The sequence below is a fragment of the Psammomys obesus genome, unplaced genomic scaffold (assembly GCF_907164565.1).
Source record: "Psammomys obesus unplaced genomic scaffold, mPsaObe1.curated_primary_1811, whole genome shotgun sequence".
NCBI lineage: Eukaryota > Metazoa > Chordata > Mammalia > Rodentia > Muridae > Psammomys > Psammomys obesus.
Genome location: NW_026590062.1, coordinates 4,331,453 through 4,394,735, shown reverse-complemented (window position 1 = coordinate 4,394,735; position 63,283 = coordinate 4,331,453). Strand labels below are relative to the sequence as shown.

Here is a 63,283-nt window from a genome sequence, read left to right as displayed (position 1 = left end):
ATAGATAGATAGATAGATAGATAGATAGATAGATAGATAGATAGATAAAGGGAGAGGTAAGCTTGGGAGGTGCGCTGGGCATGGAGGTCCACACCTTTAACCCACTGCCTAAGGCAAGCAGGCCAGCCATGAGCCTCAATGCTGTGTCTGGAAAATGAACCAGCTTTTACCCAGAACACAGAGAAACGGGAACACCAACCAACGAAAAGCATTTTTCGAAATTAGCTGTTGTCACCACCAGGGCTGTGGAGGATCTCGTTAACATGCAGTCATGGGCTGCTGCTGTGACCCCGGAGATCTGCCCAGTCCCTGGCTGCTGCTGCACAGTTTACCATCTGACTACTACCTGCATTTTGACTGAACATAAATTCCTTTTTGCCGGAAGTCTCTGGAGTTGCTGAGAGACTCGAAGCTTCTCTTTCTTTGCTTTACTTCAACTGCCCCTCACACGCCTGAGCTTTCTCTTCTACTGTAGAGTCCTCTCTGCCTGTCAGATGGTATCTGCAGGGACCACCTTAATCATCCCGGCCAGGCTATTTATTGCAACAGATACCAAGCACTATGCATAATATATGCAAGCCAAATATAACCAAGGCTTCTCACTGCCCGGTCTCTGTGTGGTGACTTACTCGGCAGGGGAAAAAGAAAATGTGATTGGAGGTAATTAAAATCTTTTCCAAGCCTCTTGGAAAGTGCTAGGCTGAGTAGTTTCTTTTTATTTTTTTTTCGGTGTGATGAGACCAAGAGCCTTGTGCAAGCTTGAGTGAACCACTGAACCACGCCCTCCCAAGAGCGAGCGAGCATGGGTTTTTAAAAAGATGCAGTTTCTCCTATCTCCATCTGGCCTCAAATTCACCCTGTAGGGGAGGATGACCTAGAGTTCTTAATTCTCCTGCCTCCACCTTCCGGGTGCTGGGATTAGGACGAGAGCTACCATGCCCGGCCTTATTCAGTGTTTCGAATCAAAGCCAGGGTTTCAGGCTTCCTAGGCATGCACCCTACCCGCTGAGCCACAGCGTTAGCCCCGGAGAGACATTTGTAAAAAGGGCTCTAGGGCTGGCAAGATGCCTCAGTGGGCAAACACGATCGCTACCCAAGCCTTGTAACCTGAGGTTCATCCCTGCTCTCTGGAGGCAGGAACTGACTCCTGCAGATTGTTCTCTGACTTCCACAACTCCACATATGTGCTTGAGTGCATCTGTAACCGTGGGATACATATTCACAGCACACACACACAAGCACACACACACATTCGTGATGATGATGATGATGATGACAGGGGCACGCCTTTGATTCCAGCACTCGGGAGACAAAGTAAGGTAGATGGCTGTGAGCTTGAGGCCAGCCTGGTCTACACAGTTCCAGGACAGCCAGAACTACACAGAGAAACCACCACCACCACCACCACAATAATAATAATAAAAGTAAATAAAATGCAAGCTGCTTTGGGGAGGAATGACGGACCAACAGTACAAGGTATGCACTTCCGACGTGTGAGCTGATGAGCTTCAACAGAGATGGCCGCTGCCTCTCCACAGGATGATTTGGGATTAAAGAACAATTCCCAGGTAGCCATGGAGACACATGCCTACAATCCCAGCTCTCTGAGTAGAGGCAGGTGGATCTTTATGAGTTCAAGGCCAGCCTGGTCTACAGAGTGAGTTACATGACAGCCAGGGCTACACAGAGAAACCCTGTCTCGAAAACAGAAAAAAAAAAAAAATTAACCTTGAGTATTTTTTTCAACTACATCACATCTCTTTTTTCAACTACATCACATTGGTGGGTTAAACTCTCTTAGATCTTTCCTGCTTTACATTTTAAATATTCTATTATTTTAATTATGTGTATGTACACAGTTGCCATAGGTGTCAGAGTCTCTCAGCCGGAGTCACACCTATGACCCACCGATGGGTGCTGGGAATTGAACTCGGCAGGAGCAGCATGTGCTTTCAGTCACTGAGTCACCTTCTCTCCAGCCCCGTTTCACGTCTTAAACACAAATGAAAACCCTAAATGGCCCTGGAGAGAGGAGGGTCTGAAGTCGGCTAAGTTCTTTTCTTTGTCTTTGTGGCCTCTGTACAGCCATCCCTTTGCGTCCCTGGGGACTGGATACAGGTCACACCTTAGATACCAACCTAAGAGGCTGGTCCACATGGCATCATCCTCTTCTTTCCTCCCTCCCCCATCCCCTTTCTTACTCGGGTCCAGGGCCTCAGACATCCTATACAAGCATTCTTCCACTGAGATACACCACCAGCTTAAAGACAAACCTTTGATTGTTGTCACAGGGTTTCACTAAGCTGTCCAAGCTGGCTTTGAACTCACTCTGCAACCCGGCCGACACGCAATCCTCCAGCCTGGGGCCCTCTTGCCTCAGCTTTCTAAGTGACATTATAGGCTGGCGCAGCAGGCCCAACTCCCTCCATGCTTGTAGTCACTGTAAACACAGTCTAAGCCACTCTTCTGCTATAGTGCTTACAGTAGGATGACAAGGGAATTCTGCCCACACTCAGCACAAACCTTAAAACATTCATTCTTCACCCATGATCAAATCCACAGTCACAGGCCCACAGACTCAGGTGTGTCAGAACAGCAACCTAACTATCAGCCACAGAGCAATCTGTAGTTTCAATGCAGGCATAGCTATACGGGAACCTGACTCCTACACTGTGCCCAGCAATTCTGTAATATCGTAACCTACCTGGAGACAATTGTGTATAATGGATTCCACCTGGGACAGGGGGAGCAGCGCCCTCCAGGGAATTCCTTACATCAGCTTCCATGAAGACTAACTGGTAAACAGAGCAGGCGTGGCCAACAGGGCCTGATTTTCAGAGTGCTGGAGGTCAGTGAATCCATATCAGATGATCGTTAACAACGGCCTCTGAGTCCAGCTCCAGGCAATCTGATAAACTCTTCCGGCACCCTCAGGCACCCACACACGCCTGTACTCTCAGAGAAACACAGGTACATGTGCGTGAATAAGACGATGTTTTGTTTTTTTTTTTTAAGGGCACCAAGCAGGCAGAGAGATTTTGTTTGTTTGAGAAAGGGTTTCTCTGTGTAGCCTTGGCTCCTGGACTCACTTTGTAGACCAGGCTGGCCTTGAACTCACAGAGATCCGCCTGCCTCTGCCTCCCTGAGTGCTGGGCTCACAGGCGTGCACCACTGCACCCGGGAGGCATAGAGAATTTTATCAGTGATACAGTTTAGAGTTTGTATAGCATGACAATAATAAAACACAAACCTGGTTTTTACTTGTTTTCTTTTTTTTTAAAGTTAGTTTTACCGTTATTTAGGAGTGTGCACAGGTGTGGGGGAGAGCTCATGCATTCACAGTTGGTTTCACCCTCCACCCCTCAGGGTCCCAGGGGTCAAACTTAGGTCATCGGGCTAGTCGGCAATTGGCTTCATCCTCTGAGCCATCCTGCTCGCCTAAATTTTTAGTTGCTTTTAAGTTTCCTCTCGGAAATGATCTCCACGGCAGCCGTGCTCCTCCTGGCTCAGCATGGGTGGGTCACTCGGGGAGAGGTCGGCTGTCTGGTGACACAGGGCAGAAACGCAGCCCCCAGGACCCATGACCAGGCAGCCTTAGCTTCTCTGGGCCCATTTCCTTCCTACCCAACATGGAATGTAATCCCATCTGCAATCAAAGATGGCTGCGAGGCGAACTGCTTATCACCGGGTGTGGCAGCACACACTCGTCATTCCAACCCCAGGGAGGTAGCTATGGTGCTTGCTGCTGGGCAACCCCCAGGGTTTCTTATCAGGTAGGCTTGAGCTGAGGCTGGAGGATTTGCTTGTTTAACAAGCTCCAGGGGGTGGGGCTGATGCAGCTCCACTCGGAGAACAGCTGACACGTCACTCTCCTTCCGGTGGGCTGTTCACTGGCACCAGTGCGCCAACGCCGGGCAGCCGGTGCTTGCTCTTTGGTGGCCTCTAGAACTGACTCTCTGTGAAGCTGGCCCCGGGAGCCTCGGCCTCAGGCTCACTTGATGGTTCAACTGAGATGTCCCTCGTAAGTTTGGGACCTTTGAGCACAAGTCCCCAGTTGGTGGCTCCTTGGGAAGTGTGGCCCTGGGGGACAGGCTTTGAGGTTTCAATATGATCATTCTCAGTGAGCTCTCTCTGCGCCCTGTCTTGGGTTCGGGATGTGAGCCCTCAGCTGCTGCTTGCACTGCCTGAGTCTGCTACCTCCGCTCCGCCATCCTCGGCTCTGGAGCCTCCCGCCCCAAGTTAACTACTTCTTCTGCGAGTGGCCTTGCTTCCGTCACAGTAACACAGTAAAAATGATGACCATACCTCAGCTTGGGCTTGTTTTTGTTTACGATTCTTGGGAAACTTTGCTGAGCTCAAGAGACAAGTAGAGAGGGAGTTGTCAGGTTAAAGCCCTGGGAGCCTGAGACAGGAGGATTTCCAGGGCCACACAGCAAGCATCTGCCTCCAAACAGAGACAGGACAATGAATTAATCCCAAAGGACACAGCTTGGCTGCCCTGAGAGAGGAGAGCACTGGGAATTCTTTTTTTGTTTGTTTTACAACTCATGTTTCCCAGGCACAAGATAACCCTCAGTAAATGGTGATCCTCCTGCCTCCACCTCCTGAGTGCTGGCTTTATGGGCATGCATCACCAAGCCCAGTTAACAGCCTTCTGGGGCTTGAACCCTGAGCTCTGTGCAACCTAGGCAGGCACCCTACCAACCGAGCTACACCCTCAGCCTGAAGACTGAGAATTCTGGTTAAAACTAAAAACCTCCCGCTATTCACAACTTGGGCTTCAGGTGTTTCAAGAGCTCCGTCCCCACTCATTTTTGCCCCACTGCTTTTTGAGACAACGGGCTGCCTTGGAAAGTGCCCCAACTTTTGCCTCCAATCTGCAATGCCTCAGGCTCCTGGGTAGCTGGGATTGCAATCTACCTCTGCACCGGGTTTAGGCTTAATATATGCATATTAGCAGAGTGGAGGAAAACGCAATTGAGTGAGCTCAGACCCTCGGCGGGCAAGTGGCAGTCTCACAGGTCTCGTGGGATCTAGCCTGGCCATCTCTTGAAGACAGCAGGGTAAAAGGGTGATGGTGACATCACGGAGGCCCCAGTGCTACTTCTGGAAGGAATTAGTCCGTATTTGGAATACCGCCACGCCAGAGCTTTCTGCTAGCCACAGCTAGACCCACTACCGGATGATACTAAATTGTTATTTTCTGAGCTGACCTGGCCCAGTGTGCCCCTGGATCCTTCCTGCAGCTCGCAAAGCCACACCCAGGTTTGCCTGAGTGCTAAGGACCCCTGCAGCGGCCATCACGCTTGAGTAGCAAGCACTCTCCAGCTCGAGTTCCCAGCCCGCGTTTCACCTTTTTGCTCACTTTGATTGGCAATTTGTATCACAGATGTCCTTGGGTTTTTACTTGTGGGAACCAGATTGTCTCCTAAAAGTACCTGGAGAGCGGAGAAAGCAGGTGAGATCCCGGCAAGACTGCCTGAAGTGTTTGCTCAAACAAGAGATTCTCAGCCATTTGGGCAAGGGACTCCGATCCAGGAACAACGTGGGTGGATCCGAAAAAAATTTCCCCGACTGCGAATTCTTAGGGAAGGATTGCAGAAAGCGTTAGCGAATGGAGGTCGAGCGCCCTCCTCTGATGAAAAAGGGGATTGCACCAACGCGAAAGGACACAGTACCTGCGCTGCCACCTTCTGGTTCTGCTGCCCCAAGTTCTTCTCTGTCCAGATCAGAGCTGGACACTCGGAGTGAAAGCAAGGCCAAATTGTCCTGTTCTCCACGAGCGCACGTCTAATGGGACTGACAACACGCCTTCTGTAAATCCCGGAACATGGTGGAAGGAGAGAGCTGAGCTGTCCACGTGCTCACTCCACCACACACAATGATGATGATGATGGTGGTGATGGTGATGATGATGTTACTCAAGGGCCAGGCACACCCCAGTTCTCTTTCAGACGACAAGGGCCACACTGCAGAAATGTTGTCACAACTTACGGACTCCACTCAGAAAACACTTCTTCAGTCGTGTAAACGGAGCGGGCGTCTGGGAATAGGCGCACCCTTATTCTTGCCGCCTGCATTCACAGCCAGGAGCACATGCAAAGGAGGGTGAGTTAGAGCCAAGACTGCTCTAGGATTGGCTGATCCAGCATCCTTCTTACCGAGGCAAAGAAAAGCTAACCTGGTGTGTTCACCCGACTATTTTTTTTTTTTTTAAGCTCTTTCTGTGTCAGTGGAGGCCCTTAAGTTCTAAAGTTCCCAAACCATGCAACCCAGGACCCAAAAGAATGAGCTTAGGTCTAGCAGGTAAGGACCAACTCCCGGGTCCTTCAGTCTGATCAAGGAAGCAACTCTCATTCTTTGTCTACGAGGTACCTTCCCGAGACCAGTTTTATGGGCCTGTTGATACTGAGTGAACGGTGTACAAAAACGATCACAGAGCCAGAAATGAAGGTGGTAGATTCTATTCTAACGCCAAGGTTCGGGCAGTTATGTTGAGTCAACAGGCTACCTTACTGCTAGGACATCATCACAGGTGTTAAAAAAAGAAAAGAAAGAAAGAATAAAAACCCAAAACAGAGCATGCCTTTAACAGCACTTAGAGACAGAGGCAAGTGGACCTCTGTTACGTTCAAGGACTTGATTTACATAACAAGTTCCAGGCCAGCGAGGCCTGGTGAGACTCTTCATGGTAGTTTGAATGAGAAAAGTCCCTTAGGCTTCGGAACACTTGGTTCTCCAGCTAGTGACATCAGTTGAGGAGATTTAGGTCATGCTGTCTTGCTGGAGGAAGTACTGCACTGGAGGCTTTGAGATTCAAAACCTCCATCACTTAGAGCTGAGCTCTGAGCCCCGCTCCAGCCACCACGCAGGCATCCCTCAGCTGTAGAAGCACAAAGCCACAGAGGAGAGCTCATAGTCTTCTCTCTGGTCATTGGCATGGACACGGGGACAATGCCTAAGACCTCAGCACAGGGGTCCCACCCCCACAGGCAGCTGCCCGTTCATGCCAGGCAGTTTGGTTTAGATGCCAGCTCTGAGGGACTCTGATCCTCACTGAAGCCCTCTCCTTTTCTCCTTTCTTCTCTGCAGAATGGAACTATAACAGAACTATAATGGAACTATAACTATATTCAGAGGTGTCTGAGAACCCAGTCCAAGAATGAAGCATGCAGCAGAGCCAAGCCAAGCATGGCGTCTTCATCTGTACCCACGGCTACCAAAACAGACGGGAATGGGCAATTTACAACAACCAGAAAGCAGTTGCGGTCATGAACCTAGAGGCTGGAAAGTCCAGCATCTAGCCAAGAAGCCTTCTTACAAAACCATCCATGGGGGAAGACAGAAGGGCAGGGGACAGGCACGCTCCCTTTCCCAGCAAATTCTCTCTGGGCAACTAATCCGCTCTTGAGATGAGGGCAAGAAGTTCTTGATGAGGCCGACACTGAGCACTGCAGGTGGTTTCCAGACTTTGAAGAAAACATTCAAACCATAGAGCATTGGATTGGACCTCATTAACACACACACACAAACACACACACACACACACACACACACACACACACACACACACACCACACACACCACAGAAACCCGTTAAAACATGGTTAGTTGTAATGAGATATATTTAATAAATATTTACTGAGCATCTACTCTTTAGCTCAACACTATATTCCCAGGCATTATACGAGCTCTGGGCATACATCTGTGAACAAGGCAGAGAAGACCCCACCCTCATGGGGCTCACATTCTAGAAAACGCACAACCGGTCTACACAACCATGCCCGTTACTTTTCCTGTTGCTGTGCTTAATGAAAACAGATCCTAAGGAGGAAAGGGTTTATTCTGACTCATGGTTGGGGGGGTTGCCCATTGAAGTGAAGGAGGCGTGGCCACAGGAGCATGAGCCAGCTGGTCACATGGTAGGAAATAAAACCAAAAATAAACAGGGAGAGAGAAAAGAAATGAGTGAACTTTATTTTTTATTTCTATTTATTTATTGGTGGCTCTCTCTCTCTCAGCGTGCTCTTTGAGGTAGGGTCCCTGGCTGTGCTGAAACCCTTTATATAGACCAGACTAGCCTTGAATTCAGAGATCTGTCTGCCTCTGCCTCCCAAGTGCTGGAATTACAAGCATGTACAACCACACCCGGCTCTATTTATTTATTTATTTATTTATTCATTCATTCATTCATTCATTCATTCATTTATTTATTTATTTATTTATTTATTTATTTATTTATTTATTTATTTTGAGACAAGGTCTCCCCTAGCTCAAGTTCACTATGTAGTTGAAATTTACTTTAAATTCATAATCCTCCTGCTTCCACCTAATTAAAAAGTTTTTAAATGAAAGATTGTCAGGCACAGTGGCACATGCCTATAATATTATCATTTGAGAGTCTGAGGCAGGAGGATTGTGAGTCTAAGGCTAACCTCATCTACTTACTGAAACAAAAACAAGCAACTAGTTATGTACAAAGACCATATCTCAAACAAACAAATAAATAATAAAATTAATTGAAAATGCCAAATCCTGAAGTGGTAGGCACAGTGAACCACATCTTTAATCCCAGCACTCCAGAAGCAGAGGCATGCAGAGCTCTGAGAGTTTTAGGGCCAGCCTGGTCTACATAACAAGTTCCAGGACAACCAGGGTTCCTGGTCAGTCCCTGCCTCAAAACCAAACCAAACCAGAGCCATAAGCCAGCTGGGCTCATCGGTAAAGGTAGGTGCTTACCACTGAACCCTGCAAGTCTGACTAAATCAGTTCGGTGCTTGGAGCCTGAGTCTGGACACAGACCAGGCAAAGTGGAAGGTGAGAACAGAGGTCACCAAATTGTCCACTGACTCCATACGTGCACCATGGCAAGCACCCCCTACACATATTTAAAAAAATAAACAATGGAAAAACAAACAAACAAAAACAGAAAGTAAATAAATAAGTGTCTTGGTTAAGGTTTCTATTATGACAGGAGGCACCTCTGGGAGGAAAGGGTTTGTTTCAGTTTATACTCTCAGATCACAGTCCATCACTGAGGGAAGTCGAGACAGGATCCCGGGGCAGGAGCAGGAGCTGACGCAGAGGCCATGGGGGTGCTGCTCACCGGCTTGCTCCTCTCGGCTTGCTCAGTCTTCTTATACCATCTAAGATCACCCACCCACGGTCACACCACCCAGGTGAGCTGGGTCTCCCACACCAATCATCAAGCAAGAAAATTCATCACAGGCTCTTCCCACAGGCCAACCCAGCGGGAACATTTTCTCGGCGGAGGTTCCCTCTTTCCAAATGACGCTAACATGTCAGGTTCGCATAAAACTAGCCAGCACAACAAGTTAACAATAAAATAATTTAAAATTAATTATAAGTGAGTGCAATATATTATAATAATGAATTTTCTTCTTCTTTTTTTTTTTTTGTTTGTTTTGAGACAGGGTTTCTCTGTGTAGTCTTGGCTGTCCTCGACTCGATTTGCAGACCAGGCTGACCTTGAATACACAGAGATCCACCTGCCTCTGCCTCTTTGAGTCCTGGGCTTATATGTGTAAGCCACCACACCATGAATTTCATTTTAATGAAATACCATTTAAATTATTTTAAATTTTAACTTAATTGTTTTTAAATGCTTTGCTGGGGACAGAACTCAGGGCTCGTGCATTCAAGCATCTGTGTGTGTGTGCATGTGTGTGTGTGTGTGTGTGTGTGTGTGTGTGTTTGTGTGTGTGTGACCACCAAGCTACTTCCAGCTCTTTTAACACTTCCTCCTAGCTTTGCCTTAAACTTTCAATCCAGTTCATCAAAAGTAACACCATTTCAACAAGAAATGGCCTCAGCCACCATTCAAGTTCTTGGTAGCCATGTATGGCTGGTGGTAGAATTGCTGAGGGTGACTCTTTTTTTCTTTTAAGATTTATTTATTTACTATATATACAGTGTTCTGCCTGCAGGCCAGAAGAGGGTACCATATATCACTATAGATGGTTGTGAGCTACCGTGTGGCTGCTGGGAATTGAACTCAGGATCTTTGGAAGAACAACTAGTGCTTAACAACCAGTTAAGACCTCTGAGCCATCTCTCCAGCCCGTGGGTGACTCTTGCGTGGAGCACCAGATGTGGGAAGGGCCTCGTGGGACGGGGACAAGGTTTACCACCGTCATGTGTGCGTGGCTCACCAGCTGCTGGCTTGGAGGTTTTCTGGCTGTTGCCTCCTCCCCACCCATGCACTGCAAGACTTGGCCCTAGCTACAAAGAACCTTGAAGGCTCTGGAAACAGCCCAGTTCAGGCATGCAGCTCTCCTCACCAGGACAAAGATGCAGGGGACCATGAGGGTGAAGTCCCTGGGGCCTAGCGAGGATGAAATCAGGGAAGGATGGGCTTGTTTCTAGTGAAAAGTGTGATATTTTATTCACAAATTTAAAAAACAAAAATTAACTTGTAGTATGTAGTGCAGGCTAGCCTAGAACTCCTTGTCCATGTGCTAAGTATTTTAAATTGATGAAAAACTGAAAAGATGAAAAGACACATTCACATAAACTGCTGGATATGGATGTCCTGAGCAGCACTGCTCCCCACAGCTGAAACACCGGGGGGGGGGGACCATCCCTGGATGTATGGGGAGGACCACATCTCCTTTCAACAACGGGCTTCCATTCTCTATGAAAGGGACAGAGGGATCTGTGCTCTGACTAGTGAGCTTTGTCACAAGGCTCTACTCCATTTGCATGAAATACCCAGGGTGGGAGGGAAGGGGGAAAGGAGGGTAGTCCCTGGCTGCCAGAGGCTGGGCTAGAGACTGATAGGTCTCTCTGTAGATGCGGAGTTTCTTTTGGGATGATGAAAATGGCTCTGAGTTGATGGGATGATGTGGTGCAGGGCCGGGGTATACTAAAAACGGGGAAGGGAGCCCCTCAGGTGGCTCAGCAGGTAACTGTGCTGCTGGCCACGGCAGACCACCTAAGTTCCCACAAGGTGGAGGAAGAGCGCTGATTCCTGCAGTTGTCCTCTGACCTCCACACCCAGGCTGTCACACACACGTTAAAAAAAGACTAAAAAAAAAAAAAAAAAAAGAACCTCCTTCATTAAGTAGTTCTGAAGAAAATCATACCTGAGAAAAATGAAAAGGGTGCATTTGGTGCTGTGGTTGAGGCTCTTGGTACTTGCCCGGCATATCTAAGGCCCTGGGCTTGGTCCCCAGCACTTTGTAAAACTGCCTATGGTATAGGCCCTGTACCAGCACTTGGGAGGTATAGGCAGGAGGATCAGAGATTCAAGGTCAGCCTGAACTACACAGTAAGATTGTCTTGAAAAAACAATACACGTGTGTGCACACATAGAGAGACACACACAGAGACACATAGACACACACAGAGATATACAACACACATTGACACATACAGACACACAGATACAGACACACATAGACACAAACACACAGACACAAACACATGCACACACATAGACACATACAGACTCACACAGACACAAACACATGCACACACACAGACACACACAGACACATACAGACTCACACAGACACAGATACACACATAGATACACACAGACACACACATAGAAACACAGACACACATACCATACATAGACACATACAGACTTACACAGACACAGACACATACACATACACACACAGAGATAAAACCACACACACACACACACACACACACACACACACGGTTGGGATCTCACATTGATGAGAAGGGACACATCACAACAGTACAGTCCTCAAGACGGCAGTCTGAAGTGGTAAGACCCAAGTCTGGGGAGCCTGGTGTTGCGCTAGGACTGAGGTGCACTGACCTACTCCAGGGAACACGGCCTCACTCTGCCCTTGAGAACTGGCCCAGTGGCCCAGCTTCCTGCTGCTCCAGCTGCCCAAAGAAGCCCGCCCTCAAAGTTCTCCCGTGCCCGGCTGGAAACAACCTGGGCGGTGGGCCCTGGCGCTTCTCTCAGAGGCCTCCTGGCTCCTGGTGCCTCTGTCCCTGAGCCCCCGACCCCCACTCCACCTCCCCCACCCGCCCTTATGCTCACTCCCAGTGGCAGGCCATGGCTCCCAGTCCGGTCCCTCTCACGACCATGAGGCCTGCACTTTGCAAGGCTGAAGTCCAAAGTTCAGTCCCTTCGCTAAGCACACGGATAAATATGAACCTTGGAGAATTTCCCCGGCTCCAATGTAAACAGAGCAGGCAGGGGCCCTGATTCACTGGCCGCTGGGGCCAGGGTTGGGGGCTGGGGGTGCCCACAGGGCTTGACTAGTGGGATTTGGGGGGGCGGTGGGTGCAGCGAGCCTGGTGCGTTGACTGCCAGCCTGCCGGCAAGTAGACACGGGCCGTGGGTGGGGGAGGCGGCTAGCTCAGTGGCCTTGGGCCTCGTGGCCCGGTGGCGGCGGAGCCATGGTCTCTAAGCTGAGCCAGCTGCAGACGGAGCTCCTGGCTGCCCTCCTCGAGTCTGGCCTGAGCAAGGAGGCTCTGATCCAGGCTTTGGGGGAGCCGGGGCCCTTCCTGATGGTTGGAGGTGGTCCCCTGGACAAGGGGGAGCCCTGCGGTGGGAGTCGAGGGGACCTGGCCGAGCTGCCCAATGGCCTGGGGGACACGCGGGGCTCCGAAGAGGACACAGATGACGATGGGGACGACTTCGCGCCACCCATTCTGAAAGAGCTGGAGAACCTCAGCCCAGAGGAGGCCGCCCACCAGAAAGCCGTGGTGGAGACACTTCTGCAGTAAGGACCCTACCCTGTCCCCGGCACCCAGGAAGGAACTCAGAGCGGCCCGTTCTATCCTCCTGGCAAGCTCTGCGTCCCGTGGAGAGTCCTTGGGAGCTGTGGCCTTCAGGCTGGTGGTCAAGAGGGGCTCGAGCTCAAGGGGTGCTTGCTGAACCTACCCGTGCGTTTCCTCCCACATATCCCATATCCTTAGGCAGTGGGGACTGGCCCGAGGTCACTTTGAGACAGAGGACAAAGGAAGCAAGGCCCCAACAAAATGCTTGGAGAACCAGCGGCTGGGTAGAAATCTTTAGGCAGGGTGGTCATTTGTGTTCCCACAAATTCTACCTTCTTTGCTAGGGGGTCAGGGCCCAGGTTGGGAGGTCCCAAAGCCTCTGAGGAGGCCAGGCTGATGTCGGGGTGTTAGGGGATTTCCTGGTATGCCAGGGCCTTAAGCATCTGGCTGGGTAAGCCTGGGGCTTCTTACCTGAGGCAGATGGAGCTTAGGAGTGGCAGCTCCCTGTGTGGCCATGTGCCCCTCACCACCTGGACAGACAACAGGTTTAGAGGCCTTCCCATACCAGACCCCCTCATCTGTTGTGTGGCTCCCCGTCTCCTGGAGGGCTGCGTGGGTTCCTGTCATGATGCCTCTCCCCTCTCCCCAGCAAAGCCGATCTGGTTACTAATTACCCATGCACATTATTATTTCTTTTGTTTTATAAATTTATAAATAGCAAAAGGCTCTGATAAGGCCTGTGATCATTAACCTGTGGGGATGGTGGCTGGGAGATGCCCAGTGGAGGGGGGGAAGGTAGAGAATGGCGACACCAAGATGGGGGAAGGGTAACCTGGGGGCTGTGGGGACTTCCCCCTCCCCCAGTTCCCAAAGCCTCTACAATTTCCATGGGATTATCTCCCTGCTGGCTATTTTCTGTTGGGGTTTCATGATACCTAAATTCCTATAACATAGAGATGCGCCCCAGAAGGAAGCTGTTAGTAAATCAGCTTTACAGATGGGGAAACCGAGGCATAGACTAGGGGAAGAGTTAAGAAGGAGGGGCCTGAGGGCTGCCTGAGGACTTTGAGGATCCTCTCCCAAGAACTTCGGGAGGCAGTCTCTTTTCTGTCCAAGGTCCTGATCATGACTTGGGGAGGGGGAGGGCTGGTGGATCCCAGCATTTCTGGAAGTGTCAGGGAGCCTCCCTGGGCCTTGGGCAAAGGGGCAGGGGAGCAGTCAGGCCCCTGACTTGGCAGAGAGAAGAGGGCAAAGGGCTGCCTCTCTGCAGGGGAGGGGCAAAGGCCCAGGAATTGCCAGAACCAGGGCACAAGAATCCTGGATGGGGTGGGGCTGGGCCTGACCTGTTCAGGGGCCCCAGGTGGGACTAGGGGCTTAAGTATGGGGCTAAGGGGCCAGGGATGCCAAGAGCCTTCTTACCTCACTGGGTAGACCCTCTTGATCAGCAGCCCACATGGTGGGGGTAGTGGGGGCTGGAGGGAGGCTTGATCCAGAGCAGCTGAGCAGAGGTCAGAGTGTTCCCCTGGAGACCAGCAGAGTCCTGGAAGCAGAGGGGGAGAGGGATGGAAGAGAGGAAGAGGAGCTGGCAGAACAGAGGAGCCAGGAGAGGCGAGGGTCTCTGAGCAGCTGGGAGAAGGGGCAGGGGAGAGAGGCCGAGCTGGGTGGAGGCCGGAGTGCGTCCCTCCCAGGTTGGTTTTCTTTAATGCTAACAGCGTGCTATTTGCTTTCCATTTAAATTCGAGATGTTGCTATAAATTATCAACCAGCTCCTTGTTCCTGTGGAGTTTATAACTAACTACCTGGGTTACTTATTGTTCAGGTAACAAAGGGGACCTGAAAATGTCCCAGGGACAAAAGTGGGGCCTCTAGTTTTGGGACAGTGGGTCAGAACTCTGGGGAGAGGGCTGGAGGACCCCTGATGAAGGCCTGGGTATTGGGGAGGTTGAGGCGGCAGAAGTGGTGCTAAGGACCAACTCCCCATGGGAGCTGTTGGTTCAAAGACCTCCATTTGGAAGAGGGGAGGTGGGACTGGGGGGTCTCAGATCCTCCCACCCTCCTACGCATCATGTGTGAGGGCCACTGCAAACACCTCAGGTCTCTCTCGGATCTCTGTCCTTCTCTACCGTGTGACCCTGCCTCAGTGTCACCAGGTAATGAGTATAGACAACCTCTGTTTGGTTCTAGCTCTAGGCCCTCCCCTCCCCCAGCTTTCCCACGCTCTTTATCCCCCTCTTCTGTGCCTATGATTTTGGCTTCGAGGGTCCTGGATGCACATGCCGATTTCTGCCTGGCCTTTGCCCATCCTATTCTTCCTGTTCAGGACCAGTTCCCTGCTTCCTCCCTGGCTGCCCTATCTACATGGGGGCTGTACCCCACTTTCTTTCTCCTTCACCGCTTTCACCTCCTTTTCTCCCGCCCCTTAATTGTTAAGTTATTTTATTTGTCTCTGTACGTTTCTTGTCTCCTGATGTAAAAACATCTTCAGGGAAAAGCTTGTAATGTCACCACTTGCCCCCCCCTTCTCCATCCAGCCCTGACAGACACCAGGCACAAGTGACTAGACTTCTCTGAGGACACCTCCTACTCCTCCCTGGGAGAGCACTTGGGATCCAGAGTTCTGAGCTGGCTGCCCTTGTATAGGCCTTCCTGTCTGCCAACTGCTTGAACACCAACCTCACTGTTTCCTGACACCCTGCCTTCCCCAGCCACACAGCAGTAGAGTTCTCCCAGCCAAACCCACAGGAGCAGGGCAGCACACAGGGTGCCTCACAGACAACAGCCTGCCTCGTTTCCAGCCAGCCAGGCGGTTGGTGAGGACAACACTCAGCCACAGACTCAAGGCATGACACACAGCTGAGTGGTAGCGCCCCTGTAATTTGAGCCGTCCATTTTACAGAGGAGCCGAGGAAGGCTCAGCGAGGCAAAGGACTTCCTCAAGTAATAAGGCCAGACTCGAAAGCAGCACACTGGTGCTCCCTGCCACTCTTCTTCACACCTTCACCTCTCCCTTCCCCTCCCTAGTCTTTCTTGCTGCTCAGCTTGACCAGGAATCCTATCACATGCCAGGCTTTAAAACTCACTAAGGGCTTACTTATAGATATGCTAAGCTTGGGTTTCCCTCTGCACAATTTCTGAAACACACAGACACAGACACACACAGACACACACACACACGCACACACAGACACACCCTTGGGTATGGCAGACTAGCCTCAAACTCAGTGTATCAAGGGTGACCTTGAACTCCTAATCCTTCTGCCCCTCAACGGCTGCGTTTATAGGCTTGCACCACCATACCTGTTCTATTTGTTTTGAACTTTTGACTCTTTGAAACAGAGTTTCTCTGTGTAGCCCTGGCTATCCCACAACTCGCTCTGTAGACCAGGCTGGCCTCGAACTCAGAGATCTGCCTGCCTCTGTCCCCAGAGCACTAGGGTTAAAGGCATGCGCCACTGCAACTGGCTTGCACGTAGTTTTGTGTGCTGCTGCAGCACCTGGATCCAGGGTGTGTGCGTGCCTGGAAACTGCTTGCTAGCTGAACTGTGCCCCAGCCTGAGGATAGGAAAGATCTGTAATTCTACTGTATACATGATGGAATTGGGGGACACGGGTGTTAAGCCATATTACAGGGCGTTTCAGAGAGTAGGTGGCACAGCCGGGAATCTTCCTTGGGTCTAAGCCTGATCCCCAGCCCCACCTGATAATCCAGCTTCCTCTCCAGGAGAGTGGCCCTTCAGTCTAGTCTCTTAGCTCCATGGCTCTGGACACATGAGAACCAACGGCCCAAAGCCTTTGCTTTGACTCCAGAATTGGGAGGGGAAGCTGAGGACACATCTTTATTCTTTCTGGGTTCTGAGGTGGGGGCAGAACCACAGTGATGATGATGATGATGATGATGATGATGATGATGACAAGATCATTCGAGTTACTGAACCCTTGCTGTGGGCTAGGCTCTGTCCCAAAGCCTTTATTTCCACAGGGAACTCATTTACTTCTTCCAGTAGAGGGAGAATAAGTGTACATATGCTTGCACACATGTAAGAGAAAGAGACAGACAGACAGGCTAATCCAGTAGATCTGCCCCCCGCAAGGGGCACAGATGACTTCTCCCAGAAAAACATAAAAGATGGGTCCGCTCAGCTCTGTCCGGCATTTATTTTCCATGTATTTTCTAAGACGGGGCCTCAAATTCATGATCTTACATCCTCAGCGTCTCAAAGTGCCGATCATAGGCCTGGGCCACCATGCGTGCCTCCGCCTGCCATTCTATAACCACTTTTTCCTGATGTTAAAAGAAGTGTTTAATTCCCAGCATTCGGGAGGCAGAGGTAGGAGGATCACTGTGAGATAGAGGCCAGCCTGGTCTACAAAGAGAGTCTGGGACAGCCAGGGCTACATAGAGAGACCTCTCATCTGCCCTCCCCAAACGAAACAGAAGTTCCTATGAGTTTGAACGCTTTTGCTTCCATTCAAATGCTTGCCTTCCATGCAAAACTCTTTCCTGTGTTTGTGCAGGGTGGCTGCTGTAGCTATTATTTTATTTGACCTAGTATAGCAGAAATAAAAAGAGATAGAGATGGGGGAGGGAGAGAGAAGTTGAGGTTAGGGAAGGAGAGAAAGAGGGAGGGGAGAGAGAGAGAGAATCAGAGACACAGAAAAACCCCACCTCTGTACCTCTGTACCTGTGCACCTGTGCTGACAGCCAAGTGACCCATTCTTCCTACAGAGGAGGGAGGGAGGAGAGCAGAGGGAGGGCTGCCCTTGCCAGAGAAGGGAAGGCCACCAGATAAATGTGTTTGCAGAAGTGCAGGCTGAACTTTGTCCTCCCTTCCCTCCTAGCTCTGACTGGCAGCCAGGAAAAGGGAGGAGGGGTGAGGCTCCCAGAAGCCCCTGAACATATGGGGGGGGGGCGAAGCAGGTGGCGCCCCCAGCTAGATCAAACCTGGGATAAGGTTTCATGGTTCTGAACCGGAGTTTTGTCATAGGTGGAACCAGCGTCCAAATCAAATGTACTTCCTGGGTTTAAAGAGAGACACAGGCGGCTTCAGTGACCTTAGGAGTCATCTGCCCTTCTTATTTGCTGTGCCAGTTTAGATTACTGTGGCTGCTGCCGGTCTGGTAACTGCTGATAAAGAGGAGGAAGTCAGAGGGCCTTAGCCAGTGGCTCACAACCTTCCTAACTGCGACCCTTTAATACAGTTCTTTGGCTTGCAGTGACCCTCAGCCAGAAAAGTATTTCACGGCTGCTTCATAACTGTAATTCTGCTACTGTTATGAATCGTAATGTAAATATCTGTGTTTTCAGATGGTCTTAGGTGTGACCCCTGTGAAAGAGACCCGCTGGTGAGCTGTACTGCCTCTGAGAACAGGTGTGAGGCAGAGCTGGCTCCAGGAAGGGCAGGAAAGCCAGCAGGAAGGCTGTGGGGCTGGCCTCAGAGAGCTAGGGGCAGATTTCAGTCCATAGCTCAGTTTGAAATGTTAGAGGTTTGGAACTCTGTATCACTGAGCTCCAAATGTGCCTCTCAACCAGTTGGGGCTGAAAATAACTTTAAAAATGGCTTCTGCACCGAACACATACAGACTGCCTTCCCCTCTCCCCCGTCCCCGCCCAGTCACTATTTTCTAAGTAAAACGGCCATTTGTTGTAACCCAAGCTGACCAAAGGAGATAGAGGATTTGTGCTGGCTCTTTGTAAGTCCTAGCTTACCCATTTTGAACTTTTGAGACAGAGTTGCACTCCAGTTAGCCTGGAGCTGAATGTATAGACCAGGCTGGCCTGGAACTCAGAGATCCACTTGCCTCTGCCTCCCAAGTGCTGGGATTAAAGGTGGCACTACCAGGCTTGGACAAATATTTGTTTATTATTTTTACTTATGTGTATGTGTGTCTGTGTGAGTGAATACCGAAAATACATTGCGTGCTGATGGAAGCCTGAAGAGGGCATCAGATTCACAGGAGCTGGGTTTACAGGCAGTTGTGAGCCCCCAGATATGGTGCCAGGATCCAAACTGGATCTGCAGGATTGACCAGCAAGTGCTCTTAACCACTGGGACAGGAAAGCCAGCAGGAAGGCTGTGGGGCTGGCCTCAGAAAGCTAGGGGCAGGTTTCAGTCCGTAGCTCAGTTTGAAATGTTAGAAGTTTGGAACTCCGTATTGCTGAGCTCCAAACGTGCTGCTCAACCAGTTGGGGCTGAAAATAACTATTCATCTATCATCCATCCATCCATCCATCCATCATCTATCCATCTACCCATCATCAGTTATCCATCCACCATCCATCTATCCATCTGCCATCCATCAATTCATCCATCATCCATCCATTATCAGTCATTCATCCACCCATTCATCCATCACCCATCCATCATCTATCCATCCACCCATCATCTACCATCCATTCATCATCCATCCATCCATCACCCATCATCCATCTATCATTTATCCATCCATCCATCTATCCATCATCTATCCATCCATCCATCCCCATCATCCATTTATCCATCTATCATTTATCCATCCATCCATCCATCCATCCATCCATCCATCCATCATCTATCCATTCATCCATCACCCATCCATCCATCATCATTCATTCATCATTCACTTACCTATGTATCATCCATGACATACTGTGTCAGGCTCATTTTGGGTTCTGGGAACTAAACAGTTCTCCCACTGTTAACAGTTGTTTAAAACTCACTTAACAAGGCCAATGAGATGGCTCAGCAGGTAAAGGCATCTGCTGCAGAAGCCTGGCGGCTCAAGTTCAACCTGCAGGGCCCGTGTAAAGGCGGGAGAAGAAAACTGGCCTCCACACACATGTTGTAGTGCACATGCGTGGGCTCACACACATACTCATACATATATATATATATATATATATATATATATATATATATATACTTCAAAAAGCATCCTATAGCACCTCCGGGTTCAGGAGGGAGGAGGAACTTTGAAGAAGTCACAAGGTGAGGGTCTCCCCTACCTGGCACAACTTCCGGTGTGAATCTACTCATGTATATGTGTGTTCTAGCATGGAGCCCAAATACAGCTCTTCTCTGCAGAGGAGGGTCCTACTCCCCAGGACCCCAGGGTGTCAGGTGTCAGAAGGGCCACTGAGCAGACCTGTCCTTGTTCCCTTCCAGGGAGGACCCATGGCGCGTGGCAAAGATGGTCAAGTCCTACCTGCAACAGCACAACATCCCGCAGCGGGAGGTGGTGGACACCACGGGCCTCAACCAGTCCCACCTGTCCCAGCACCTCAACAAGGGCACCCCCATGAAGACGCAGAAGCGGGCCGCTCTGTACACCTGGTACGTCCGCAAGCAGCGAGAGGTGGCTCAGCGTAAGTAATGCCCCCGCCTGTGTCATCCCTGCCAGGTCCCACAGCTCGGAGGGGGTGGGGGCATCTCCACCCCATCACCCAGTCCTGTGAGACCGAGAGGGAGCCCGAGGGACTTCCCCAAACCTACTGCCCATTTTGCAGTGCCGGGGAAGGGGGCGGGATCTACAGAAACACATGCTGGGTCTCTCCTTCCGGGGGCGCACTGCTCAATGGGAAATCGAGAGAGGGGATCGCTACGATGTAGTGAGATGAGGATTATACTAGGTTAATAAGAAAAAAATGGCAATAGCTGGTATTATTGAGCACCTATTGTGTGCAGGGCTCAGCGCTGAGTAAAACGCTGAGCTGATAGTGGAAGCGAGAATAAGCCCTTCTACCCCAGGGAGGCAGAGGTTTCAGGAAGCTTCAGTGGGAAGCATGACCATTACGTGTCTGTGTGGAGGCATAGGAAAGGGTGCTGTCGTCAGGAGGAACAGCACGAGAAAAGGCTCAGAGGTTGGCGTACTCTGAGACACTATTACTTAGAGACTGAGAAACTTCTGATCTCTCTCTCATACTTGGGATGGAACACAGAGCCGCATATAACTTACTTACGCATGTGCTCTACCATGGAGCTAAGTTTTCAACCCCCTGTTTACTTTTTATTTTGAGACATGCTCTCACTACGTTGCCCAGGTTAGGCTTGAACTTGTGACTTTGCTGACTCAGCCTCCCAAGTGCTAGGATGACAAGTGTTTTCTGCAAATTCAATTTTGACTTCCTCTAAGGTTTGTAACAGTTGGCTGTCACTAGAAGGTATTGTGGTTTGTTGAGTTGGCCACTGACTGAGGGACTTTTAGGGTTTTTCCATTGATATGCTCTCATGACTCTTTGTTGCAAAGAACACCCACACAGGGAAAGTTCCTAGAAGGCTGCATGGGTCTATCTAGGCCCTCTGCATTTATGTTATGGTTGTGTAGCTGGCTGTTCTTGTGGGACTCCTTAGAGTGGGAGTGGGGGTGTCTCTGACTCTTTTGCCTGCTCTTGGAACCCTTTTCCCCCTACTGGGTTGTGCCAGGCAGCCTTGATATGAGGGGAAGAACCTAATCTTACTGTAACTTGTTATGCCATGTTTGGTTGCTGTCCCTGGAAGGTGTGCTCCTTTCTGAAGTAAACAGAAGAGGATCTGGGGGAGAGAAGAGGTAGGGGGAGGGGCTGAAAGGAGTGGAGGGAGGGAAACTGCTGTCTGGATGTAATGTCTGAGAGAAAAATAAATTTAAAAAACGTTTCTAGACGTAGGGTGTTGGGGCACAGAGTGAGCGGCTTTCAAGTCGTTGATGGACAGCTGTGAGCTGGGGCTCACGTGGGTAAAGTGCTTGCCATCCCATGACCTGAGCAGGATCAACAGACTCCAGGATGGAGGTTTTGTTGTTGTTGTTTTAAGATTTATTTATTTCTAATTTATATAGTATTCTGTATCAATGTGTGCCTGCTGGCCAGAAGAGGGCACCAGATCTCATTGTAGATGGTTGTGAGCCACCATGTGGTTGCTGGGAATTGAACTCAGCACCTCTGGAAGAGCAGCCAGTGCTCTTAACCTCTGGGCCATTTCTCCAGGCCCTGTGCTGTTGTTGACTTAAAGATCTATCTTATTTAACTCTTTCTCTTTGTTTCATTTTCGAGATTATAATTACATCATTTCCCCTTTCCCTTTCCTCCCTCCAGCCCTCCCACACACCCCTCCTTGCTCTCTTTCAAATTCCCTGCCTCTGTTTGCATTGATTGTTGTTACATGCATATATGTACGTGTATATACATTTGTTCCTAGCTGTAACCTGCTCGTTCTGTATAGTGTTACCTGTGTATGTTTTCAGGGCTGACCATTTGGTATTGGATAGTGAGTTGGTGTGCTCTTCCTTGATGACACCCATTTCTCCTGCTCTCAGGATTCCTCAGTTGCCTTTAGCTTTTTTGTAGTGCCGAGGCCTGGAGCACCCCTCCCCCTATCCACTCTGGCATGTCTATTGTCCTTGTTCAGTTCACATTGAGGCTGTTTTCTTGGTGAGACTTCATGGGTAGATTCTGACATTTCTAATAGTCTTGCAGCAAACTTCCTGATCTTCTGGTTCTTACATTTCTGCCCCCAGTCCAAAAATGTCCCTGAGCCTTACGTGCAGGACTTGTTTTATAGATGTATCCCTGCAGCCCAGGGAAGACATGTTTGTTTATGTGTATAGGTGTTTTGCCAACATAAATTATATCTGTGTGCCTGGTGCCTTTGGAGGCCAGGAGAGGGCACTGGACCCCTCAGAACTAAAGTTACAGATGGTTGTGAGTCTCCACACAGGTGCTGGGAACCGAAGCCAGGTCCTCTGGAAGAACAGCCAGTGCTCTTTACCACTGCGCCATCTCTTTAGCCCCTAGACCAGAATTTTTAACTTTAAGAGAGAAACTGAAGGATAGGAGAAGAATGTTCAAGACAAGCCCAAAGTATTGGGTATCTTTCCATAAAATGCGGCAGGGCCTCAATTCCAACTGGTGTAAGAATTAAAAAAAAGGAATTTATTGGCTCACGAATGTGAACAACCCAGGCTGTTCCAGGCAGGGCCACCTTCGGGGGCCTTAACTGACTGCTGTACATTTCATGGCCTGACTTTTTTCTTTTTTTTTCCCTTTCTTTTCCCCCTTTCCTCCGCCCCCCTTTTTTTCTTTTCTTTTGTTTTGTGTGTTTTGAAAGGGTCTCATGTATAACTGATTCTGGCCTCAAACTCACTACACAGCCAGGGATGGCCCTGAACTGCTCCTCCTTCCTCCATCTCCCACATGCTGAGATCACAGCTGTGCACCATCATGTAGGCTTCCTTTTCAGGGGTCTCCTCCTAGGAGCACTGATTGGTCCTAGGAGTCTTGTAGCATCATCCTACCAGCTCAGGAACCCCAGAGGCAAAAGCAGTCTTCTAGTTTTCAGTAGAATGACTGAATCGTTATTTTAATAACAATTTTTTTTAAAAAAAACCTTTAAAATAGGCCTATTATACAAAAGTCTGCAGATCTTTAGTTGTTGGTGGTGAGGTTTTTGCTGATGCTGTTTTTTTTTTTTTTTTGTTTTTTGTTTTTTGTTTTTTGTTGTTGTTGAGACAGGGTCTCACTATGTAGGTTTGGCTGTCCTGGGACCCACTCTGTAGACCAGGCTGGCCTTGAACTCAGAGATCCACTTGCCTCTGCCTCCCAAGTGCTGGGATTAATGGTGTGTACCACCATACTCAGTACCAGCGCACAGATTTTTAAGTGTACAATTCATCTGGGCATGGTAGCCAACCTGATCTACAGTGTGAGCTCCTGGACAACCAGGACTGCACAGAGAAACTCTATCCAAAAAAAGTGTACAACTCATCGAAATCAACTTCCTTCCTACCTTCTCTCCTTCCCTCCCTCCCACCTACCTTCCTTCCTTCCTTCCTTCCTTCCTTCCTTCCTTCCTTCCCTCCCTCCCTCCTTCCTTCCTACCTTCCCACCTTCCCTCCTTCCTTCCTTCCTTCCTTCCTTCCTTCCTTCCTTCCTTCCTTCCTTCCTCTGTTTTCTTCCCCCCACCCCTCTTTTCCCCCCTTTTCGAGACAGGGTTTCTCTGTGTAGCCCTGGCTGTCCTGGAACAGGCTCTGTATGCCAGGCTAGCCTCAAACTCACTGAGATCCACCTGCCTCTGCCTCCCAGGTGTGAGCCACCACCAATTGGCTTTTCTTCCTTCTTGAGACAAGGTCCTCCTGTAGCCCCAGCTTGCCTGGAACTTGTTATGCAGCCCAGGCTGGCCTCAAACTAATAGCAACTCTCCCGATACAGCCTCCAGAGGGCTGGGGTTTTAGAAGGGGCGACAGTACCAGGCTCTCTCAGTGCATTTTCACAGAGTTAATACAGCCAAGCAGCTACCCCTTGAGTGAAGAGCTGAACAGACCTGGAATTCCACATGCAGACCAGGCTTGTCTCAAACTCACAGAGTTCTGCCTGCCTTTGCCTCTTGAATGCTGCCATTTATGGCACCAAATCTCCTTTTAGCAGTGGATGGGCCTGGCCGCAGGTCGGACTCAAGGCTTCATGCATGCCAGGAAGGCCCTCCACCATCAACAGTCCACAGTCCGACAATTCCGAGATTTTAGTCTTGGCTGCCACCTGCTGTGCTTCAGCACCTTGGGGAAGAGAGACAATCTGGAGAGGGTCAGGTGAGCTGACAGCTGCAGGTTGGAGTGGCTGAAGCCCCGCTTACCCACTCTCTGTCCCTACAGAATTCACCCACGCAGGCCAGGGTGGACTGATTGAGGAGCCCACAGGTGATGAGCTGCCAACCAAAAAGGGACGGAGGAACCGGTTCAAGTGGGGCCCGGCGTCCCAGCAGATCCTGTTCCAGGCCTACGAGAGGCAGAAGAACCCCAGCAAGGAAGAACGGGAGACCCTGGTGGAGGAGTGCAACAGGTAGAGGGGCCAGCTACCGCCAGGGCTGAGCCTAAGTGGGGGAGGGAAGGCGTCTCTGGGTCCTCAGCGGGGCTCACCAGTCCTTCCTTGCTGTCCGTAGAGAGGAGTCAATTTCTTCCCATTGCTTTGAATCCTCCACCCACTGGAGCAACACTTGGGCCCGTTCATCTCATTTCATGTCCTCTGCAGCCTCTGGCTATTTTGTTCACATTATGACTAAGGTCAGAGAGGCCAAGATACTTGCCCAAGACCACACGTCGGGGCTGGTACTGTAATCCAGCACCTGGGTAGACCCCACTTCTCAGCCCTGTCCTCCCTCCTCTGAGGCCTGAGGCTCATGGGCACCATCTTTGCAGGGCAGAGTGCATCCAGAGGGGCGTGTCACCATCGCAGGCACAGGGGCTGGGCTCCAACCTTGTCACAGAGGTGCGTGTCTACAACTGGTTTGCCAACCGGCGCAAGGAGGAAGCCTTTCGGCACAAGTTGGCCATGGACACATACAACGGGCCTCCACCAGGGCCAGGCCCAGGCCCTGCGCTGCCTGCTCACAGCTCCCCCGGCCTGCCCACACCCACCCTCTCCCCCAGTAAGGTCCATGGTGAGTACTGTCAGGCAGGGAGACTAGAATAGGATGTGAAGAGAACAAGTGGATGGGTAGGAGGGCGGGAGGAATTTCCCCAGTGGTGACAGCCACCCCTAAAATGCTCAGCACCCTACTCTGCCTCACCTGCCCATCCACTCCATTTCCCCTCTGCTTTTCTTCCTCCCGATATGCCCAATTCACACGTTCTACATTCTTCTCTCTCCGCTCCACTCTCTCTGGTCATTCCAGCTCACACTGTGCACCCTGCCCACCTCATTTAGGTGGACCCACACTTGCTCACACCATTCTCCCCACTCTCTAAACCCCATCCGTGCCATGCTGTCCATGCCACACTGTCCATTCCATGCTGACCCACTCTATTCAACCTAGCTTGCCTCTGGTTTCTTCCATGCAACACAATCACTTTGGATCTACCAACTCAAACCATTTCAGTTGAACTCAATTGTGTTCAAATCATAGTTTAATCCAGCCAATTCCCAGTCAAGCCATTCAGTTTGCACAAACTAATTCCTCAGAATCCAGTTCATTTTGCATGCTATATCCCTTGGTGCCTGGGAATTAGGGCCAGGACCTCTTGTAGACACCTCGAGCAGTATCTGCCTCCCTCTCACCCATGCACATCTGACTGTAGGCTGAATCATCTCTAGATGATTCATGATACCTAATGTAGTATGATGTTGACAGTTACACTGTTTGTCTGGGGACTGGTCACACACACACACACACACACACACACACACACACGTGCTCCAGACAGATGTGCAACAATTGATTGACTCTGAGGATGTGGCCCTGTAGATAGTAGCCTGCAAATCTCAATTCAGTTCAGTCTGATTAATTTTGTTCATTTCAGCAAAAGCTCAATCTAGCTCAACTCATTTCTGCCCCATTTAAGATTTAATTAAGTTTGGGCAATCGCAGTCATTCTGCTCAGCTCAGCTCATTTCCATTTAGTTCTATGAGCCTCGATTCAGCTCAGTCCCATTGTTCTTTCAGTCTTCTGCACAGAGAGGGGAGCCCCAAGCGGTGGGGCACTCAGGACCATGCATTAAAAGAGCTGGAAGCAGCTAGCCCAGGAGGAAAGTTGGGGTGTCAACCCGAGCAAACCAGTCGGCTCCAGTGTGGCGAAGTGTGTGGGGCAGGAGAGGACAGGAAAGTGGGGGTACTGAGGCTCCCCAGACATTGGACATTGCGCCCCACCCTAGGTGTGCGTTACGGGCAGTCTGCAACCAGCGAGGCGGCTGAGGTGTCCTCCAGCAGCGGCGGCCCCCTGGTGACGGTGTCTGCGGCATTACACCAGGTGTCCCCCACGGGCCTGGAGCCCAGCAGCAGCCTGCTGAGCACAGAGGCCAAGCTGGTGAGTGAGCAGCCCCACCCCGGGCGGGGACCCCTCCCAGCCTTGTTCCCTGTGGCTGGGAGACAGTGTGGGGACACTCCAGCTCGACTCGGCTTCCCCTCACAGGTCTCAGCCACCGGGGGTCCCCTGCCTCCGGTCAGCACCCTGACAGCGCTGCACAGCTTGGAGCAGACATCTCCAGGTCTCAACCAGCAGCCGCAGAACCTCATCATGGCCTCGCTGCCTGGGGTCATGACCATTGGGCCTGGAGAGCCCGCCTCCCTGGGCCCCACGTTCACTAACACAGGCGCCTCCACCCTGGTCATTGGTGAGTGGGTGGGGGTGGAGGGCACCTGGGCCCTCTTCAGAGTCTGGGATCTGGAAAGAGACTCTGGGACTCAGAGAACACCCACTCTCTGAGAGCCTGTGGCTAGGCACCCATGATGCCAGGGAACCAAACCAAACTAGGAAGCACCGTGTAGAAAGTATATTGAAATCACAGTCTGAGAAGACAGTAGGAAAACAGCAGGGGAAGGGTCTGTGTGTGTGATGTTTTCTTCTTTATTTATTTTTGCTCCTTTTTTTTTTTTTTTGTTTTTGTTTTTTGAGATAGGGTTTCTCTGTGTAGCCTTGGCTATCCTAGACTCTCTTTCTAGACCAGGCTGGCCTTGAACTCACAGAGATCTACCTGCCTCTGCTGCCTGAGTATTTTTTAAGTCATAATTTCCCTTTTTTGCTGTTAAAGAGTTATTTACTATTTTTAATGCATATGAGTGCTTTATTTGCATGTACACCCGCATGCCAGAAGATGACATCAGATCACATTATGGATGGTTGTGAGCCATCAGGTGGGAATTGAACTCAGGACCACTGGAAGAGCAGCCAGTGCTCTTAGCCACTGACCTATCTCTCTAGCCCATGTGTGTTTTTCTAGGTTTTGGGAGTTTTTATTTATTTACTTATTTTAAGTCTCAAACCCTTTATATGCAGGAACTTTGCTCAGTGTGTGAAACATAGGGATCAGAGAGCTAAGCTTCACCCCTGGTGGGAACCCCCAGGGCTGCAGGGCACCCAGCCTGACAACCTCTAATCCACTCACGGCCCAACCTTCCCACCAGGCCAGACACAAAGCTGAAGACCTGGAGAATGACGTTTCATGGCCACTTAAATTTGTCCTACTGTGGGGCTGTTTCTCAGCCCCTCCCCTCCCTCTTCCAACCCACAGGCTCTGAGAAGAAGGAATAGTGTCCCTCAGGGTCTGGGTTGGGTCCAGAGAGGACACGGGGCGGTGGGTGGGAGGCCTGGCTGACTCCCGCCCTGCTGCGCACAGGTCTGGCGTCCACTCAGGCACAGAGTGTGCCGGTCATCAACAGCATGGGCAGCAGCCTGACCACCCTGCAGCCAGTCCAGTTCTCCCAGCCACTGCACCCCTCCTACCAGCAGCCTCTCATGCCCCCCGTGCAGAGCCACGTGGCCCAGAGCCCCTTCATGGCCACCATGGCCCAGCTGCAGAGCCCGCACGGTGAGCACCCCTCACGCCTGCCTGGGAGAGGTGGGCTGGCGGTGGGCCCTGGGTAGGCACGAGCCGGGGCAGGTGCTGGGGTCTGCCGACATGTGGTGCAGGCTGCCTGTGGAGCTCCTGTGAACGTTTCGGTGTGCTGGCGTCCTCTGGTCATGCTTCCAGCTTTGCCTAGGTGTTGAAGCAGCCTCTGCTCTGAAACCCTTGAGGCTGCGAACACTCCCGTTTAGAGAGGTGGCGTGTGGGCAGATCATGTGTGACGGATTACTCCCAGGCCAGCTTGGGCAGCGCCTGTCCACACAGCACTGTTATTTCTGTAGCAAAATGTGGGAGCTACATGAAGGAGACTGAAGACTCACGCGGGCTGGGGCTGGGGGAGATAGCTCAGCCAGGCAGGGCCCCAGTCCCATCCTTCAGAAGCCAGTGGGGGCGGCTTCTGGTGGGCACTTCCTGTGGCCACAGAGCCCAGACATGATCGCTGGGGCTTGTGCCAGCCAGTCTAGCCTCCTGAGCTCCAGGCAGGTGAAAGAAATTTCTCCAAAGTCCTGCTGGGTGGTACATGAGGAACAACAGCTGAGGTTCTACTGGCCTTACATGCCTTCATGTGTACAGACACACACGCATGCATGTACACACGCACGCACACGCACCTAGCCTCACACCAGATCTGCATCAGCTGGCCACAGAATGGGCCATGGGCACAACCTTATGCCGAGCCCTGGGTTCAGATCTTTTGCCCTTCGGCAGGGAGACAGGGGCTATGGACTTGAGGACCAGCGTGAGGCTGGTCTCTCTGGGTGTGGGCGCCCTGCTCTTAGCCGAGTTGCTGGGAGGGCGTGCTGTTGCTGTGTGAGTGCTTCGGCGAGTGCCCAGGCCTGTTGGAGAAGCTAGAGGTGAAACTTTGAGGCACATGTTGGAGGCGTCCTGGACGCAGAGGTATTGCCTCTGCCCTCCTCACCCAGACGGAGACCACCAGCCTTTCCTGCTGAGGCCTGCCTTTGGTACGGCGGCGCACCCCGCAGCGAGCCTGCTTGCCTCTGTGGTCCCTTTGCTTAGCTCAACACGCTGAGCTTAGTACTGAAGAGTACCTGCGCCTAGTCCAGCAGCACCGCCTGTACTTAGTAAGCAGTATCCGTGCCTGCCACATTACCTGGACTTGGCACAGGGCGCGGTGCCTCTGCCGCCCGTTTGCTTAGACAGCTGGGGCTGTATTCTTCCTGGGGCAGTGGGGGGAAACAGACGCAAAAAGTTCAGTACGCAAAAGGAGCTAGAGTCGGTGCGGGGCAGGCCCCTGGCTGCTCCCCGTTCACCTTAGCTGAGCAGGCCCCTGGGATGGGGAAAGCTATGGGGTCCATCTCTCCCACCTGGTCCCCGAGCGCTGCCCCACGCCCACTTCTCACCGGGTACTCAGTCTTGAGGCTCTCGGGGAAGGGACCAGGGAGCATATCTTCTCCTCACAGCGCTGTACAGCCACAAGCCGGAGGTGGCCCAGTACACGCACACAAGCCTGCTTCCACAGACGATGCTGATCACAGACACCAACCTCAGCACCCTCGCGAGCCTCACACCCACCAAGCAGGTAAGGCCCTGCCGGCCGAAGCCCCGCCCCTCCCACGCAGCCCCGCCCCTCTTCAACTCCGCCCCTTCCGCCAGCTCCGCGCTTCAGGGGCCGGGCCCAGTGGGTTGCACTGATTCCCTAGGTCTTCACCTCTGACACGGAGGCCTCCAGTGAGCCTGGGCTTCATGAGCCCTCGTCTCCAGCCACCACCATCCACATCCCCAGCCAGGACCCATCGAGCATCCAGCACCTGCAGCCTACCCACCGGCTCAGCACCAGCCCCACAGGTGAGCCATTTGGGGTCTCCCGGCAGGATGTGAGGGGATGTGTGCTACTGACCGAGAGCAGAGCAAATGGGAGGTGCTTCTTGCCTGCTGAATGGGGGGTGTCTGCAGCGTGCCAAGCAGTGTATACAGTTGCTTGGGATCAAAGTTAAAGGCACAGCTCCATGACTGAGGACAGGTTAAACATTCAAAAGATGCAGGAGCAGAATGGAGAGCCGGAAGTGATGCGCCAGTTGTGTGCGTTTGGTTGGCCTCAGGCCTGTGTGTGTGTGTTCTGCATGTGAATGTACAGGGGTATATACACATGCATGTACATGCAGAGGCCGGGGAGGATGTTTTGTGTCTTTCTCCGCAGCAATCTGTCTTCTTCCCTTGAGTCGGGGTTTCTCACTGAACTGAAGGCTCACCATTTTGTCTGGGCGGGCTGGCCAGTGAGCTCCCGGGCTAGTGAGCTCTGGGCATCTGCCAGCTTCTACCCCCCAGCACGAGGGCTACAGCTACATGCAAGTGCAGACATAGGTAGCTGGCTTTTTACACTAGTGCTGGGGATCCGACCTCGGTGCCCTTTTAAAAGATTTAAAATTATTTTAACTGTGCTTTGTGTTGTGGTCATGTGTGTGATGTGCCTGTGACATAGCATGTGTGTGGAGGTCAGAGGTCAACCGATTTTCAGGAGTTGGTTCTCTCCTTCCAGCGGGGGCTCAAGGACTGAGCTGAGGTTGTCTCAGTTGGTAGCTGACGTCTTCACCTGCTCAGCCTCCTCACCTGCCCTGAAGTACCCCTACCCACCATGCCATCTCCTCAATGCTCAGGGCCAGCATTAAAAGCTCAGCTTCCACCTACAAGTCTGCCTCTCTGGCCTCATCTGGGAAACTGGAAGGGCTCATGTGTTTGCATCACAATGGCTGTGAACTCCTCAGTCCCTGTCCCACTCCACCTACTCAGTTTACAGCCTACATCATGGAGTGAGGCTGCTGGGCTCCGGGGTGCTCTCTGCTCCCAGTTTTGGGACTTCCGGAAACCTGGTCTCCTATGGAGCCTCAGATCCCACATTTGGCCCTTGTGGCTGTAACAGCAGTTACTGAACACACTTGCTGTCTCCTTGTCCGGATGGGCAACTGCACAGTCTAGAGGTGAGGGACCACTCCACCTCCCACAGCTGTGGTGGCAGACAGGTCACCAGTCAGCCCCAGAGCTCGTCTGTTTGCCACATTAGCAGTTAAGGGTCTCTGGAGACAGTGTCAATAGCAGTCAAGTGTCCAGGGAGATTTCCTGATGGGACTGACAGGCACAGCTGTGGGACTTGCACATCTGTCCAGCAGACCAGCAGCAGCTGGGACGCAGGTGGGAGTAAACCAGTCTCCTCGACGAATTCCTTCTCTAGGAAACTTCAGTTTTCTCTCCAGTTTAGGGCTTCTGATCGGTTGTAGCTCACCCACACAGTAACTTCTTTTACCGAGAGCCACTTCACCGTTAACCACGTCTCCAAAATACCCTCTGAGGAGCTGTATACAAGCAGGAGGCCCTTGTACTGGGGTCACTCCTCAGTAACACAAAAAACAGCCATGTTAGTGTCTGACTCAGCCCAGGAGAGCAAGAACTCGGGGTGCACCTGGGGTGGGCGGGGGGCTCCCTATAGGCTGAGGGCAGAGGGATGCCAGGACTCTTTTGAGGCTCCACCTTCTCCCTCCAGAGCTTCCCTGGGGATGAGTGGGTCAGAGGGGACTTGGCTGACAGCCAGTGACATCATTTGCTTCTGCAGTGTCCTCCAGCAGCCTGGTCCTGTACCAGAGCTCCGACTCCACTAATGGGCACAGCCACCTGCTGCCGTCCAACCATGGTGTCATCGAGACTTTTATCTCCACCCAGATGGCCTCTTCCTCTCAGTAACCATGGTGACTGCCTCCCAGGAGCTGGGTCCCCAGAGGAAGCACTGCCTGCACGGGGGGGAGGAGGGCCACAGCCATGCTGCCTGGAGGACATCTGAGCCTGGAGGACATCTGAGCCTGCCATGTATCCCCTGACACGGGCTGCTGGCCTTCCCAGAAGTCTATGCCTTCACCCCTGGGCTGCTCCTCCAGTTCCAGGGACAGCCCTGAGGCGTTTCAGCCTGAAAAGGAAGCCACAAAGAGCTGGAGGAGAGCCCGGTCAGGGCAGTATTTTGGAAGACTCTCTGCTGCTTTGAATCGAAAACTTGACACTTGGAACAGAAGGGGGAGACCTGTGATGCCGGCACCCTCCAGTAGAGCCTGTGACCCCAAAGGATCTCTCTGTGCTCAGCTCTGAGGCTCTAGATTGACTCGGCTGCCTTTTGTCTCCTGTGCATCACAGGTCATCCCACCTGGGCCATCTCCTTCCAGCCAGAGATCCACATGTCTGTTTGTGGCTTTCCCTCCTTACCACAAAGGGGCGTTTCCCAAGTGCCTGTTCTTCGAGGCTTGGGAGCTGAGGGGAGCCATGCAGGGCTCTCCTAGGCTTTCCCTGAGCTAGCCCTCTCCAGCCCCTGGATCTCATTTGCAGGCTATTTGCTCCCATGACTGTGTCTTCTGATGCCAGATTGGTCACTTGCCTCCACTAGAAAGGCCACTTCAGGGCTAAGGTCACACACACCCTAAGGAACATTAGGGTGAGTGACTCATGCCAAAGCTATGTCATGGGCCATCAGCTCCTCTTTAGGGAGGAGCTTTAGGGCCCTGACAAGCCTTCCTTCCTTTTGTGAGGGAAACCAGCAGAACTCAGAAAGCAAGGTCTGGGCAATGTCTAGTGGAGAGGATGCTGCAGAAACGAGCCACCTACCTGGCCTGTGGCTGGCAGCCACTCTGAGGAATCCAAGGTGCAGCTGTGAGAAGCAGAGCGCACGTGACTTCATCTCCTTGTGCCTTCTGCAGAGAACCAGGCCCTCAGTAGGCTCCTTGTCAGGGACTAAGGCCTGGAGCCAGTGTTCCCTGCAGCTTACACCCAGCTATGGGTGAGAATATACATTTATTTAACTTTTAGTAAAGCCAGTAAAAAGCGCATGGGAGCTTCCTGACTGTCCATCAGTGGCCAGGAGGGAAGGCAGAGGGAAGCCGGCACAGGCTTCACTCCATGTGAAGACACATGTTCATATGCCTGTTTTTTTCTAACTGGAAACCAGACTACTTGAATTTGTGTGCCATCCTTGTAGAAGACTCTCGGCAAGAGACCTGGTACACATGTCATTTTCCGTAGTCTTGAGGCTGGGTGAAGAAGCAGATCTGGGGTGTGGGTGGAAGGATCCCACATGTGGTTTGTATTTAAGATGTCCCCTTAACATTCCGCACTGAGGATGCGGCTCAGCAGTAGAACACTCGACTTGGAAGTGTGAGGCCATAGGTCTGATCCCCAGCACTCAAACAATAGCACAGCACCAATGGCTCATTCTTGTAACCCTACCACATAGGAGGCCAGACAGGAAGCTGGCCAGTTTGGAGTTAGAGACTCTTTCAGACAAACAATAAACAAAAAGGATCAGTACTGACCAGGGATAGTACCCAGTCTACATCTGGGGTTACCTGGTAATTTAATTTCCTTTTTCTCTTTGATGCTGGTAGGCAAAACTTGGGGCCTTGTACCCAAGCCTGCACCCCACCACTAAGTAGGCCCTCAGCACTCTGGCACCCGGTTTTCAGGGAATGAACTGACTTAGACATGTCATTATGGATAGCTTAGTAACAAATCTGGGGGAAGAAAACTGTGGGGGGAAAAAAAGGTGGGGAATAGCTTTCCTTCTTTTCCACACAATGTTATGTCTGGGGGACATAGGCTGGGGGAGAGGCACAAAAGTTTTTCTGGGCCTTAGTAGCTTGGAGCCTTCTCCCCTCATTCTTAAAGACCATAGTCACACTGGGCTTGGCAGGTGGGGGAGATGGAAGCTCTGAGATTCAGTCTCAAAAGCTGAAAGAGCCGTTCTTCCTGAGGTGACGGAAGGCTCTGGAACCGCAAGTCCATCCAGGCTTCTCCCCACACACCGGCTTCTCTGTGTGGACTCTTGAGCAAAGCCCAGCTGAAGTCATTTGTGGGCAGAGTCAATGCTGGAACCTGGGGGGAGTGTGGCTTGGCTCTGTCTTGACCCCACAGGTGCTTCATCCTCAGGGCTAGTAGCCATGGTACCTACAGCCTGGGGTCAGTTCTCAGGCTCAGCCACTGCACACTCTGCTGGTGGGCTAGGGGAAGCCGCTCTGGCTTTCTTGGCCTTTTTCTTCCTTTTCTTCTTCTTGGTCCCCAGTGTCACCGGGTCCCCGTTGATGCTGCCTGCTTCCTTTACCTGTTTTAGGCCTGTGGCTCCAGCCAAGTCAATGTCAGCTTCCTCCTGGGCTTTCTTTTTCAGCTTCTTCTTCTTCTTCTTCTTCTTCTTCTTCTTCTTCTTCTTCTTGGCCTCCTTCTCCACCTTGACAGGGCAGTGTATGGCTGACTCCTGGAGAATATCTGACGCAGACACAGCCGCCTCCCGGCAGCGCTGCCATTCCTCGCCACTGTCCTCACTGCTGCTGGGGACAGGAGTCAGGTTAGCTGGCATCTGGATGGGCCTCGGTGCTGCGGTGGCAGCCAAGTAGCTCAGACTTAGAGGAGAGGCACACTCGGGCTCCAAGGTCAGCTTCGCTGCTTGTCGGTCACGTGACTGCATCAAGTACCTGAACTCTCTGACCCTCGGTACTCTAATCTACAAGGAGGACCCCGATAATGCCCAAACCTCACAGAGCTTCTCAAAGGGAAGGATGATAAAGGGAGGAACCTGGCCCAAGATGGCTGCTGGTGAAGACTAGCTCCCCAGGAGGACCCTGCTCACTTCCTGCTGGGGCATACTTCGTACTGTTACCCAATCGGTCTCTCCCTTTGGTATGGACCTGACTGGGGCTACCTAGCTATTCCACGGGCTCAGCCAGGAGAGGCAAGGAGAGGTTGTGAGCTCTCACCTGGAGCTGGGGGGCTGGCGCTTCCTGTGGGGTCTCGGAGAAGCTTCCTTCTCGTGGCCTCCGGGGATGGATGTGAAGAAGAGGCGGAAGCCTAAGAACCACAAGGACAGAGTCAGAGTCAGCTGTTGGTAGAGCAGAGGCAGACCCTGGTGCTGAGGCTGCAGCCTGTCCTGAGGGACTCCCAGTCTAGTGGCAAGGGCTCAGACATGTCTTCTGTGTGAGTGTAAGAGAGAGAGCCAGAGGGTGGGAGGCTGGAGGGGCACCCACTGACTGCCACATTTAGACGGCAAGCTTCAGGGGCTTCTGGTGAACTTTGTTTTCAGACAGTGCCACGCTATGTAGAACAGGCTGGCCTTTAACTCACAGAGATCCACCTGCCTCTGCCTCAAGAGCAGGAATTAAAAGTGTGTGTCACCCCACCTAGCCTTCAGAGGCTTCTAGAAGTCAGCAGTTGAGTCTCTTGCCTGCATCAGCCTCCAATGAGGCCACGGGACAGAATCAGACAGGGTGGGTGGGAAAGACTGGAATAAGAAGGCATAGTGCTTCTCTGTGTACAAGGACAAGTGGGGGTTCTCAGAGCTAGCTCATTCTGGAAATGGGGTGCCATAATGCCTGCCTCAGAGTGCGGGGACAGCAGATGCAAAAAGAAACCTGTGCTGCTGCTGGCCCTGTGGCCCTATGGCAGCTGTTATCAGCACTTTAAGGACTCACCGTCCTCGCCTGCCGCCTGCTGTACCTCCTCCTCTCGTGGTTTCTTCCATACTTCTGAGATGGCGATGGAGCTGAGGGAGAGGAGGTGCCACACTCAGGATGACATTTAGGGTAATACCAAAAGTACCTTTTGTCTTTAAATTTGAAAAATTTTATTTCTTTTCTTTCTCTTTCTCTCTTTTATTTTTTTTTTTTCCCTGGGTTTGGGGCACAATGGTTGTAATCCCAGAATTGTGAGGCTGAGGCAAAAGGATCATGAGATAAAGTGTACTCCTGCTCACCTGTCCAGCAGCGCGCCCAGCTTCTTGGCCACATGGGCTCGGAACTCAGGAGTAGTCTGAAGCTCGTTGCCATCTTCGTCATGCTGGTTCACCTCACGCCTGTAACACACGCACAAGTTGTCATTTAGAAGCTGCCCTCAAGGGAGGGACTGCTTGTCTTGTTCCCTCTGACACCCTGTGGTCTGACCTAGCATCTGGCACGCGCAGGGGATATTTGTTCACTGACTCAAAGAAGCGTCTATGCAGAACACACAGTACCTGCGGCTTGGCTGGGAGGCTGGTGCTTGTTTCCCCGCAGCACCTGTGGAGCAATAAGAATGCGGTGCTTAAGAGTGACAGTGGCTGTGTACGTAAGTGACTTGCACGTGTAACTCAAGGACAGTCCCCCATTTCCATTTGAGAGGTGATCATTATCCCCATTCTGCAAAACAGCTAAAGTCAAAGACATGTAAAATAATTTAGACTAGAGTCTAAAACCCAATTTTTTTTGAAATGAGGTTTTGTTGTAGTTCAGGCTAGCCTTGAGTTCATGCGTGACCAACAGCTGATATGACGGGAGGTGGAAAGAGGGTACAGGTCATTTGGTTCCAGAGGCCCAGTTAATGTTTACCAGGCAAGCCCAAGTGCAATCTGTCTACGGTTTACTGAGTGCTTGTGCCAGGCTGTACGTGGTGGGAGAGCTGATGACTGGGGATGCCGAGGGCGGTGGAGTCCGCTGAACAAATGCTGAATACCCTACCTGCTGGACACTTAGACAGATGAAGGTGTCCTCTGAGGACTTGTGTTCTTGGTGAAAGCAGATGCTAAGCGACACTTTAATGCAATATAAAACTGGAGAATAGTAATAGCTTATAAAAACCACAAAACAAAAGGCGAGGAGCACAGTGTAGGGGTCTCTTCCTCCAAAGGTGGAAAGGAAGGCTTTGTAAGACTGTTGGGCAGGTATCTGAGAGACATAAAGGGGTGAGTCAAGTGGGTACCTGGGAGAGTCTTCAGGCACCAGGAAGGAAGTCTGCCAAGGCAGGAACCTGTGGTACCGAGAGCTAGCTAGAGGCCAGCATGGCTAGGAGAGGAGTAGAGAGAGAGACTTTTTTGCGGGGGCTAGATTACTCAGACCGCCCAGGAGGCCAATGTGAAGACCTGGGCCTCCAGTGATACAAACTGGCTCAGGTTTTTATAGAGTATCTCAGGCCACTGGACAGAACGAGACAGAAGAGGCCAAGGGCAGACAGGGGTTCTGTTCACATCACTGAGGAGTCTGAGGATGTGACAGGCTAGCTGTTATACAGGTGAGATGCTGAAAGATGGCTCTGATGGCTCTCAGCATGACGTACAGCAGGGAGCATTAAGCCCAGGGTCACCATTGTGCCGATGCCTTTATGTATGCGCAGCGGGCCTGCCTGAGACACTTCTCTGCCAGTGTGCTCTCAAATGCCTGCTTCCCCTGGAGGTGGGTGTGTGGGAGACGGACATCTGTCTTCTCAAGCGCAAAAGGCATGAGGAGTTGCCCCCATTACGAGTACAGAGAGATGGACAGGTCCTCCCCCAAAACAGAAACAGTGTCAAACTCCAGGCCCAGGGTGAGTCATTTAACTCACAACACTTTTGTTTCTTACATCTATAAAATGAGGTGATTACCTTTCAGGGATGACAAGATTATTCACCTGGCACTTGCCGCTCAGCCTACCAACTTCAGTCTGATCCCCAGGACCCACATGATAGGAGACAAGTGACTTCTGACCTCCATATGTGTACTGTAGCATGTGTGTGCACATGCGTACCTGTGCGTACACACAATAAAATATAATACAGATTTTAAAGATCACTTTTTAAACCAGGCTTGGCAGCGCACACCTTTAATCCCAGCACTCAGGAGGCAGAGCCAGGTGGATCTCTGTGAGTTTAAGGCCAAACTGGTCTACGGAGTGAGTTCCAGGACAGTCAGGCCTATACAGAGAGACCCTGTCTCAAACAAATAAAATCACCTTTCATAGTTAGTATTATATTTTTGTTTTCATGTTCATTCCCTTCCTAGACTTGAAATGATAATATTGTTGTTGTGTGTCTAAAGTCCTAGGACAAGTTTTGGGAGTCAGTTCTCTCTTTCCACCATGGGTTCTGGGAATCCAGTTCCCAGGCTTGTGTGGCAATTGCTGAGCCGTCTCACTGATCTAGAGATGGCTCTAAACATTACAGGAACTTTGAAGTAGAGAAGAATGTAAATGACTTCTTACCAACATTGTACTGTAAATAAAATACTTCACTATATCTGTAAAAAACTGTAATGGAGCCAGACAGTGGTGGTGCACGCCTTTGACCCCAGCACTTGGGAGGCAGAAGCTGGTGGATGTCTATGAGTTCGAGATCAGCCTGATCTACAGAGCCAACTCCAGGACAGCCAAGGCTATACAGAGAAAGCATCTCTCGAAAAAACAAGACATAACAATATGGTGACAGCTGCTGAATAAAAGCTGCAGGTTTTGTCAAATGATTGTGGCTTGTTGCTCACATGCATGAAGAAAAATTACGTTAAATTTCATTTAGGAGTTAATGAAAGTAAAATGCAGTATTCTTTCTATTCCAAATAATAGGAACTGTCGGATTTTCTAACCATGATAAGAATCCCTATACTGGCAGATTTTGGATTCATTTCCAGTTTGCTGGGGAATCTCGGTTAGATATACTCACTGGTGACCTCAGTCAGAGTGGGACAGCATGTGGGGGCCGGGAAAGGCAGAATTCTGATAATACAGGACAGGGTGCAGCTCGGTCATCTCAGGTAGCTACCTTCCCAGAGGGTGGCAACGAGGACGCACGGAGGAAAGCGCCGTCAGGAGACACTCAGGTGCCTCAGCCGCCTCCGCTGGAATAAAGGAATCACCCTCCGCCCTCGGTGTGAATCTGATCCCCAAGTGGTCTCAGAAGCTTTCTGAAGAAAACGCCTCGAAGACATCAAGTCGCGGAGGCTGCTCCTCCACCATGCATCCTTTTCAGGCCCCAGGAGAGGAACCCGGCCCTTCGGGCAGCCGCCTACCGGCTCTGGGTTTCTCTGCTTCCAGCGGGCGCTGCTCCAGCCCCCAGGCGGGCGTCGCCGCCTCGCGGCACCGCGCCAGCTCCTCGGCATCACTGTTGCTGCTGCTGCTGCTCTCCGAATCGCTCATGGTACCACTGGGCGCCACCATCTTGAGATGCTGCAAAGGATTATGGGGAAAGCGTCCATTTTTGATTTGTCCTTCCCTTTCACATGACCCACGTCAAAGCATCATGGGGGTTGTAGTTCTCAGACTACCATTGGCGGGTATCCGTACTGAAAGATGAGCTCTAGAAGGGTCCAAGGCACCACCACCTTCTCCAATCGTCTTTTTCCTTTGCTTTTCTTTCCTTTCCTTTAAATTCCTTTCCTTTCCTTTTTTCTTTCCTTTCTTTTCTTTTCCTTTTTTTTCCTCTTTCCTCTCTCTTTTCTTTCTTTTCCTTTTCTTTCTTTCCTTCCATTCTCTCTCCTATTCTCTTTTCTTTTCATAGTCAACGATAATATCCTTAAGTCAAGCAAGGAGGCAGTGACAGAAGGATTACTTCTTTTTAAAGAAAAAAAGCATTTATTTGCGATTTGATGAAATTGCCACCTTTTTAAGTTCATATTTTGATCTTAGGAAGATTGCTAAACTGTAGACTCTGAGGCTCTTACAAAGAAACAAATCAGAATGACTCCTAGAGTTGCTGAGGCTAACCCCTTAGAGCCAGTCCATGACACACCTGCAGATTAGCCCTGGAGAACTTGTTTAAAATGCAGAGCACGGTGTTTAAACCTCTCCGCTGACTTGTAGGTAAAGTGAGTGTAAGGCCGGTCAGATGATCGGCTCCTCTGGGAAATACTGTGATTTTGGTGGGCCCCACCATCTTGCAGTATGGGGAAATGAATGTGGAGGGTCATAAAAAATATGGCAATAGTCAAGGTTTCTGAATGTGCAAGGAGTGAAAATGATTTTGCAACCAAGCATGTGATGAACTGGCGCTTGCATGACTTTCCTGCCGCACTGGAAACACGCTGTGCATACTCGGCACTGTGTCTTCATGCCGCATAACGCCGACAAGTGCTGAAACTTCTTGGCCCAGCTGTGAGAATAATGCATGCCAAGGACGGTGTTCTTACACATAAACGTTTCTGCCCTTAGGAAACACGACAGTTTAATTGCAGAAAACAAAGAACTTTTTACTGTCATTCCGTGGCACATATCAAATTATTACACCTTTTGATTGTTTTTTTATTAGAATATCTGATTGTAAAGTTACCATTTGGGTTACTAACTTGAGTGTCATTAGAAAAATGGTTGACTTTCAGCCTGGGTTTAGGACAGCGTTTTTTAACAACTTCTGAAATGACCCTAAACACGTGTCTGCCCTTTCTCACAATGTATTTACGAGAAGAGGCATTCTCAGCATTGACGAGGATAAGACCAAAATACTGATCTACCCTGACAAACACTGAGGAATTTCTGTGTCCGTGGAATCAGACATTTAGGCAGTATTTATGTAAAAGTAAGCAAGCACATCCATCTCATTAACATGCAAATTTGCTTTTGTCTTTTGTCATGTGTGTTCACATATGCATGTTTGTGTATGCAGATGCATGTCCACATAGGTGGACATGTGCATGCATATGTGTGCATGTGTGCATGTTTATGTGTATGCAGATGAATGTACACACAGGCCAGCAAGCCCTAGGAATTTGCCTGGCTCCTTCCCTGGCGCTAGGATCACAAGTGTGCATCACCATGCTTGGTGTTTATTTGGAACTCAGATCCTTGCAAAGGTAAATGATTTACTGAATGAGCAATAGTCCCACCTACCTCCCCGCCTTTTTTCAAGACAGGGTTTCTCTGTGTAGCCCTGGCTGTCCTGGAACTCAGTCTGTAGACCAGGCTGGCTTCAAACTCAGAGATAGGCCTGCCTCTGTCTCCCAAGTCTGGGATTAAAGGCTTGTGCCACCACTGCCCAGTCAGTAAATTAAAAAAAAAAAAAAAAAAAAGGCTGCTATGATCGAATGTTTGACTCTCTTGAAAATTTCTTTGCTGAACCCCTGCCTTCTGTTCTGATGGTATCAAGAGATGGAGATGATCAAAAGGGAACAGAGCCTTTATCCCTGCCATCAATGCTCTCAGAGGTCTGCCTTTCTCTCCTGCCACATGAGGACCTGGTGAGAAGCTGCCATCTATAAGCCAGCAAGAGGTCGCGCCAGGTGCCAACAATCTTGAACTTCTCAGTGAGAAACAAATGCTTGTTATTATTTTGTTGTTGTTATTTATAAACTACTGAATTTGTAGTTTTTTGCTACAGGAGGGTAAATGGAGCAAAACTTATTCATCTAGAGCATTTTTTTTTCTTTTGAGACAGAGGCACATGTAGCTCAGGCTGGCCCCCAACCTACTATGTAGCCGAGGATGACTGAATTCCTCATCTTCCTGTCTCTGTGCTGGTATTACAGGCACACGCCACCATACCTGGAAGTGCTGGGGATCAAATCAGGGACTCCATGGGTGCCTGGTGAGTGCTCTGCCAGATGATCTGCCTCAGCCCTGTTCATTCCTTTTGTGTAGTACCTACAGTGTGGGATGTAATGTGAAGTATATGAAGGTCTGAGTTGAGCTAGCCTGTTAACCCTTTGGTAAAGAGACTCTTTCAGTCCCTGGAGGCAAAACAGCCAGAAAATATATAGAATAGTATAGTTAAATTGCCCAGAGGTTTTTGAAAACCAGTTGTGAAGTGAACTTGAAGCTATGGTAAGTCCACCAGAAAACAGATCACAAGGAAGATGTAGCATAAACCCAAGCACAATATCCTTTGGCAATAAAAATCAGGTTGTTTTTCCTTTGTCTCTGAATAATTATTTTCTGTTTGTGTGTGGGTTTTAGGAGGTAGGGGCAGAAAACTTTGAGTTCAGCGTCTCACTATGGAGACTTGGCTGGTCTAGAATTCACCATGTAGACCAGGCTGGCCTTCAGATCACAGGGATCTACCTGCCTCTGTTTCCCAAGTGCTGGGATTCCCAAGGCGAGATACCATGCCCAACATGAATTTTTAAAATAGCGTTAGTCTCCCAGACTTTGTCTCTTTTCATCTCAGTTTCCCTGTATTCATTAGTCCCCAAAGTTGAGAGGCATTTGTGGCTGTAAATGAAGACCGCTCAGATGTGAAGAAACAAAGGCTGTTTATTCTCAGTTTAAAAGGAACGTGATGCCCTACCTTGCCTTGGATAGTGAGAGGCAGGCTGACTTGAGTTGGGGGGCAGGGGAAGGCTTCAGATAGACCCTGGAGGTTGTTGGTGTGGGGAACTTGGAGGTGGGACAACCAATTACAATCCCTGTGACTGGTTGGGAAGCTTGTTTGGCTTCCTCTGAACAAATGAGAGTAGCTTATTAGAGAGACTGCCATTTACTGACCCGTGTCCTGACAGTGTGGCCATGAAGATCGAAGAAGTCCTGGTCTGGCCTCCCAGGTGGCTGCAGAATTCCACTGTCACACCGAATGCCCAGCTATTGTCTGATTTCATATGACTTCTCACACCCCTCCTGGTTCCCTACTCGCTGGGTACCAAGACTTGGACCATCCCAGCAGAGGTCTAGAAAGGAGGACCACTGGGCTAAGTCTAAGAATAAGACAGTGAGTGAAAGCACAGAGACATCGATAGAGGAAACTAGCTGGGTGTGAATGGAGCTCTCCCCTCCCTCTTCTTGGACAGGATGAGGGTGACACTGTCTTGGATGCCATAGGATTTAAAGTCAAACCAGTCCTCCAAGACATGGCCCTGGAACTCCAGCTGCTGCTCCTGGCTTCGAAGGCCCTGCCTGTCTTCAATCTGCTGTTTCAGGCTCAGGACAAAGTGGAGGGGGTGGATGGCATAGGCATGGCTCCCACCATCCGGGTTCTTCACAAAGACCTGGATCTCAGGGGAGATGGTTTCCAACAGGCAGATGTGGGTGTTGGAGAAGATCCCGTAGTAGGCAAGAGAACAATGGCTTCTGATGAGCTGCCGCTGGCCGCCGGGCTCCTGAAAGGACAGGCGCTGCAGGCCCGAGTAGCCCCGGCTCAGTCGGATTTTCTCTTTAAGTTTCTTTATGGGTTCATATGGGTTCACCCAGAAGATTAGATTGGGGTGACCCCACTGCTCCACTGTCACCTGGATATCCGGTGCTCTCTGCAAGAGAGGAGGCTAGGATTAGGCTCACATTTCTGTCTGATGGCTCACAAATGCCCTTCCATCTTTGTAATAGCAAAAACAGCTTTCTCCTCCCCCTTCCCCTTCTTCTCTTCCTCCTCTTCCCCTCCTCTTTCTCTCCCCACCTTCTCCTCTTCCTTCTCCTTATCATCAGCAAACATTTAGGGAGTGCCAATAACTTTGTAGGCTGTGTTGGGCACCTCCCGGGAGTACATTTTCAGTGCCGTGAGGTTGGCTCTCCCCCCTCTTGGCAGACAAAGTGACCGTGCCTGCCTGGTGTTCAGTGTTCACAGCCTGACAGAAGGGATGGAGGGCACAGCGGGGTTCTGAAAGACTCTAAAGCTAGGGTTGTAAAGTTTTCAAGAAAGAAAGACCTTTCAGTCAAGCGGGGGGGTGACAGATATGTGTCACTCCAGTTCTCAAAACGGGGATCTGAGTGAGTTCAAGGCCAGCCTGGTCTATATACAAGCTCCAGGCCAGCCAAGACTACATAGTCCCTGTTTCACAAACCAACCAACCAGCTTGAAGCTCCTGCACAAATCTTGTCTGGTGACTCTAGCTAACGTTTGTCGCCTATTTCCGGAGCCTCATTAAAGATCTGACAGAACCTGGCTTTGTTGCCTCTTAGCACTATGAACTCGATTCTCGGGCTTAACTCTCTGGAGCCTCGGCTTGCTCTTCTATAGAATGGACCCGTACTACTTACAGTAACAAATGATGAAGCCACCGATGAAATACAGCCTTTTTATAGAATTGCCCGTGGAGACCAACGGAGACAGCCCATAGGCATTTCTTTGCATTTTTTATTTTCTAAGAGTCTTATCTTTTCTGGTAATCTGTCTAGCAGGTTTGCACAAACTTGTTTCAGCTCGTTTCTAACAGTGTTGCATGAGTTCCTCAAGGGCACAGGTCGTGTTCTATTTCTGGACCTTCCATGCTTCCTCCTCCCTCTGCCCCCAACCCCAAGTCCAGTGCCGGCACTAAAGGCTGAGTGACTTGACTTATGGGCACACGGTGATCATGGCAGGAAAAGTGTCAGGATGAATGGTCAGGATCTCAAGGCTTAGAAAGTCAAAGAATGCCCAGGTTGAGAGCTGCCGGGGTGTGTGTGTGTCGTGGACGACTTCCTCCTCTGAAGTGCTGTGCTCCACAGGCACCTAACTGGGGGAAGAAGCAATGCTGTGCAGGTGTACCGTTCAGAGTGTCAGGCTGGGAGGAACCATTACCTTCACAGTCCAGCTGGGGACCGGGGTGTCCCTGTGGTCATAGCAACAGTCCTGCTTCAGACACTGGTTGGCCCGCTGAGCAACTATGTCCCATCTGTACCCTTCCGCCACATTGTGGGTTGGGTCTGCTGGGTCCAGGATGATGGGCCTGAAACACAGAAATAGGATGCTCAGGCTCTTTCTGGTCTGGAAGTTGTAGGCCAGGAAGATGCTCGCCAGCCAGCATCCTTTCCAGCCACTAAGCATCCCTGCATCCCCAGAGCTGTCAGTCAGGGGCCTTGACTGGGTATCGCTAGACAGCGAGGGCATGGAGATGAGGAGATTCCTCAAGGACTCTTCTTCTTGAGGAGAACACTCTGGGGAGTTTCAAAGAATTTGAGGGATGGAGAGGGTGACTGAGGCTGCGTGATGCACCCCAGAGCAATAGCAGAGGTCCACTCTGGCAGGGGAGGCCTCTCGAGGTCATAGCAAGCTATACTAGTTTGAGGACAAATTTGCTGAATGGCCTTTGATAACAGTGACACCACCAATATCTATCAATCACTTTTGAAGCATTGAACCAGAACCTGAGTGGGCCTGCCTTAATCCTCCCAACAATTCTAAAAGGTATCATTGTTATTGTTATCCCTGTTGTGGGGGTGAGGGACCAGAGATATAGACCTTAAATTCACCTGCCCTTTCTCTTTCTTTCTCTTTCCCTTTCTCTTTCTCTTTCTCTTTTTTCCTCCCTTTTCCCCCCTTGAGACAGGGTTTTTCTGGGTAGCCCCGACTGTCCTGGAACTCACTCTATAGGGCTAACCTCAAGCTCAGAGATCTGCCTGCCTCTGCCTCCGGAGTGCTGGGACTAAAGGTGTGCGCCACCACCACCCAGCTGACCTTAAATTCTCATGGTTGATAGAGAAGGCTCTTGGCTGTTCTAATTCTACTGCCTCAACAGGGCAGAGCTCCGGCTGTCTCTAAGATATCTCTTCGGTATGCAAACCCTCAATGACGAAACATTACCGGCATGAGCAGAGTCTGAGCAGAGTTTGACTGGCCCCCTTAGGAGACTGCCTGAGGTGAACCCCAGCTCATAAGTAAGAGCTACACTTTGTGTTCTTTGACTTTGGGACTTTGCCACTGTGACAGAAGGTGAAAACAGGCTACTGAGTGGACCGGACACCTTGAGCTCTATGCCTGAGGATCCTGGCATCCCATAGTTATCTGACCCTGATGATCAGTGAGCAGTCTGAGCTGTCCCCAGGGCTGGGGCACAGATGGGCTCATTCTTTCAGCTTGGCAGATGACCCAGCAGGGGCGCCACTGTGCTGGCTGTGTGCAGGGATCGGGCAGTTTTCCCCTGCGGGTTCCACCAGGGATGATGAAGGCCTCTAACTGGGAAGAACTGAGTAGAGCAGGTCGGGAAGGAGAACCAAAGGAAGGGGGGAGGAGGAGAGAAGAGCAGCAAGAGGGACGCAGAGATTCCGATCTGCTTAAGACCCGGAAGCCAGTTCCCAAGAATAGGTCCTCTATGAGGGTACCTGGCTTTTCTTCCTTGCAAAACAAATAACAGACCGCTCAGGGATGACACAAGAGTACTGAAAAACCTCAATACAAAGTCTCCATTGACAAGGGCTCTGGAGGCTGGATTCTCCTGAAGCAGATCCACAGCTGAGGACTTGATTGATGTGGAAGACACAGAGGGATGCACCAGCAAGAAATGGAGACGATGGGACGGGAGCAAACACCGAGGTCAGCTGGAGACCCACGGGGGAACCCTGGGAGTCAGCAGAAGGCAGGAGCCAGCCTGCTCTCACTGGACAGCAGGGAGGGCGTGGTGTTTATCACCAACGCCAAGCCATTGGTTGAGGGCTACTGGGAGAAGTGTGCCAGGGAAGGGAGACCTGGGGGTGATGGGAGGCCGGTGCTGGCAATTAGAACCCAGCCTGTAACCATATGATCGAGGCCAAGGGCGGTAGGTGGGGCAATGGTGGTTTGAGCTGCCGTCCTGATGGTTGATGCTGCATCTAGCACAGACCATGGACCGAGAGCACACTTAACATGAATTTTCTGTGACCCTCAGCCGTCTACATGGTACGCACCAGTTTCCTCTTGGTGTGTTAATTGAAAAATGACATCTAATTTGTGTGTGCGCGCGCGCAAGTGTATACATGCACGTCGAAGTCAGGGGTTGATAGCGGGTGTCTTCAGTTATTTTTCTGCCTTATTTTTTTTGAGACGGGGTCTCCCATTGCTCCTGGTGCTTGAAGATCTGGCCATACCGGTTGGTCAGCAAGGTCCAGGGGGCCTCCTGTTTCTGCTTCCCTGAGCTGGGATTACAGGTGTACACCCCACACAATTTTTACACAGGCGCAGGGGGTCTGCACGATACTCATAGTTGCAGGCCAAGCAGTTTCCTGACTACCTCACCTCACATCTTTTGGTCCTTTTTTTTTTTTTTTTTCTGAGATTGCCTTTCACACTGTTACTCCATCGGTGTGATTCTCCGGCTCTAGCCTCCTGAACAGGGGTTGTGGACACACCCCATCTGTCCCTGGCATGAAAATGATGACAAGCTCCTACCGGTCCACACCTGTGCCCAGGCTGGGATCAGACCCAGTCCCCATGCACGCTGGGCAAGCGCTCTGGACTCAGCCTTTGTACTTTCTCATGGCTTTTTTGGAAAGCAGAGGGTGGCATTGGGGAACAAGGAACAGGCTCATCTGTCCTACGGCCCCTGGGAAATCTTAATCGGCTTTGAACTGCTATCTGATCACTTGAGATTTCAATGCTGACTGGTCTCTGTGGGGGCTCAGTGCATACTTAATAAAGCCAAGCCATAAATTCTAGATTTCTCCCAGTCTCTCGCTGTGGGGTTTTTTTTTTTTTTTTCTTTCTGTGATATTGGTGGTAAGCAGGGGCCGTACCTTTCTTTTTTGAGCTGTCTTCTGATGAAGGCCTGAATGACTGGGTTCTCCAGTGTGTAGTACTTGGTCCAGTAGATGCAGATGAGTTCATGATCCTGGAGCAACTCCATCACAGTGGCGAGGCCTTCATCCAGCCTGAAGTTTGCATCCTCCTGGGTGCCTGCCTCCCACGCATAGACAGTTAGCAGCTCCAGGGCATAGGGAGGAGGCAGGTTGGCCCGGGGGCACTTGTCTCTCACATACTGTGGAAGAGAGGGGGAAGAGACAGAGAGGGATGCCAAGATTAAGTGAGAAGATGGCACCAGGTCCAGGGTGGAAAATTCAAAGTCTAAGCTTAGTTCTACCTACTTTCCATCCTTGGGCCTTGGTTTCCCCATTTTAGGATTAAGAGCCTAGGTTAGCCCAGTAGACTTCAAATTTTGTCTGACTTTAAATTTAGGGGAATATAATCTGTTTTTGAATCATCCTTCTCCTCCCCCTCCTCTCTTTCTCTCTCTCTGTGCATGTGTGGGTGTGGAGGTCAGAATTAACTTCATATAGTTCTTTCCTTCAACCTTCACATGGGTTCCTGGGACCAGATTAAACTTCTGTCGCCACGCTTGTGTGGCAAGCACCTTTAATTCACTGAGACATCTCACCAGATGGATTTTAAATTCTTTTTGTTCTGTCCATGTAAGTGTGCAACAATACAAACTCATGGGTCTGGAGGCTAGAGGTCAGGGTGAGATATTTTCCTCTGTTGGTCTCCACATTTTGAGACTGGCTCTCTTACTGAATGGCAGCTTGCTAACTGGCTAGACCAAGCTCGCCAGCAAGCTCCAGGGAGCATCCTGTCTCTGTCTCTCCTGTGCTGTGATGGCAGCTGTGCTCACCTTTTTACACAGGTGATGGGGATCTGGACTCAGGTTGTTATGTTTGTGCCTCAAGTATGTTACTGACTGAGCCATCTATCTGTAAACATAGCCAGCCCTGCTATGTTTATTTTTGACCTATACTTTTAAATGTAAAACCACTGATACTAGCTTGTCATGGATAGTTTTATCTCAACTTGACACAAGCTAAAGTCATCTGAGTGGAGGGAGCCTCAATTAAGAAAATGTCTCCATAAGATCTGGCTGTGGGCAAGCCTGGAGGGCATTTTCTTACTTAGTGATGGATGAGGGAGGGCCCAGCCCAGTGTGGGTGGGGCCATCCCTGGGCTGGTGGTCCTGGTTCTATAAGAAAGCAGGCTGAGCGAGCCATGGGGAGCAAGCCAGTAAGCAGCACCCCTCCATGGCCTCTGCATCAGCTCCTGCCTCCAGGTTCCTGCCCTGCTTTAGTTCCTGTCCTGACTATCTTCAGTGATGGACATGATGTGGAAGTGTAAGCCAAATAAACCCTTTCCTCTCTGAATTGCTTTTGGTTATGGTGTTTCATCATAGCATTTGTAACCCAAACTAAGACATAAGTTCTTTTAGTTTTGTCAAGGCCAGGCCTGGTTATGAAGCCTAAGCTCAGGTGTGTATGGTGGGGGGGAGGGCAAGAAGGACTTACAGATGAGCATTCCACCTGACAGCTAAGTTTTGTTCATTTGTTTGTTTGTTTTTGAGAAAGGGTTTCTCTCTGTAACTCTGGCTGTCCTTGGACTTGCTTTGTAGACCAGGCTGGCCTCCAACTCACAGAAATCTGCCTGCCTCTGCCTCCCTGAGTGCTGGGATTACAGGCATGTGCCACTGTGCCCAGCTGACAACTCATTTTTAAAAAAGAGTAGATTGATTATAATATAATCATTCATGGGCGATCTTTTTCCACATTCCAGTATGGCAAAAGGATGAAGTGTAACTGGAGATGAATATTCGCAGGTAAAATGGACAGCATCATCAAAACGGGCTGATGTAGAAATTCTACCAGACTCTTCAAAAAAGATTTCCTTTATTTTTAATCATGTTTATGTATGAGCCTGTGACTGTGGGTATCCGTGGAAGCCAGAGGCATCGGCTCCTCTGGAGATGGAGTTATAGGCAGTTTCAAGCTGCCTGATGTGGGTGCTGGGGACTGAACTCGGGTTCTCTGCACCCGAGTTAAGAGTGCGCTCTTAACTGCTGAACCGTCTCTCTCGCTCCTGTGTACTTGTTTTGAGGCAGAGTCTCACTGTGTAGCCCAGGTTAGGTCCCTCTAGATCCTCCTGCCTCAGTTTCCCAAGTGCCGGGGTTACAGGTGTGTGCCATCACACCTCACCTTTCTCTTAGTGCATCTCGTTAGCTAATAAGAAGCCTGCTCCCTACCACGGGTTTGTGTTCGTTTGTGCATGCTCATGTGTATGCATGTGCGTGAGCACCTGTGTGCACGTGTGGTGTGTGTGTGTTGTGATTGTTTCTGATTCTTCCTTTACTCAGTTTACATAGTTCTGCACACCCAATTACATTGAATGTACTGGGTTCTTATCAGATCCCACATGTGACATCTGAAAATGTCACCCAGAACCCGGTCATTCAGCACTGACCGGGACTCAGAGGCCGGCATCTCTGAGCGGCAGGGCAGTAGGAATAGATGTAAAGGGATCCTTCTTCCCCTTAGTCTTGAACTTGTTGGGCTTAATGCTCAGAAACCACAGGAGTGGACATCAGCCGAAGGAGAGCGCAACTGTGGGTTAGTGCTAGCATCCTCCCACTCTTCCTCCAACCCTGTCTCCCCTCGATGCCTTTTCCTGGCCTCACCCTGGTAGCCCCTCACCTGCTGGTACCAGTGTTTGATCAGCCGCAGGAGGCTCTTCAGCTTCGTTGGCCGATGTTTCACGAAGTTCCTCTGTAGCTCGCTGAATGATGGGGAGAAGTTTCCTGGGTACCCATTAGCCTTGATCAGATTCACATAGACCTCGGAGGGTAACTGAGAGTTGGGACAGGAAGGCCCTGTGGAGAACGGAAGCAAAGAGTGAGTGGAGATTCGGGAGGCCCAAGTGGACTCAGTAGGCATTGGGGAGGGGCCTGGCCACTCTTTGGGGTTTATCTACAGCGATACTTGGGTAGTTGTCTTTCTGGTGAAATTCTTTTGTGTGTGGCGGCGGGGGGAGGTGTTTCAAGAGGGTTTCTCTGTTTAACAGCCTCGTCATCCTGGTCTCGATTTGTAGACCAGGCTGGCCTCAAACCGCACAGAGATCCTCCTGTGTTTGCCTCCCCAAGAGCTGAAATTTAAGGTGTGCGCCACTGTGCCCTGCCTGGCGAGAGTCTTACTTGGGACAACCAGCTTTGGGCTTACCATGTCTTGGGTCCTCCCTGGATGTCCCCAACACTTCCCGCTTTCCTTTATGTCTCTCTTATCAATAGCTCTCATTCTGGATGATTGATTGAAATTTCTCAGTATTCATAGGGGAGACCCGGGGCCATGACATGCCGTGAATAACTTTCTTCCGTGGGCAGAGTATCATTTATAGCATCCATGGAATAAGGCTGTACAGCCTGAAACCAGTGGGAGGTGACAGACAGAACTCACTATGGTTTGGATCTCTGAGGTCGATTCTGGGAAAGGTCTCACAGACACAGAAAGTGCTACTGCATGCCTGACTGGACCCACAGTTCCTGATTTGACTCCCCCTCTCCCCTGGATCTTTCAAAATATTCTTCCCACAGAAAGTCCTTTCCTGAACATGATCTGGTGGTTACCCAGGGCACCTCATTCCTGTCCTCTGATCGCTGGCTACCATTGGTCATGTGCACATAGCGTTCCTCTGTGTTAAGTTTCTGTTTCCCAAGTCTTGAAGCAGCTCAAACTGCAGCAGCTCAAACCCAGGATGGAGGCAAGGGGTCATCCTGGGCAGGCCATGCATGTACTTCTGTTCTCCTTACCCAGGGCTCTGTAGGCAGGCACGATGGTGACAGTGATGGGTTCCCAGGTCTCCCTTGTCCGGAGAGTGAAGAAGAGAGCACTGGGCACTCCTTCAATCACACTCAGGTTATTGAGCCCAAGGTCCAGCAGGTCCTGGCAATAAGATATCCTTTTCTGGATCAGTCTCAGAACAGCCTGGTGGTGCTTGGCCTCTTCCTGGAAGCTGTGGAAACAGCTCAGGAACACCACCAGTTCCACGTCTGTGGTACTCCTGAGCACCGTGCCGTTCCCGAAGGAGCCCACCTGCAGAAGACAGGACGCTGTCACCCCGAGGCCATCAGCCACGTGCCGGGCAACCTTGGCGCTCTTCATGCAACAGATCCCTCTAGGATACAGCCGTTGCACACGAGCTAGGTGAGAAGCGCTGCCATCACGTCACAGATGCTGGCAGATGGAGGAGGACATTGCGCTCGGCATCTGTGGCAGCTGGACACCAGCACCCAGGCTTCCTCATGCTTTCTTTTCTGACATAGGGTCTCCCTATGCAGCCTACAGCCGGCCTGGAACTTGCTATGTAGCTCAGGCCTTCCTTGAACTCACGATCCTCCTGATTCAACCTCCCAAGCAATTCAGGTACAGTCAAGCCCCACCAGAGCTTATCCATGGCCCTGCATACCTTTGGAGAGCCAGTCTTGTCCAGCCATGGTGCAATGAGAGTCGTTAGGTTACTGGGAAGATCAGATAAAAAGCTGTGTGCCCAGGGTGTGGGGCCCAGGGTGGGGCCCCATGTTCTGGAAGTCAGCAGTGTGTCTTTTCTCTATCTTGTCGATTCCATGGCTGCCTACACATTAGTTTCCCTGTCTCTTAATGGCAGAAGGCTGAACTGTTTACCTGTTTGTCTGTTTGTTTGTTTTCATTTTTTCTCTCTCTCTGTGTGTGGTGTGTAATGCTTATGTGGGTGTGTTGTATATGTGTGTGTTGTGTATGTGTGTGTTGTATGGTTGATGTGTGTATGTGTGTACACCATGGCACACATGTGGAGGTCAGAGGGCAACTGGTGGAAGTTGGTTCCCTCATTATACCATGTGGGGTCCTAGCATTATACTCAGGTCAAGGCTTGGTAGTAGGTGCCTTTCCATGCTGAGCCATCCTGCTGGCCCCAGAACCAGATGATTTTGAAGAGGAAGTCTAGACTCCCCCCTCCCCGACCTCCCTGACAAAGCCCCTCAGCTCTCTAGCTCACCCCTGTCTGGTGGAGGTCGGACTGTTGAGGACAGTCATTCTCTGGGTGGCTACCTCTCCTTTTTAGTGGAGTCAGTACAGGAATTAAAACACTGCTGTCCCTGGCTGAGCAGCCCCTGTCGCCAGCTCCCCACAAAGGTCATTTAATGTATATCTCCTTTCTAATCGCAGAGATAGGCCCTGTGACCAATACGGAGGCAGTGGAGCAGAATCCACTTGCAAGGTCTCCCAGTCAGGCAGGGAGTCCGAAGGAAAGTCAGCAGACACGGCCGCAGGTTCTTCCTGTCCCGTCTGTGAGAGTGTCCACGAGCTACACCCTACTCCCAAAGAGCAGGCGCCTGCTGTCTTCAGTCTCCGTTTTCATTCTGACTCCACTAGTAATCAGACTTGGTAGTCCTACCCCAGGAGAAGGGACTGAAATTGGTTCTGGATGTGGGCTAAGGGCGATCCCTCTGCAGGTCAGATCATGTCTACACTGCCCTCTCCCTCTCCCAGTGAGGAAAGCACGGGTTAGGACAGACTCCACTATTTGTTTCTGTTATAATCTACTCCCGATTGCTCTACTAATCTACTCCTGCGATCTACACGATTCCTTAGATAAGCTCAGGTGGACTGTGGATGGCTCAGCCTTCTGAACTTCAAGGGTGGGGAAGTGAAGGCTTTGAGTCTAGGAGCCATTCTTACTGGGTCTTGCTCTTTGGGCATGGCTGTCATTGAGTGGGTTAAGGGGGAGGAGAGATGAGGCTCAGCAGTTAGCATCTGTCACCATAAAGACTCTATTTGTTGAGTCTTCCTCTTCCTACATACTTTCTGTTCTAGGGAGGGAGGGAGTGGTCTTAGAAGGTGTCTTTCCCCAAGAGAGAGTCCCACGGACTCTTGCCCTGGGCAAGTATCACAGAGAAACCTTTGTTTCTAAGAATGCACCCTGAGAGAATCTTTAGGCTGCCACAATCTCAGATGAACAGACAAGGGCTTGAGACACAGGACAGCACAGCCAGAGTCACACGACTGATGAGAGGAAAAGCCAGGGTCAAATCCCGGTCTGCGTGGTCTCAAAACTATGACTGCAGCTTCTAAATCATGTGACCTGAGGCCCTGAAGACAGAATGGGTTTCCAGGAAGGCAGAGGCTCAAGGCTGCTAAATTCTTCCCAAGAGGGAAAGTTAAATAACGCTGGGAGTTCAGAGTCCCAGTTCTAGTCTGGATGTTGCCACCAATTTGGTGTGATATGTCACCCTCTCTGTGTGTCCATCTCCTTAATGTTTAATGAACAATTGGCTGAGGCTAATTCTCCAAAGCTGGGTCTGTGTGTGACACACACACACACACACACACACACACACACACACACACACACACATTCTTAAGCACGCCTGCATGTGGAGGCCAGTGACCAACCTTGGGTATCATTCCTTAGTCTGTCCATTTTGATTTTTTGATACAGGCTCTCTTACTGTGCCCTGCGGTTTGCAGATTCATTTAGGCTGATGGGTCAGAAACATCCTAGTGATTCTCTTGTCTCTGCCTCCCTAGGGCTGGCATTGTAAGTGTGAGCAACCACACTCAGCTCTTTACAGCTGCTGGGAATGAAACTCAGGTCCTCAGCTTGCAACTGTCCACCCCCTTCCAGGCTCTGTCAACCTCTGCTTAGCTTGAGTTGAGCTAGGGGGTAGATGAGGCAGCTGGGGGAAGGATTTAAGAAAAAAAAAAGTCTTAGTGAGAAACTGGAGTCATGGTTTGAGTGGTTAAATTTAAATCCCAGATCCAACAGCAGCTGTGCGGATCCGGGCAAGCCACAGGGCTTGCTCAACCATCATTTTACGGAGCTTTCTTTGATCAGAAAATTAGAACACGCCAACATAGGAAGAAACAAAGACCACCCAGCCACTCAACATATCTGAACCGGCCACATCTGCGTCTCTCTTTTGTTGGTACTAAGGTTTGAGCCCAGAGCCTCAGACATGCTAGGTTTGTACTCTAGAGCTCAGTTAAACCCCACCCCCACAGCTGCTTCATCACAACCGCTTGAAAGTGATTAGCAGACAGCAAGGAACTTTGTCCTGAAACAGATAGCATGTGAATTCTGCAAAAGAGAGCTCCTCCACCCCAAAAGCTGCAATTAGATTTGACATGACAAACAGCAATTTTTTTAAAAATCAAAATGCAGGTCATTTTAAAAATTCACCAATAGTCTCTAAACATTCTCTCTCTCTCTGCTTTTCTGAGACATGTAACCTAGGCTGGCTTCTAACCCATGATCCTCTTGCTTCTACCTCCCAAGTGCTGGGATTGCAGGAGTGGACCCCCATGTCAGGCTCCACAAACCGTATTTTACAGATTTTATATCAGGATCCAGCGAGAAGCCTTGCATTGCACGTGGTCATTGTAAACTCTTACGTTGCTGAGCCTTTGTTAGGCTCCTCTGTAGAATGGGAAAAGAACTGTCTGTCTCACAAGGTACACGTCTTAATGACAGAACATGAAGGGTCTAGGCTACCTTACTCCCCAAAGGGGGTCTGCTGTTAGCTTCTCTGCTGGTTCATTCTGCTCAAGGCCGTAGGTTGTAGACAGACAGCTGGCTGTAGTGTTCTGAGAGGTCAGACACAGCAAGGAGACCCTCTGACCCTGGGTCTTTCCCTGTCCTGGCCTGGAATGGAGGGAGCCAGGCTTACCTTGACCACCTTCAGCACCCGCATGTCTCGGGCCAGGCCCCGTTCTCCATGGAAGTTCTCCTGCCTCAGGAACTGCTCCACCGCCTGCACGCTCTCCAGCACCTCTTCTTTCCATTCCCTGCTTGGCTGCAGCCACTGAGCCACGAAGGAGTCCAGCTTAGAGGCAGGGAAGCTGTACAGCTCCTGGGCCAGTGCCATGTCTGCGCTGACTGCCCACTGCTGCAGCAGGGCTATATAGCCACGAACCCACCCAACTCCTGGCACGCACCTCCTTTTTTTTTAAGGGGGTTCTCTTCCAGCTGACCTCTGACACCCTGTGGTGACAAAGGTGGGAAAAGAGAGGAACCTGGGAATAATAGGCTCACTGGGGGTCCCCTTCTTGGAGATTTGTCATCTCGGCAGGTGTGCTGAGGGGTGGGAGGCTGGGGCTAGTAGGTCGGGCCTCCTTAACAGGCTTGGCATCCGGCCAGCTCTTTTGCTGTAAGTTTCGATTCTCAACATTTGTAGTTTCCCTTCTGTGACGTATGTAAACTGAAATTGGCTTGAGTTTGACCTTCTGGCGATACCTTGCCTAGATGACTCAGGCCAACTGCCCCCACCCTTTATATGGAAACTGAAGTTTGGAAAGAGAAAGAGCCTACTCACGGTTGTGGTTAAGGAATGAGGACTCTGGAGTCAAAGGGACACTTTGAAGTCCTGTGCTCTTTGTCAGAGGCTTAACTCTTGACCTCTCATATTGTATTTAAAAGAATTTTAAATTTTAAATTATATTTATGTATTTGGGGTTGGGGGGGTCATATGCCACGACACAAATATAGGGAGATAGGCAACAACCCACAGGGGTCAGTTTTCTGCTTCTGTCATGTGAGTTCCAGAAATCCTACTCAGGTCATTAGCCTTGGCAGCAATCACCTTTAACTGCTGAGCCATCTTGCTGATCCAGACCCTCACATTTGTGTGTGTGTGTGTGTGTGTGTGTGTGTGTGTTTGAGACAGGATTTCTCTGTGTATCTTTGGCTGTCCTAGACCAGGCTGGCCTTGAACTCTCTGAGATCCACCTGCCTCTGCCTCTCCGAGTGCTGACATTACAGGCATAAGCCATTAAGCCCACATTCTTAATGTACTAGGTGGGTTTAGTAATAATAGCTAGCTCATAAATTAGTGTTGGTAAAACCAAAGACTACTGAGCAGAGAAAATATATGGTCAAGGCAAGAATTTTTATTTTCTCTGAAAACATTTATTAAGTGACCATCGGACACCATACTGGGAAGATAAGATAGGATCAGTGTCTCATGTCCCCAAGGGCTCTCTGAGCGACAGTGCAGATGAGCAGGAGGGGAGATTCTCATGGGTGTGAAGCCCTTGACTGTCTCAATCCCAGCAGAATGACAAAGTTAGGACAACTAGGAATCATCCAGAAAAGGGGGCATAAGGCCCGATTAGAAGCTGACAAGTGGAAACAACCTTGGTGTCAGAGACTGCCAGGCTGAGTGTACCTTGGAATTTGGTGAGGAGAGGATGTACCTGGGTGGGAGAGCACAGTGCTGTTCACTCATTTATCCCCACTCTCCGGCTTTCCAGTATTGACTCATCATCTGAAAGCATTTACTGAGCATTTACTATGTCCCAGCCAGGTGAATATACCGATGAATAGACAAGAATCCCTGTTCCAGAGAACTTACATACTAGAGGTAGAAACATACTAGTAGGATTAATAGGTAAAATGAGAAGTAAGCAGAAAAATAAAACAGACAAAGGGGCCGATAGGGTGCGCTTGCGTGTGTGAATGATTTAGGTATGGGGCACGAGAGCGCACACTTGTTATCACAGCACTCAGGGAGGCAAAGGCAGGTGGCTCTCTGTGAGTCCAGGACAGCCAAAGCTACACAGAGAAACCCTGTCTGGAAAAACAACAACAAATCAGGGAAGGCCTACTTTGGCTGTCCTGGAACTTACTATGTAAACCAAGCTGGCCCCAAACTCAAGAGATTCACCTGCTTCTGCCTCCAGAGTACTGGGATTAAAGGCTTGTGCCACCACCACCCTGCAGTAAACTATTTTAAAAGTCAAGTCAACCCAAATGAAGATGCCTCTAACACAGAGATACAGGGACTATGAAAAGAAGAGAGAGAGAGAGTGTGTAGATGGAGCTCTGAAGAAGTTAAGGATTCAGAGTCTGAGGATATACAAGAGCTCAGCAAAGAAGAATAAGGAAGAGCAGGAGGGTGGAGAAAACTAGAATGTTCTGGAAGCCAAGTGATAATACTGTTTGAGAAAGAGGAAGCGGCCCGTTGAGTCACATGCCAGGTGAGTCTTTTCTACCTCTGTCCCTAAGGCAGCAGTGAACCGGAAGCATGGCGTGCAGTGAGTTCAGAATCTAGGACAACTGCTCTACCGCCTTCTGTACCGAGGACGGATGGCAGAAGTGCCAGAGTAGATGTAGGGGCATCAGTCTGGCACTGTGTGGTGGTCCAAGCAGGACACAGTGGGGAGCCGGCAGTGGTGGTGCACGCCTTTAATCCCAGCACAAGGGAGGCAGAGGCAGGCGGATGTCTGGGAGCTTGGAACCAGCCTGGTTGACACGGGGAGTTCCAGGTCAGCTGAGGCTATGTAATGAGACCCATTTGAAAGGAAGAAAGAAAAGGTGGGGCGATGGCTTGGGCCAGGATTGGACACAGAGAAGGTAGGGAAAGGGGGTAGGTTCTAAGTCTCTTTAGGAGGAAGCAGGGCAGGAGGTAGGAAGTGAGGAACAGGAGAAAGCAGGGATGATTGTTCCATCTTAGGCTGGGTCCTTGGGTCACCATTATAAAGGAGTGTGGCCACAGTGGAAGACGTGGAGGTGTCCACGAATGAAGAGGCAGAAGCTCCATGTGAAGACCACATTTGGGTTTTCTCGTCACACAAACGGTCACTAGTACCCTGAAGAAAGATAAATAGTGCTAAAACTTCAGTGATGGGAAGAGGGAAAGAAATGCATGCTGTCCTAATGGAGTGGCCGAAGGGGTGGGGCCAAAATCAGGAGTTTAAAAATCTTTCACATTGCATGCTTATGATAAGTGAAGAAACGCAGGTCCGAGCTTGAGGCCAGGCTGATCTACAGTGAGTTCCAGGACAGCCAGGGCTATAGAAAAACTCTTGTCTTGAAAAACCAAAACCAAAACAAAGGCAGGTCTGAGAGGGACCCAAGAAGTTGCTGGTGATAGAAGCAGTTCAGGTTGGTGGGAGGGGTGTGGGCATAAGTCAGGTTAGGGTGACTCGATGGTGATGCGATCGAAATGTGATTGGATTAGGCAACTGGGTAAGTCTGTGAGGGACTCTCCAGGGCCACTTACACCACGATGTTCTGTCCTAATTGATAGCTTAATTCACAAATGGATTCAAAGTTTGAACTGACTGTTGGGAGGTGGCGAACCTGCAGAAGGTAGGGTTGGGTTAGAGGAAGGGAATTACCATGCCCAGACCCTGTCCTGTCACTCCTGAACTCTGGTTCCTGTTTGCAATGACGTAAGTCAACCTTCCTAATGCTGCCACCCTTTAATACAGTTCCTCGTGTTGTGGTGACCCCCAACCATACGATTATCTCTGCTGCTACTTGATAACTGTAATTTTGCTACTGTTATGAATCATAGTATAAGTAGCTGATATGAAGGATATCTGATATGCCACCCCCGTGAAAGGGTCACTTGACCCCAAAGGGATGGCGACCCACAGGTTGAGAACCTTATGTCCCCGTCCACTTTGTTATGACAGACTGATACCTACTACGCAACAATGAACAAAATCAATTTTCTGCCTTTTGGGAAGTATCTTAGCGTCTTTCTGTCTCCTCCTCGTTGATGGTTTCTGAGCCTCGGTAGAGAAGGGTGTGGTATATGTCCCGCTGACGGCGGAGCACACCACATACCCTCGTTCTTTGCCCTTACAGCCAGCTATGGGTTCTAGGCCAGGTTTACAATACTGGGCATGTGTTTCCTCCTGTGGCATAGTCCTTAAATGCAACAGGACGCATACTTGTATAACATTCCTGCCTCTACTGCTCCCATGAGCCTATCTTGTAGACGACCTTTCTTTCACCCTTAGCAGCCTGCACAGCACTTCGCTGTACTATGAAAGCTAACCACCAGAGGGAGCTGCGCCATGCTACCGATTTGACTTCCCCAAGTCTGTGACATCACTATGTAGCCCAGCTGGTCTGGAATTCACTCTATAGACCAGGTTGTCTAAGCGCTGCCAGATTTTGCCTCTGCACCCGAGTGCTGAGATTAAAGGAGTATGCCATCATAGGCAGCGAGCAATAAGGTCTTAGCAAATTCTGGTGGACAGCTGAGAGCAATGGCAATAGCCTGTAATATTTTGGGAGTCTTCAGGGGACCCCTGACCTAACAGTTGGAGGCAAGGTATCCCAATCCTGTGCTGGGATTTTTATTTGGCAGTTTATAGCTTCTGGGAAGGGCATTGTTCCCTATGTAGGTTAACTCCAGCTAAAATATTTTACGTGAATGTATGTGGAGCTTACGAAATAGCAGGCTTCCGTGTAGCTTTTTTAGTGTTAGTTAACCCTCCCCATCCCCTTATCTGATCTATTATCAGCACCTAGTTCTTAAGTCGCTCCATATCATGACATTTTAAAGAGCGGTGGCGATTTTACAATTGGAAGTCAACGCAGACTGAAACTTCAGCATTCACCATGTGTTTATAGTGACATAATTTATTCACATATTCTTTCTGTTTACCTTCACGAAGCATCTTAGGGCCAAGCAACATCAATCATTTCACCACTCATTCTCTGGATGTCATTTGGATGTTTTAAAGAGGACATGGAGACAGTAGTGCATTGTCTTTCTGGAGTGTCAAATTGCAACTTAATTAAATAAGTTTCTGGGGAGAAGGAGGAGAGACAATTATTGGAGGAGTGCGGCTAGGTTTGGAGCAGGAGGCAGACGTAGGAAGATTGTCTTGGCTTGGAGTCTCTAGAATACAGAACATCAAAGGAGGACTTAGGTAAGGATGGTTTGTTCCTGAATGCTCTCAAAAAGGAGAGGGGGTAGGTCGGGAGGTAGAGATGGAAAATCCAAGAAATGTTACCTTGACAGCTGTGTGTGTGTGTGTGTGTGTGTGTGTGTGTGTGTGAGATGCAGGGTTTTCCAGAGGAACAGAACTGATAGGATGAATATTTATGAATTCATCAGCGTGGCTTGCAGGCTGTGATCCTCTGAGTCCAACAGAGAAGTCTTTCCACTTTGAATGATCCAATCAAGAAAAGTCCCTCACAGGTGTGCCCAGCTGGTTGGGTCTCAGTGGATTCCAGATGTAGTTGGGTTGACAACCAAGCTTAGCCATGATGATGTGTGTTGTTGGGGAATGTGTGTGTGGCGCACAGGTGTGAGCCTATGGGTGTGCACAGCCATGGGTATACACAGAGGCCAGAGAAAGGTCCCGGGTGTGTCTTCCTCTGTTCTCTGCCTTCCAGCCTTGGGGCATGGTCTCTCACTGAGCTGGAAGCTATGTTTACGCCAGACTCGCCATCAAGCTCCTGGGATCCACCTGTGTGCCCATCAGGACCAGAGTTACAGATCAACAGCTATGGCCTGCTTGTCACTGTGACTGCTGGGGACTCAAATTCTGTCCTCAGGGCTTGTAGAGCAAGACCTCTGTCCTCTGTCCTCTTACACATGGACCTCCCTACCCCCACATCTTCCCTACTGGGGTCTCTAGGAGCTGTGTAGAAAGTGCCATCATTAGATATATTCCTTTGACCCTAGGACTTCAGCACCATGGAGCAAATAAAGCCTTGGGTTGTTTTAACAACAGTGATGACAAAAAAGCGGCTTAATAAAAATGTTCCCTGATAGTTATTCTCTGCTGACAGAATGATCCAATTCAAGCCAAATTAAAGTATAATGGCAGGTTTCCTGGGGGCAGCTCTCCTGGGGGTTTACTGACCTCCAGGAGAGGGCCAGTGAACTCACCATGTGAAGGGAGACAAAAAGGGGTGGAACAGAGTGAGAGGAAATGCAGAGAGAAAGAGAGAGAACTAAAATGTCTGGATTATATGGTAAAGAGCCTCTGGGGGAAGCCCCTGGGCTGGGAAGTTCAGGTAGGGACCGAGGGATGCTGGGAGAACCTGGAGGCCAGGTCCAATTGGTTAAATAGGCACCTCAGCTGCTTGTCTGGGGTCTGACTCCCAAAACCCCAAATTCATCCCACTATAGCCTGAACACTCCTCTGCAATGCTGGCTTCCCAGAACTTTCTAGAAGCATCATATGGTCCCTTGGATCAGGGTATGGCCATACATCTTGCTGGAACACTGGTAATTGTGATAAAGGCAGAGGCTTTAAAACTGTGTGTAATCAAACCTCATGACCTTTCATACATGCTCAGGTCATACTGCTAGATAATGCAAACGCCTTTGTGAAAACACTGGTATTTTGTTGTTGAAGCAGATGGCTGTCTTGCAGAGAGAGTTCCCTATGCCCTCATTCCAGTAGAGCAAAGGCCTTTGTAAAACACCTCCCGTGGAAGAGCCAGAAATATGTAGGGAAAACTTGGGGAAAGTGTAAACAAGCTCTGGAGGGAATGTTGGGGTCCTTGGGTCTCTACTCCTCCATTCCTTATCCTTAGGCCTCAGATCACAGGAGCTAGCAAGGCAGTGTCTGTGATGTTCAGTGCTTGTGTGGCCCAGCCCTGGCATTTCTTCCTCACCTCCACGTCTCTGCTTTTGCAGCTGTTATTGGACAATTGCCAGACATGTGATGGAGGCTGTTCTGAAAGTCTAGCTTCGGGTAAGCTAGACCCAAGCAGATGAACCTTTCAGTAAATTCAGTCACAAGAAAATAAATGAGTGGTTCAGGATGACCCCATATGTGGTATACATAACTGGAAGGCACTTTGGCATCATTGGGGCTGTAGTATCCACATGGCAGTTGATTTTAGGAGCTAACTCACTTGCCCAGGGAGCAAACATTCTCTCTCTCTTTCTCTCTCTCTCTCTCTCTCTCTCTCTCTCTCTCTCTTTTTCTCTCCCTCTCTCCCTCCTTTCTCTGGAGAATCCTGGCTAACAGCATCCACTTATGCCGATGATTAATTACTCTTTTTTTTTTTTTTTTCCAAGAGAGGGTTTTTCTGTGTAGCCTTAGATGTCCTAGAACTCATTCTGTAGACCAAGCTGGCCTCAAACTCAGAGATCCACCTGCCTCTGCCTCCACAGTACTGGCATGTGCCACACCACTCAGCAGCCCACCCCCCCTTTTTCAAGACAGTCTACTTCGTAGCCTAGGCTGACCTTGAAATCTCTCTCTGTGGCCCAGGCTGTTCTGAAACTCATGGTAATTTTCCTGCCTCAGACTCCTGAATTCTGGGTTACATATGTGAACCACCACCTGGCCTTGACTTAGTTTTGCTTAAACTACTTTCATTTAGGCTCCTGTCCCTTGTGACCTGAAGGACCCTAAGATCGATAAGCTGGCTTGTCAACCTGGCTGGATCTGGACTCGACCAAAAGGCAGGCCACAGGACACAATTTTAGGGAATCTTCTTGAGTTCATCAGGTCATCTGAATAGGGAAGACCCACCCAAAATAAAAGTGGCTTCTTCTGGTGGCTGCCCAGGTAGAGGGCCGTGGAAGAAGAAGTCTGTGTTTTGCCTGCTTGTCCTTCCTCTAGTCCAGCTATCCTGTGGATGTGGCATTTTTCACCAATATTAGAACCAACGTCTCTGGGATTCCAGCATAGAGTGATGGATGACCGGCAGCTTTCCAGGCTTCTCCAGCCCTTGGCTGGCAGACTGGGATTGCTGCTGAGACATCCGGCCTTGTGGACTGAGCTTCTCCTGGATTCTTGGCCTCTCCAGGGTGAGGCAGCCATTGCTGGATCACCCGGACCATACCCTGTTCCCCAATCTAATGAATCCCCTTTTCATATGTATCCAGCCATTCGTTGTTCTGTTGTTCCTTTAGGGAACTCTGACTGATACAGATTCTTAAATGAACAAACGGGCAGAAAGCACAAATGGTCAGGAGACTGAAGGCATCCAGGAGGGTGTGGAGCCCTGGCTGGAGAGAAAAGGAAGTAAGCCTGGGCTGCAGAGGAAACAGAAGGCTCATTGCTCAAGGTCCTTCCTCCTTGAAATTTTAGCATTCCTTCTTTAATCTAGATCAAAGTTCACTGAGTTCCCCCTGGGTTCCCCTAATGACACCAGGTTCATCCAAGTCCTGATTTCTACAGGCTCCCAGAAGTCCCACAAGTATTGTGACTGCATGTATGCCTGCAGACCAGAAAAAAAGCACCAGATCTCATTGCAGATGGTTGTGAGCCACCATGTAGAGTTGGAATTGAACTCAGGACCTCCAGAAAAGCAAAAGGGCTCTTAACCTCTGAGTCATCTCTCCAGCCCCAGCCCCCAATATTTTTTCTTTCTTTCTTTCCTTCCTTTTTTCTTTCTTTCTTTCTTTCTTTCTTTCTTTCTTTCTTTCTTTCTTT

General features: G+C 50.2%; 3 protein-coding genes across 7 annotated transcripts; 1 reads left to right on the top strand and 2 right to left on the bottom strand.

Annotated features, from left to right (window-relative positions):
* Nucleotides 1–12,297: 12,297 nt before the first annotated feature.
* On the top strand, nt 12,298–32,833 carry Hnf1a (HNF1 homeobox A). 3 transcript variants are annotated; one of them, XM_055606209.1, is made up of 10 exons: nt 12,298–12,734; nt 19,875–20,074; nt 24,331–24,517; nt 24,874–25,115; nt 26,327–26,478; nt 26,584–26,785; nt 27,788–27,979; nt 29,437–29,555; nt 29,677–29,821; nt 31,581–32,833. In XM_055606209.1, exons 1-10 carry the CDS (start codon nt 12,409–12,411, stop codon nt 31,706–31,708), a joined length of 1,893 nt encoding a protein of 630 aa, XP_055462184.1. In that variant the 5' UTR covers nt 12,298–12,408; the 3' UTR covers nt 31,709–32,833. The 3 variants fall into 3 exon arrangements, with proteins under 3 accessions (XP_055462184.1, XP_055462185.1, XP_055462186.1); XM_055606210.1 differs by lacking the exon at nt 31,581–32,833 and adding an exon at nt 30,513–31,566; XM_055606211.1 differs by lacking the exon at nt 31,581–32,833 and having other exon boundaries at nt 27,901–27,979; nt 29,677–29,762.
* A 474-nt stretch (nt 32,834–33,307) lies between these two features.
* Nucleotides 33,308–38,930, bottom strand: CUNH12orf43 (chromosome unknown C12orf43 homolog). 2 transcript variants are annotated; one of them, XM_055606212.1, is made up of 6 exons: nt 38,779–38,930; nt 36,003–36,045; nt 35,745–35,843; nt 35,464–35,534; nt 34,753–34,843; nt 33,308–34,326 (listed from the first exon to the last, which is right to left on the bottom strand). In XM_055606212.1, exons 1-6 carry the CDS (start codon nt 38,924–38,926, stop codon nt 33,963–33,965), a joined length of 816 nt encoding a protein of 271 aa, XP_055462187.1. In that variant the 5' UTR covers nt 38,927–38,930; the 3' UTR covers nt 33,308–33,962. The 2 variants fall into 2 exon arrangements, with proteins under 2 accessions (XP_055462187.1, XP_055462188.1); XM_055606213.1 differs by having other exon boundaries at nt 33,308–34,323.
* Nucleotides 38,931–41,932: 3,002 nt separating this feature from the next.
* Nucleotides 41,933–55,201, bottom strand: LOC129676102 (2'-5'-oligoadenylate synthase-like protein 1). 2 transcript variants are annotated; one of them, XM_055606407.1, is made up of 6 exons: nt 54,805–55,186; nt 50,911–51,193; nt 49,802–49,977; nt 47,090–47,331; nt 44,184–44,331; nt 41,933–42,936 (listed from the first exon to the last, which is right to left on the bottom strand). In XM_055606407.1, exons 1-6 carry the CDS (start codon nt 55,000–55,002, stop codon nt 42,436–42,438), a joined length of 1,548 nt encoding a protein of 515 aa, XP_055462382.1. In that variant the 5' UTR covers nt 55,003–55,186; the 3' UTR covers nt 41,933–42,435. The 2 variants fall into 2 exon arrangements, with proteins under 2 accessions (XP_055462382.1, XP_055462383.1); XM_055606408.1 differs by lacking the exons at nt 41,933–42,936; nt 47,090–47,331 and having other exon boundaries at nt 44,221–44,331; nt 54,805–55,201.
* Between the last annotated feature and the right edge of the window lie 8,082 nt (nt 55,202–63,283).

Coding starts and splice junctions, on each gene's coding strand:
- Hnf1a (XM_055606209.1), top strand. CDS start 12,409: ATGGTCTCTAAGCTGAGCCAGCTGCAGACGGAGCTCCTGGCTGCCCTC. Junction 26,479..26,583: donor TGAGCACAGAGGCCAAGCTG/GTGAGTGAGCAG, acceptor TTCCCCTCACAG/GTCTCAGCCACCGGGGGTCC. Junction 27,980..29,436: donor CCAGCTGCAGAGCCCGCACG/GTGAGCACCCCT, acceptor TTCTCCTCACAG/CGCTGTACAGCCACAAGCCG.
- CUNH12orf43 (XM_055606212.1), bottom strand. CDS start 38,926: ATGGTGGCGCCCAGTGGTACCATGAGCGATTCGGAGAGCAGCAGCAGC. Junction 35,844..36,002: donor GCCTCCCAGCCAAGCCGCAG/GTACTGTGTGTT, acceptor CGTGTGTTACAG/GCGTGAGGTGAACCAGCATG. Junction 34,327..34,752: donor CGCCAGCCCCCCAGCTCCAG/GTGAGAGCTCAC, acceptor TCCTGTCCCCAG/CAGCAGTGAGGACAGTGGCG.
- LOC129676102 (XM_055606407.1), bottom strand. CDS start 55,002: ATGGCACTGGCCCAGGAGCTGTACAGCTTCCCTGCCTCTAAGCTGGAC. Junction 51,194..54,804: donor GGGTGCTGAAGGTGGTCAAG/GTAAGCCTGGCT, acceptor TGTCTTCTGCAG/GTGGGCTCCTTCGGGAACGG. Junction 49,978..50,910: donor GCCTGCCTACAGAGCCCTGG/GTAAGGAGAACA, acceptor CGTTCTCCACAG/GGCCTTCCTGTCCCAACTCT.